This window comes from Phacochoerus africanus, chromosome X (genome assembly GCF_016906955.1).
Source record: "Phacochoerus africanus isolate WHEZ1 chromosome X, ROS_Pafr_v1, whole genome shotgun sequence".
NCBI classification, from domain to species: Eukaryota; Metazoa; Chordata; class Mammalia; order Artiodactyla; family Suidae; genus Phacochoerus; species Phacochoerus africanus.
Window position 1 is genome coordinate 47796056 of NC_062560.1, and position 72089 is coordinate 47868144.

Genomic DNA, 72089 nt, shown 5'->3' on the forward strand with positions numbered 1-72089 from the left:
CAACAAGAATAAAATACCTAGGAATAAACCTACCTAAGGAGATATAAGAGCTGTACTCATAAAACTATAAGACACAAATGAAGGAAATTAAAGATGACACAAACAGATGGAAAGACATATTGTGGTCTTGGATTGGAAAAATCAGTATTGTTAAAAAGACCATACTACTCAAGACAATCTTACAGACTCAATGCAATCTCTATAAAATTACCAATGACATTTTTCACAGAACTAGAACAAGAAAATTTAAATTTTGTTTGGAAACACTAATACTCCAAATAGCCAAAATAATTCTGGGAAAGAATAGCTGGAAGAATCATGTTCCCTGACTTCAGACTATACTACAAAGCAACATTCATCAAAAGAATACAGTACTGGTACAAAAACAGACACATAGATGAATGGATCAGAATAGAGACCCCAGAAATAAGCCTATACACTTAAGGTCAATTAATTTATGACAAAGGATGCAAGAATATACAATGGAGAAAAGAAAGTATCTTCAACAAGTAGTGTTGGAAAACCTGGAAAAGAATGAAATTAGAACATTCTCTAACATCATATACAAAAATAAATTCAAAATAGATTAAAGACCTAAGCATAAGACCAGATACTATAAAACTCCTAGAGGAAACTATATCCAGAACATTCTTTGACATAAATCCAGCAATATTTTTTGTATATGTCTCATAAATAAAAGCAAAAATAAACAAATGAGACCCAGTTAAATTTAAAAGTTTTGCACAGTAAAAGAAATAATCCACGAAACAAAAAGACAACTTACAGAATGGGAGAAAATACTTTCAAATGATATGACCAATCAAGGGTTAATATCCAACATATATAAATAGCTCATACAATTCAACATCAAATAAATAAATAAATAAATAAAATAACTCAGGAGTTCCCATCGTGGTGCAACAGAAATGAATCCAACTAGGAACCATGAGGTTGTGGGTTTGATCCCTGGTATCGCTCAGTGGGTTAAGGATCCAGCATTGCCCTGAGCTGTGGTGTAGGTCGCAGATGCGGCTCAGATCTGGCATTGCTGTGGCTGTGGAGTAGGCCGGTGGCTGTAGCTCTGATTAGATCCCTAGCCTGGGAACCTCCACATGCCACCAGTGCAGCCCTAACAAAGACAAAAGACAATAAAATAAAATTAAATTAAATTAAGTTAAAAGATTAAAAAAAAATTTTTTAAATGGGCAGAAGAACTGAATTTTTCTAGAGAGGAAATGCAGATGGCCAACAGGCACATGAAAAGATTCTCAACATTGCTAATCAGGGAAATGCAAATCAAAACCACAATAAGATATCACCTCACACTGGTGAGGATGGATATATCAAAAGAAATACCAAGAGCAACTGTTGGTGAGTATGTGGAGTAAAATGAACTCTCATACAATGTTGGTGAGAATGTAAATTGGTGAAGCCACTATGGAAAACAGTATAGAGGGTCCTTAAAAAATAAAAATACTGCTACCATATGACTCAGTAATTACACTGTTAGGTATATATTTGGAGAAAAACTAAAACGCTAATTCAAAAAGATACGTGAATCCCAATGTTCATAGCAGCACTGTTTACAACTGCCAAGATATGGAAGCAACGTTATGTTTCCATCAGCAGGTGAAAGGATAAAGAAGATATGGTACATGTATACAATGGAATTCTACTCATCTCTTTTAAAGGAATGAAATTTTGCCATTTGCAGCAACATCAATGGACTTAGAGGGCATTATGCTAAGTGAAATAAGTCAAAGAAAGACAAATACTATATGATGTCATTTATATGTGGAATCTAAAAAATACAATAAACTAATAAATAAAAAAGAAGCAGGAGTTCCTTCTGTGGTGCAACAGGTTAAGGATCTGGTGTTGTCTCTGCAGCAGCATGGATTGCTGCTGAGACACAGGTTTGATCCCTGGCCTGGCACAGTGGGTTAAGGATCCAGCATTGCTGCAGCAGCTGTGGTGTAGGTTGCAGCTGAGGCTCAAATTCAATCTGTGGCCCCAGAATTTCCATATGCCATGGGTGTGGCAAAAAAAGCTGAAAAAAATGTAATTTGTGATATTAATAATGTAAAGGGGGGGGCATGGAGCTATAAATAGGTAGAGATTTGTATGTGATTGAAGTTAAATGCTTTAATTTAATATATTCTTATACCTTTAGGATGTTATATGTAATCCTCGGGGTAACCACAAAGAAAATATCTATAGAATATACACAAAATAATGTAATTAGGGAATCAAGGCATGTCACTACAAAAAATAAACTAAACACAAAGGAAGGGAATAACGAAGTAAATAAGGGCCAAAAAACTGTAAGACATTTCAAAACAAATAACAAAATGGCAAAAGCCATTCCCTATCAATAGTTACTTTAAATGTGAATGGATTAAACTCCCCAGTCCAAAGGTATAGATTAACATAATGGATTTAAAGTCCAACTGTATGCTGCCTACAAAGGACTCATTTTACTTGTTTTTGTTTTTGGCTTTACTGAACTGACAAAATTAAAAGATACTTAAAGCATAGATCACAGTGATTTGTCATACGTCTACATTGTGAAAGGATTTCCCTCCTCTAGCTAATTAACTGATAAATCACCTCACATATTTATCTTTTTGTGTATGTGAGAACATTTAAGTTCTATCCTCTTAGTAAATTTATTTTATTTTATTTTGGTCTTTTTTGCCATTTCTTGGGCCACTCCCGTGGCATATGGAGGTTCCCAGGCTAGGGGTCTAATCGGAGCTGTAGTTGCCAGCCTACGCCAGAGCCGCAGCAACGCGGGATCTGAGCTGCATCTGTGACCTACCCCACAGCTCACGGCAATGCCGGATCGTTAACCCACTGAGCAAGGGCAGGGATGGAACCCGCAACCTCATGGTTCCTAGTCGGATTTGTTAACCACTGAGCCACAAGGGGAACTCCGTAAGTTTCAATTATATAGCAGTTATCAACTCTAGTCACTATGTTATATACATCAGAGCCTTAGATATTATTCATTTTACAGCTAAAAGTGTGTACCCTTTTACCAACCTCTCCCTATTTCCCCCTCACCCAAGCTCCTGAAAATCACCATTATATTCTCAATTAGTTTTCTTTTTACTTTCTACATAGGAGTGGTACCATATGGTATTTGTCTTTCTCTGTTTTATTTCACTTAGCATATTGCCTTCAAGCCCATCCATGTCGTCACAAATAGCAATGTATCCTTCTTTTTCATGACCAAATAACATTCTATTATATAGGTATATACCACATCTTCTTTATCCATTCATCCATTGCTAGACATTTAGATTGTTTCCATGTCTTGGCTACTGTGCATAATGCTGCAATGAATATAGAAGTTATAGAAGTGCTAAAATCCCTTCAATATATCCTCTTTTCATTTATTTTGGATATACACCAGAAATGGGATTGCTAAACTTCCATACTGATTTTCATAGTGGCTGTACCAGTTTACATTTCCATCAACATGCACAAGTGTTCTCTTTTTTCCACATGCCCACCAACTCTTGGTATCTCTTATAACAAAGTGTTACATAAGGCCCTGTGGCACAATGTCCCAGGGACAGGAATTTTTCTAGCAGAGTACTATGGGTATTAATGAGTGTAAGTACTCCCATTTCTGTCCTTTGATTCTTGGACCTCTGGATCCGAGTTATGGTATAAACAATACCATATATTTAATGTTGATTTAGAGCATATACTGCCTCATAGAGGACATTGACTCAAACTTACAAGGTAATAGCACCTAAATGGCACTACAACTGAGTTTTCAAATGGTCTTTCCACAATCCTATCAAGCAAGTGCTTTCAGAGTGATGGGAACTTGGAAAGCAGGGAATTCTATGAATATGAGCCAATAAGCTATTAAGTGAGTTCCTTAATCAGAAGCAAAGTTGAGTGGAATACTGTGATGGTAGGTATGGCATTCTGTAAATCTACAGATGATATTTTTGGGAAAAGAATTGTGTTCAAGGAAGGCAAATCCATATCCACAGTAAGTGTCTATTTGAGTAAAAAAAGGTGTTGCCCTTTCTATGACAGAAGTAGTCCAAAGTAATCAATCTGCCACAGATAGCTGAATGGTCACCCTGGGGGATTGTGCCATATTAGAAATCAGTGATGGCCTCTGCTACTAGGAGATTGGGCATCCAGCGGTGGCTATAGCCAGCTCAGCCTTGGTGAGTGGAAGTCCATTGTTGCTAAGCCTATGCATAACCTCCATTTCTGCCACCATGGCCACTTTGTTTATAAGTGTATTGGGCAATGACAGGAATGTTTAGAGAAAGAGAATTACTAGAATAGACAGAGCAGCTATTCATTGGATTATTGAAATCCTCATTTACTGATATCAGTCTTTGATGGATTTTAATATGGGATACAATATATTCATATTATTTGCCAATTCATAGAGGTCTATCTACATATCTCTTCCTTAGACTTCCTTGTCATCAATTTTCCAAACAAGTTCCTTCCAAGTCTCTGAATAGCAAACCAAACCATTGGCTGTAGATCATGAATCAGTATTGACTCATAACTCCTTCCAAGCAAAATAAACATCCAGGGTCATTGCTCTAAGATCTGCCTTCTAGAATGATTTCCTTTCACCACTGCTTTCTAGGGATATCTCAGAAAGGGGTTGTATTGTTTGCTGCTGGTATCTCCTTTCATGTGGTGGCGGCAAACCATTCAGTAGTACCTGTAAATTAGTACTATTCTTCAGTAAACTCATGGTAGGGAACTCCCACTGAGATCGTATATGCAGGTAGGGAGAAAGAAGGTAAAGTTCCAAGAGTATGGACCATGATGAGCATTTGGTCTACTTCCTCATGTCTCATACTAGTGCTTTCAGGCCCCACTCGATCCTGACTTGGTATCTAACACTTTCATTTCATGACAGAGTGCCTGTGTGCATGCCTAAATTTATGGCTTAGTGGGTCAGATAATACTCATTTCATGAAAGGCAGCTCAGGCCACATGGTAACTCGCTGGCCCATGGTTAAGCAATAGTCTCTACTAAGGCCCTGTAGCAAGCCAAAAACTGAGTGACTGTCTGTAGTAGTAAGCCGAAAGGAGAGTCATTATCTGCAGAGAATTTCAATATATACTCTAAAATCTTAAGGGCTTGCACTATAATTAATTTATAGGGAATTTGCCAAAGGCTCCAAACAGTATGTCTATCTGCTACTGACACTTTAAGCTCATTAGATCTACTGGATAGAAAAGATTGCATGGAAGCCAAGACCTGTTGCAGTGACCTTCTCTTATTTCCCCCCTTGAAACTAGTTGCTTTTTAGATCACTCAGTAAATGAATCAGAGTATTGCTCATACCCAAATGAGAAAAATGCTGCCCCCCAAATCCAAGGTCCATTGGATGTTGTATCTCTTTTTTGGTTGTAGGAGAGCCAGATGCAATAACTTATCCTTCACCTTATATGGATATCTTAACTCATTGGATGAAGCTGACCCCAATTATTGAGAATAATCTTCACCTCAAGTCAAGTGAATGTAGATGTCAGTAGCAACTACAACATACCTTCACAGCAAAATACAGAATGTATTTGATTGAGTAACTGGGTTTTATAGCCTAGCAAAATTGTAATGTAAAACTAATCAAAACATATATTAGGAGTTCCCGTCGTGGCGCAGTGGTTAACGAATCCGACTACGAACCATGAGGTTGCGGGTTCAGTCCCTGCCCTTGCTCAGTGGGTGAACGATCTGGCGTTGCCGTGAGCTGTGGTGTAGGTTGCAGACGCGGCTCGGATCCCGCGTTGCTGTGGCTCTGGCGTAGGCCGGTGGCTACAGCTCCGATTCAACCCCTAGCCTGGGAACCTCCATATGCCGCGGGAGCGGCCCAAGAAATAGCAACAACAACAACAACAACAATAACAACAACAAAAGACAAAAAAAATATATTAGAGAGTCACTTTACTGTAGAGCAAAAATTGGCACATTGTAAATTGGTTATACTTTAATAAAAAATCCTTAAAATGATAATATTCAAGCAGAAGTAAGCATAACTATAACCCTAAAAAATTAGAAACAAGATGGAATTATACATGTAATATATGATATGTAAAATTATTTAATATAAATAAATAATATATCAAAATAATCTTATAGAAATCAAGAGGAACACATGACTCACAGTACATATTTTTCAACTGCATAAAGAAAAAGGATACATATTAAATGAGAATACCTTGTCTCCACAACAGGCATAGAGTAGGAGTGAAAAATGGGAACAAAAAGGACTGAGTACATGAGTGATAAGTGAGGGCCTGGCCAGAAAGAATAATGACAGTAGTGATATGAGCTGGAATAAGATCCTTCTCAAACCTCTGACACTACAGCGTTCCCACCCTCCCTCTGTTTGGACTCGCCTCACCTTCTCTTAGATCCTGCAGGAGCCATACTAGTTAGTGCCTTAGGGACTTGACAGTGCTGCTCTCAGGAACCCTGAAGTGGTAACCCTTTGCTTCTGCTCCTCTTGTCTACCTCATGCTTATTTCTGAGGTCTTGGCTTAAATATCACTTCTTCCTGAAGGCCTTTCCTGGCCACAAACCACTTCAGCCTCAATTTAAATTACTCATCCTCCTCTTTCTCTTAGCATCGGGAAAACTTCTTCCATAACACTTACTTGTCATACCTCACGTATTTGTAGAGATTGGTTAGAGGGGTCCTTTTGAAGCACCTGCTGTCCTGTTCCAGTGCAAGCCCCATGGTGAAAGGTGTCAATGTCTGTTTTGTTCTCCACTGTGTATCCTGAGGGCCTAGTCCAGTGCCTGTTAGCTTAGAGACTCTCAAAATAAGTTTGTGGGAGGAATAAGTGAATGAACAAAGGAAATAATGAATTGCAAAATGGAAAGGAAAGGATGGAAGACTTGGTAGAGGGATTGTTGGATGGATGTATATACCCATGGTCTTCCCACAGATATGGCTCAGCATGGGGCAGGTAGTGGGGACACAGATAGGGATATGCGAGGGAAAGTGAAGAGGTGGAAAATACAGAGACTCAGAATATGGGATAAAGGATGGAAGGGGAAGGAGGGACTGAATGGAAAAACCAATTGGAGGACTGAAAGGGCATAGGAAAGAGAGAGTCAGAGAGGTAGCAGCAAAGAGAGAGAGACAGAGACAAAGATGGGGGAGGGGTGGGAGGATGCAGGGGAGCTGAGGGAGATGGAGGAGAATGAATGAATTGCAAAATGAGGAATGGCAAATCAGAAGTACAGTGAGGTGCCACCTCTCACAAATCAGAATAATCATCATTAATAAGTCTAAAAATAACAAATGCTAGAGAGGGTGTGGAGAAAAGGGAACCCTCCTACACTGTTTGTAGGAATGTAAATTGGTGCAGCCACTATGGACAACAATATGTAGGTTCCTCAAAACACTAAAAATATAATTTCCATATGATCCAGCAATCCCACTCCTGGGCATATATCCAGACAAAACTGTAATTCAAAAAGATACTTGCACCTCTATGTTCATAACAGCACTATTCGCAATAGCCAAGACCTGGCAACAACCTAAATATCTATTAACAGATGGTGGATAAAGATGTAGTACATATACACAATGGAATACTACTTGGCCATGAAAAAGAATGAAATAATGCCATTTGTAGCAACATGGGTGCAACTAGAGATTCTCATACCAGGTGAAATCAGAAAGAGAAAGACAAAGTCCATATGACATCACTTGTAAGTGGAATCTAAAGTATGGCACAAATGAACCTATCTACAGAACAGAAACAGACTAACAGACTTCTGGTTGTTGAAGGGGGGGAAGGAGGGAGTAGGATGGTCAGGGATTTGGGGGTTAGTAGATACAAACTATCACACTTGTAATGGGTAAGCAATAAAGTCCTGCCATATAGCACAGGGAACTATAGCCAATCACTTGTTATAGAACATGATAGAAGATAATGTGAGAAAAAGAACATATATATGTATATATTTGCATCCCTTTGCTTTACAGCAGAAATTGACAAAACACTGTAAATAAATATACACTAATTTAAAATTTTTTTGATGTAGTCTACCTATAGCTCAGCACCTCCAAAAAAAAGAAAAGAAAAGAAGGAAGGAAGGAAGGAAGGAAGGAAGGAAGGAAAGAAAGAAAGAAAGAAAGAAAGAAAGAAAGAAAGAAAGAAAGAAAGAAAGAAAGAAAGAAAGAAAGAAAGAAAGAAAGAAAGAGAGAGAGAAGGAGAGAAAGAAAGAAAGAGAGAAAGAAAAAGAAAATGGAATGGAAAGGATGGAAGAATCAGTAGAAGGATTGGTGGATGAATGTATATATCCATGGTCTTCCCACAGATATGGCTCCACATGGGCTGGGCAGTGAGGAAACAGGGATATGAGAAAGAAAGTGAAAGAGTGGAAGATACACAGATGAGGAATATGGGATAAAGGATGGAAGGAGAAAGAGGAACTGAATAGAAAAACCAGTTGGAGGACTCATGTGTGCATTGTTTTTGTAGGAAGGAAAAAAGAAATATCAAGTCCTTCATATATATACCATGGAAATTCTCCATTGTGGGGCCCTGGAAAGACATGGAATCCCCCCAGGGGCAAAACAAGAATTCCAGGTGGAAGTTGCCCTGCTGCTGGTACTGGGAATTTGTTATATCAAAACTCTAAAATGAAATAGCGAATTTAGTACGACAGCCATGAAAAGGTCGTAACCATGATCATGTGAACCCAAGGACATTTTTGCAGGTGGTATTAGGTTAATGACTCAGTGGAAACCAACAGCCACATTTTGACATTTAAATGCTAATATTTTCCAAGCCCTATATTTTGTTACAATTCACCACATGCCTGAATGGTTTCCTTAGGCTGATAGAGGATATGGGCAATGTCCTGAGGACTTACATGGCCTTAAATGGAGAAGAGCTAAACACACTGAAACCACTGTACCACACTGCTCTTAGTTTTGCCATAAAAATCTTCCCTCCTCTCCACTGAGATGAGTAAAAGCTTACAATGATCCCAGTTTGGGTATCTTTGTGAAATGGGTATGAATTCCAGTGCCATTCTGATATGAACTCAGAAAAAGAGAGAAGATACAGTAAAACCAATTAGAACAGAACTTCCCAGGGAGTGAATTTCCATCTCCTTGGTAACCCTTGTAAAAGTCAGCATTATTTCTCACCAGTTTTTTTCTCAATGGGAAATTTAGGGACGACAGAGAAGAGCAAGCAGGATGAGAGCTTGTGAAAGGGCAACATGACTTTCCCAGTGGTTAATAGCACAAGTGCTTAGGGTAGCATTAAATATCCCAGGGCTGCTGTTAACCACTGGGAAAGTCATGTTGCACTCTCAGAAGCTCTCATCCTGCTTGCTCTTCTCTCTTGTGAGGCTTATCCAGAGAGTGGTCTTCAAGGAAAAGTCATCCTAGAACAAATTCTTTTTATTCTCAGATCCTTTTTTTGTTTCAGGGATGAAGGTGGTGATTGGTGAGAAGCCAAAAAGAGTAGTGCATACCAGTGCCAATAAAGAACTTAATAGTAGCTGAAAGGTGTTTCCAAAAATAGTGGTAGTGATATTTTGCTATTTCAACGCAATTGTAAAATGTGAAGTACCTCAAATAGTATTCTGTACAATAAAAGATAATAGTTAGATATGTGGAAGTAGTTAGTGAAGAGGATCTGAAACAGTCAATTTTAACTGTTACTGATATAACTAGGGAATAGCAGAAGCCAGTAAGTTGGTGAAGGGATGTGTTTGCTGCTTTGGACAGCTAAATGCCAAGGTCAAGGTACGGAGAGATAAAAAGAGGTCAAATGAGGACAACCTGCTTACTGTGAGAATGAGCTTAAGAATCAGAAACTGGCTTCATATTACGTGAGGTTAGTGCATGAATCTCTGAGGAAAAAAACAGATGTGAGGAACCAGTGGAATTCAGGAGGCCTTAAACAGACCTGCTATCAACAGACATTCTGGCTACCAGTAAGTAGAACTGCTTTTACACCACGGGTAGCCTTAGGAATGTAGAAGAGCACTGCTGTTCTGATACGAACTCAAGAAAAGAGAGAAGATACAGTAAAACCAATTAGAACAGAACTTCCCAGGGAGTGAATGGGGAACAAGCATTTCCATCTCCTTGGTAACCCTGTACAAGTCTGCATTATTTCTCACCAGTTTCTACAAGGTTTCTTGGTATTTCTATTCTTGCTCCGCTATTTTCCCCTACATTCTTAAAAAATTCTTTTTTTAAAAAATGACAATTAAAAACCAATATGATACTGCTTTGCTTAGAAAACTTGAATGAGTTTTTATAGACTTAGATGAGAAATATGATTGTCCTCAGGGGGGAACAGATAAGGAAAATGTCATGAGTGCGCGTTCTGTGTTATCCGGGCATTCTCACTTAGGCATAGACATATGCATAGCAGAGTGGATACACCTCAAAAGCATAGTGCTCAATGAAAATTTTCTGAAAGTTAGAAAAATGTTAATACTATCACGCCTCTGGCCATAGTGAATTAACAGGAATCCAATTTGCTCTCCCACCTAAAAATCTGTAAATCAAAAAAGTTATAAAGCTTTACATCATGATCCCACAGGCCACACAGGACAGTGATCCACAAGATAAGGGTAACTAGCACAGTGATCTCTTGGATTGCGCAATCCTGCCCCACAAGTTCTCGCCTGGATGGAGTTCACAGGCTGCAGCACAGGGAGACCGGTCACAAAGAGAGCCTAACAGACAACCTGAGAGAAGGAGACAGAGTTGGGAATTCCAAGAGGCCACTGCGGCTCGAATGTTCTGGGAGTAATGGAGGGGAGACAGCTGCACGGAGAGGTAGTTCTGGAGAGCTGCACAAGGTTCCCATCTGGGTGCAGAGTATGAGAAAGTGTATGGAAATTGACTTCCTGGGGGTGTGAGAGGGTGGGAGGGGTGGATATGGGGCTTGAGACAGACGCAGTGCCAGGAGCCCCTGACACATCCAAGGGGAGAAGTCGTGTTGACAAATGAATGCATGGATGTGGACCTCAAAGGTGAAGTTCAAGCGGGGGTTGTATTTTGGAGTTATTCGCGTGTTCCCACACATAGTTATATAGCATAGCGCATAGAGAGAGGCAGCTACAAGAAGGAGCACAATAAAAGTTCTCACCACAAAAGGTTTGTAACTACACATGATGACGAAGGTTAACTGGACACATGGTGGTGATCATTTCACAATATATACAAACACTGAATCAGATGTTGTACAACAGAATCTAATACAATGTCTTATGTCAACTATATGTTCGTTAAAAAAGAAAGAGAAAAATATAGGGATAAAAACTAAAATACAGCAAATAGAAGAGTCCACTGTGGATTTTGTAAAAAGCAGAGTCTCAGTCTGAGAGGGGAACATAGCGCTTTCTATTAGCATATAGCGGTTTCCACCAAGCTTTCCTTTCTAAGGTCTGGTCACGTCCCACAGAAACGTGTTACACAGGAAGGGCTGAAGAGACACAGGCAGCTGACAGGGGAGGTTGCTATGCAACAGCTGAGGAAAGCCATGCAGCCAGGCAGGATTGATGTTGGTCACTGGAGAGTAAAACTCTGGTCCTAGCAATAGCTTCCATTCAGACGCAGGGGTCCTGGAGAGGCTGGTATAAACACGAACCCGAAAGGGCGCTATGGGTTTTGCTAAGAAACGCGGGTGCAGTTTGAGATGGGAAGACAGCATTTTCTGCCCTCCTTCCGGAAGCGCAGCAGCATGTGCGCCCTCGGGTCGGACCCCAGTTAAGTGCTCCTTGTGCTTCCCACTTTCCATATTGAGAAACCAGGCTCAGAGAGGCCCAGCGACCCAAGTGGCCTCACCCAGCTAGCGACAGGCTGACCTGGCACTCCGTGCCTGGAATTCGGAAGTCTAGCCCAGCTTCTATCCACAAGACCACAGCTGCCCCGGGCCCCGGCCCTGGAAGGAACCAGGCCAAACACTGAGCCCGCATCCAGGCTTGCCATGGCTCAGACACACAAGTGCCTGATTGTCCTGGCCTCTCCAGCGGGCACCTGGAAGGCCTCAGGGGCAGCGTGTTTGCGCCACACACAGCGAAGGGGCCTGACAGGGGGAGCAGAGAGCGGACCCCGTGGAGCAATTCCCACACCTGGAAGGACCCACCTAGAGCAGGCAGGGCGGAGGGAGAGCTGGGGTCTCTGTCTGTGTCCTCCCAGATGCAGAGCGCAAGCTTCGGTCTCAGGGAACAGAAAAACCTTGCTTGTTTGGCACAGATGCTGACAGGGCAGGGGAGCTGGGGTGGATCTGTTGCTCAACCCGAAGAGGGGAGGGTGCCTCAGTCTTGGGGCCTGCTCATGGGTTGCTGGCGTCAGGAAGACCTGGGCCCAAATCCCGCTCGTTCGATCCACTGGCTCTGTGGCCTTGGGTAGTCCATGCAGCGTGCCCGTCTGCGCCTCAGCGTCCTGATCTGTAAAGCGGGGATGCTGACATCAACCTCCCAGGACTGCTGTGAGAGGAAGGTAATGCCCAGTACAGATCCTGCTGCGCCACACAAGCTGCAGGAAGAGTGGCTGGGGAAGCAGATGTTCCCAGTGTGTCCGGGGGCCCTAGAGATGGATGATGGAGGGGAACACAAAGGGAACCAGTGTCTTCTGGCCACTTCCATTGCGCTCCTGGCAGACAGAGACTGTGGGCTAGAGAGCTCTGTTATCACTGACCTAGGGGTCACGCTGGGGAAGAGGGGCTTAGTGTACCCCAGACCACACTGGCAGAGCTTAGGGGAGAGGCACGGGGAGGGCAGGGCTGAGAAGCACTGTGCAAAAGTCGGGGGGGGATGGAGGGTAGATGATGGATGAGTGGAACCGCACTACAGGGTGTGAATGCGGGCGCCTGTGGTGGGGGGCGCGGTGGCGGGGGGCGCGCGCGCGGAGGGGGGGGGGGTGGATCAGACCAGCAGGAGAAAACGCCCCCCACCCTGCCCACCCCCTCGCGGAGTCGCATGCGCACTGGGGACCTGGTGGAAAGGGCTTTTGTTGGGAGAGCTGGCGGGCTGGAGGGGTCTGCGCATGCGCAGGCTGCCCGGCCGCGGGGGTGCGCGGAGAAAAGGGGCGGGGTGGTCGGAGCTGCTGTGCTGGCAGCAGGAGGCGAGGGCGCGGCTGCGGGGTTCCTGGTGCTGAGGACGGACGCCATTGGAGCCCCAGGGAAGGTAAGGATCCAGCCCCAGACAGGACCGCGGGAGGGCCAGCGGGGCGCGGTACCCTGCGCCCTTTCCACCCTCCACCCCCGCCCCCGGATCTGAACAAAGCCCAAGCCCGCAGAAGCCGAGCCCCCTTAGACCCGCGCTCTAGATGGGAGCCGCCAGCAGCCCGGACACCCCACGCAGGCTCCTCGATCCTAGCCCCGCTTAGACCGGAGCTCCCCATCGGAACCCCCTTAGCACACCCGGTGCTCCGTGCTGAGCTTCCTTAGAGCAGAGGCCCCACCTCCAGCCCCAAGCACTCTGAGATCCCTCCAGCAGAGCTGACCTCTCTGCCCCCTTCCTGGGGTTGCGGTCCTGGCATTTGCGCTCTCCAGCACTCCTCACCTAGTCCGAGGACCCCACCCCGTCCACGCGAGCGCTCGCTCCTCTATGAGCCCAACCTAGACCGCAGTCAGCTGAAGCCTTCCACCCAGACCTAGTCAGAGGGTCCTTGGGATTCATTTTCCCAGAGCTTCCTGGGGTCCCTGTTGTCTGAGCCCTCTCATGGCATTTGCTCCCCACCCTCCTGGCCCCCTGCTCCAGCCCTGAAATCCGGGCGCGTTATTTTTCCCCCTCTCAACACATGTCCTCCGGGACGCTTTAGACCCAAGCCCGCCAGTCCACCCCCTGCTCACATGTAGCCAGTGGGATGGGGAGCCTGCCTGTCCCAAACTCCCTTTTGAGTGCAGAGTCTCCTCCGACCTCCCCTATCCTTCGAGGAGCCTGTCTCCGAAGGCATCTACCCCAGCAGCCCTCAACACCCCCACCCCGCCCCGCCCCATTCCCCTCCTGCTGCCTGGTAACCTGATGATTGCAGCCCCCCACCTCCTGAGAGGTCCCGCCTCCCGCTGGCTGGACCCCTCCCCCTCCGCCTGAGGAGGGCCCCCCCTCCCTCTCAGGCTGAGGTCTCTTCTCCTTGGGCCCCCCCCAGCATGGCTGAGGGAAGCTACCGCATGGAACCAGAAGGCTACAGTGTTGAAGACATGGACGAGGGGAGCGATGAAGTCGAGGAGGAAGAGATGGTGGAAGGAAACGACTATGAAGAATTTGGTGCTTTTGGAGGCTACGGAGCCCTCACCAGCTTTGACATCCGTATCCTCAGAGCCTTTGGGAGCTTGGGTCCAGGCTTTCGCATCCTAGCGGTGAGGCCCCTCGTTGGCCCCCTGCTAGCCCTGGGCCTTCTCTCCTGTGACTTCAGGGAGGATGGGAGGAGGGGGGTGGCTGAAGGCTGGGGGTGGGGCGGGGTGGGAGAGGGGCGTGGGGGTGGGGGTGGGGGCGGAGGTGGAATGGGCAAGAACAGCCCAGCTTCTCCAAACCTTCCCTCTAGTCTGGGGGAAAGGGGCTTTGGAGGGTCTGGGGGCTGGTCGGGGGCTGGCCGCTGGGAGGAGCTGGGGCAGCCCAGAGTGAGTGTGCCTAGAGCTGTGTGCCTTCCCCTGCCTTCCCCGGTCTTGCAGAATGAGCCCTGGGAACTGGAAAACCCTATGCTGGCCAGGACTCTGATGGAGGCATTTCAGCTGGATTCAGAAACACTTGCCAGTGAGGCGGCGGCCCGTGCTGCCAACGTAGCCCGCGCCGCCTCCTCCAACCGTGCCGCTCGGGCCGCTGCCGCCGCTGCCCGTGCCACCTACAGTCAGGTGGTCCCTAACCACTCAGGGGCCACAGACCAGGCCTCAGCGGGCGATCCCCAGCCCATGACCTACGCTGCCGCCGCCGAGGCTCGGGCAGCCACCCCTGAGAGGGGCCTCGCCTCTCCGCACAGCTCCCAGATGCTAGCCAACAGCGAGAGGGCCGCCCCGGGGGCTCCAGCGGCCTCGTCCCCACAGCCCCAGACATCCTCCCAGGCCCAGGGGGCTGCGACCGAGGGCCCAAGTACGGCCTGTGCTTTCCCCCAGGCCCCGGCTGCCAGAGACATGGATGCCACCCGTCCCAAGGCAGCTTTCCTGGGTCAGAACGACGTCTTTGATTTCACGCAGCCGGCAGGTGTCAGTGGCATGGCCTTCCCACGCCCTAAGAGACCCGCCCCTGCCCAAGAGGCTGCCCCAGAGGGCCCCAGTGGTGCCTCCGGGGGGGCCCAGGCAGCCTCTGCCGGGGAGGGGGCAGCCACCCGGCCCAAGACGACCAAGTCTGGGAAGGCTCTGGCCAAGACTCGGTGGGTGGAGCCTCAGAATGTGGCGGCAGCAGCTGCTGCCAAGGCCAAGATGGCCACGAGCATCCCTGAGCCTGAGGGTGCAGCTGCCACCTCTCAGCAGAGTGCGGAGCCCTGGGCCAGGATGGGAGGCAAGAGGACAAAGAAGGTGAGCCCTCCCTGCTGCTGTCTCCAGCCCCCTCTGCTCCCCTGCTTTCTCTGCCCTCTGCTCTCTCTGCCTCCTTGGCTGCCCTCCCCACCCCTCTTCTTCTCTCAGCTCGTGCATGTCCCTCCCAGGCTTGTTTCCTAGCATGGTTTTCCTCCACGTAGTGGCTGTCCTCGGGCCGGGAGGGACTAGCGGTTGGCTCCGTGCCTGGCCCTTAGGAAGCCCTGGGCACGTGTCATCCGCTGGTCCTACTACCCTTGTTTCCAAGCGCGTGCTCTGTCTGGGTAAGAGGTGTGCTGGGCGCCTTGGTGCGGGGAGCCTGGCAGCCCTGAGTCTCTCCTCCGTCTGATGCTACAGTCCAAGCACCTGGATGACGAATATGAGAGCAGCGAGGAGGAGAGAGAGCCTCCTGTGGTCCCGCCTACGTGGAGGGCATTGCAGCCCCCACCGACGATGGGCCGGGCGCAGATGGCTCCTCGGCCCCCCACGGCCGTGAGGTCCCAGGTACCCTCAAGGCACGTACTGTGTTTGCCACCCCGCAACGTGACCCTTCTGCAAGAGAGGGTAAGAAGCCTGCCCTTCCCCCATCTCCCTCCTCTCCCGCCTTGCTGGTCCGTTCTTCGAGGTCACCCACGCCTGGGTCTCCCCGTGTGCGCCTCCTTCTCCAGGCAAATAAGTTGGTGAAATATCTGATGATTAAAGACTACAAGAAGATCCCCATCAAGCGTTCAGGTGGGCAACCCTCAGGGCCGGGAGCTCTGCCCTTCCGTCCTGCCCCAGCTCTGCCCTGTGGGCCTCCCATCAGATGCCCTCGCCCGTCGGGCCCTGGCTGATGGCTCCGTGTGCAGGGTGTGGGGGCCCCGCCTGTGCTCTGCTCGCTGGGCGGCCGGCGGGGCTGAGCGAGGGGCGGAAGCTCTGAGGCCCCAGCTCAGCCCCGGTGCTTTGCCCACCCCTCCCCTCCTCTCCCGCAGACATGCTGAAGGACGTCATCCGAGAGTACGACGAACATTTCCCCGAGATCATTGAACGGGCAACATACACTCTGGAAAAGGTGGGCGTGGGGGCGGGAGCTGGGGGCAGGCAGCTCTGTGGAGCAGGAGCAGCAGGGAAGCCCTGCACCCTCAGTCCCTGGAAGCCCAAAGGCAGTACCTCCCGCTCTGGACAGAGGGAAGCCCTCCCTGGCCTCTCCGCCTGGGAGCTTCCTCTGCCTGCCCTCTGCCCTCCTTCCTCCCTCTAGTGCTCTCTGCGGGTCTGTCCTCTCCTGAGGTGGGTGCCAAAGCCCCAGCGGGCGTCAGCACTCCCAAGGGCGCCTCCCCCTCGGCCCCGCCCCTTCCACGCCCCCACCCCCCCACCCCGGGCCCCAGGGTGTGGGCTTTCCCACGGAGGAAACCTTCTACCAGGGAATTGAGTGACTGCCTACGGGACACCCAGCATGGACGTCTGATGTCACATTCTGCTTTCTCCCCCACGTAGAAGTTCGGGATCCACCTGAAGGAGATCGACAAGGAAGAACACCTCTACATTCTCGTCTGCACACGGGATTCATCAGCCCGCCTCCTGGGAAAGTGAGTGGGGGCAGGAGCAGGAGAGTGGTGGCTTTGCTTGGTGGTGCCTCCCCACTCCCCTGGCAGAGAAAGCAGAGAAAGGGGAAAGGGGGCTTGGGGGGCCCTGCACGCTCCCACCCCCAGTCAGCAGTGCTGAGCAGTTAAGGGCTGCAAGGGGCAGCAGCCTGGGCAGCTTTGCTTCCTGGGTTTCGGGCCTGCCCACCCTCCCCCACCCCCATCTTCTCAGGAAAGCAAGCTGCTTGTCTGCCTCTCCCTGCTCAGATCCTGGCCAGGGCTTGGCAGAGTGGTCCTCGGGGGCGGGAGCAGGGGGCCCCCAGTCCAGTTGCGTTCCGGACGCCATACGCGAAGGGCAGGGAAGGTGTGGACCCGCCTCTTGACACAGCCAGCTGCCAAGCCTTGGCTCCCTGCCTAACCCCATCCTCGGCGGAGCCTTGGGAGGAGGTTGTTGGCATCCCCAACTGATGGAGGAAGGGCCCTACTCTCAGGTGGGGGAATGAATGCCTGGACCAGGTAGCGAGCCATGCAGAGTAGGAGGAGCTGCCCCGTAGCCCAGCCGGCCGTCTGAGATAGGCTGGTAGGGAGAGCCGGCTGTAGCCGTCAGGCAAACGGCTGCTGGATGGGACCCCTCTTTCTACCCCTCAGGACCAAAGACACTCCCAGGCTGAGTCTCCTCTTGGTGATTCTGGGCGTCATCTTCATGAACGGCAACCGTGCCAGCGAGGGTGAGTGGCTGGCCCTGCAGCTGGGGGCTGCCCGGCGTCTCCCCTCCCTGTGCTAAACTCTTGTACCTCATCTCCCCTCGCAGCTGTCCTCTGGGAGGCACTCCGCAAGATGGGACTGCGCCCCGGGTATGATTGGGGTCTCTCGGCTCCCACTCCTCAGTGTGTCCTTGGGCACAGGAGGCCCCAGGATGGCAACGGCCTGGTGGTCTGTGCGGGGAATGGCGTCCCCGACTAGGTAGAGAGCAAAGGGAGGGTCCTCCCGAGGTCCCTGGGGAAACAGCCCTGAGCTCCGAGCCTCTGCTCCACGTGCCCTCTCTGTTGCCAGATGAGAGCTAAGAGAAACCGTTGGAACCGGGGGCTCCGTCAGACCCTGCCTGGGGCATCACTGACAAGCGGCCGTCTGGCCTCTGCCACCTGCCCAGGGGTCCGTGGGGCCGCCACGCAGGCTGGGAAGCTCTCGGTCCTGCCAGGGGGTGCTCCTGCCCACCCCGGGCACCGCCACCATCTCTAGTCATGGGTTCCTTTCCTTGCCCTCAGGGTGAAGCACCCATTCCTTGGCGATCTGAGGAAACTCATTACAGAGGACTTTGTAAAGCAGAAGTGAGTATTGACCTCTAGGCTGTAGGCGCACATCCCTGGCTTTACCTCTCAGGAGCCTGGGCCTCAGTGAAAGTCTGAGCACGGCCCCGGCTCATACAGACCCATCTGGGCTCTTTCCAGCTCAGGCCCACACCAGCCTTGGTGTTTGGAGATCTCACGCGCCCTCATGCCCACATGCCCACGCACCGCCCTCCCCTGTCACACACACAATAAATGGTCTGGAGGGCGTGCCTGGAGTGCACTGCCCTTGGTTGACTCTTTCTTCCCTGACAGTCATTCTCTGGGGAGGACTGTCCCAGGGCCCAGCCAGGCCACAGACGAGCCCCTTGGTGGAGTGTGCTCAGAGCAGGGGGCCTGAAGAAGTGGCTCCTCTGTTTCTAAGACACCCAACAAGGATCTGGGTTATTGTGACAAGGGGCAGTAATCACGTGGCCTGGCTGTACATCAAGACCCTACTCGTGTGCCCCTGTCCCTCCACAGGGCTGCAGGGTAGGACTGGCGGGCTAAGCCTTTGAGGGCATCAGTATCAGGGCCAGCAACCCCCACCCCGACCCCCCAGCAAGGCGAAGGCTGGAGGCCAGGGCAGCCCCCTTTCAGGAGCCGAGCTCTAGCCTCCAGGCAGGAAGGCTCCACCTGGGAGCCACTGGGGCAGCAACTGGCCTCCCTGGCTGCAAGCAGAGGTTGATTTCCTCTCTCGCTCAGGTACCTGGAATACAAGAAGATCCCCAATAGCAGCCCACCCGAGTACGAGTTCCTCTGGGGCCTGCGAGCCCGCCATGAGACCAGCAAGATGCGCGTGCTGAGATTCATCGCCCAGGTGAGGCAGAGCCGCTCTTCTGGCTGGCGCTCCCCCCACCCCCCCCCACCCAGCGTGTGGGTTCCTCGATGCCAGCCTTCTGCTGCTCTTTGTCCAGTGAGGATGCTGAGGCTCAGACAGGTTCCTAAGACACTTACGCAGGTTCACGGGCATAGTGAGTAGCGAGGGGCTGGGGGCCACTCCCGGATCTGGCCCAGACGAGTAAGAGCCCGATTCCAGGCGTGCTGCTCCTTATAGCGCTCAGGAGGGTGTGTGGCGGGGAGCAGGGGCTCAGCGAGGGTCGGGTAGCTGTTCCTATGGCTGCACTTCTTCCATCACAGTATCAGAACCGAGACCCCCGGGAATGGAAGGCTCATTTCTTGGAGGCTGTGGATGATGCTTTCAAGACGATGGATGTGGATATGGCCGAGGAACATGCCAGGGCCCAGATGAGGGCCCAGATGAACATCGGGGATGAAGCTCTGATTGGACGGTGGAGCTGGGACGACATACAGGTGGAGCTCCTGACCTGGGATGAGGACGGAGATTTTGGCGACGCCTGGTCGAGGATCCCCTTCGCTTTCTGGGCCAGATACCATCAGTACATTCTGAACAGCAACCGTGCCAACAGGAGAGCCACTTGGCGGGCTGGCGTCAGCAGTGGCACCAATGGTCCGGCCAGCACCAGCATGCTCGATGGCCCTAGCACCAGCTCCACCATCCGGACCAGAAACGCCGCCAGAACCAGTGCCAGCTTCTTTTCCTGGATCCAGTAAGGTGGGGATCCATACAAGAGACTCTGAAATTGAGGCGGGGGGTGTGCCGAGGGTCGGTGATGCGTCAGGGGAAGGCAGCCCCCGGGGTGGGTGGCGTGCGGGAACGAGGAACGCGTGACTGGACACTCCGTTTGCCCTTTCTGGCCCTCCCGTTTCACGCTTCGGATGCTTCTGTTTTGGCTCTTGTGTCTCACGTGCCCAGGCAGCGCTGACGAGCTGCAGCGGTCCCCCAGCCAGCCGGAGTGCCTCTTCAGCCCCCTCCCCGACAGCACTCTAGGCAGCTTCTCCCAGTCCATGGAAGATGGCATGCAAGATGAAGCTCTCTCTGCCCTTCCTGCTTTCGTGTGTGCTTTTGTCGTGCCGTCGTGTTTTTGGTATCAGTGTTACATTAAAGCTGCAAAATCAGAGGGGCGTTTCCTCCTTTTCCGGGGGGCAGGGGTGGTTCAGAGTGGCCCGTGGTCAGACCCTCTGGGACAGGCGGAGGCCACTGCTGCCTAAAAGGTTGGGTGGGTGTGGGTTGGGCACTGGGAGGCTTGGAGCTGAACATGGAGACCACGAGTTTCCAGACGCTCCAGTCCACGCAGTTTCATGATTCCCTGCATGGTGTGGCCCCAGTTTGATACCAGCAGGGGTTCCCAGGAGAAGGGATGGGGTGGAGGGCTAGGAGCTGGGGCCCCTGGCCCATCTTCCCTACCCCGCCAAGGGACAGCATGCACAGACACCCACCACCACCTTCCTCCTCCTCCATCCCATCTTTGGGGTCACTGTCCATTCCCCCCCTCATCCACACAATTTTAGGTCCTCGTTGGGTCTTAAGGACGATGATTAGGTGGGCCTTCCAGTGACATCCTCACCTCTACTGACTGCAAGCAGAGGAAGAAGCCGTTATTGCCCAGAGAGCCGATTTAATTGAAAACAAAGCTACATACTCACCTGGAGAGCCCATGGCCCGGGACCGCGGCCAGAAGCCTTTTGCGATGCTCCAGGGCTCTTCACTGGAAGCAGGGCTCTCCCGGTGAGGCCAAGGCCAGCCTAGATGCAGGTGTCTCCACGGGCTGGGTGATCCCCACGGGGGTTGGCACTAGAGCTTCCGCTCCCCAGCTGGACAACAGGGCAGAGACGCTGTGAAGGAAGGGCTCGGTAGCAGGAAAAGGCTTGTATGAGGCTTTTTCCAGGCTCCTTCATGTCCCCAGCTCGGAGGATAAGGCCCAGGTTAAGAGGAGGGAGAGTCGTGTAAGGAACCGTTTCCGCCCGTGGCTTGCCCCTTTGCCCCCAGAAGAGGTGATCCCCTCTCGGCCAGACCTGAATCCTGGCCCAGACCAAGGCACACCATTCGCCAGGCCCAGTGGAAAACAAAGATCCCAGTCACCTTGCTCAAAAGTTACTAAGAATTCCAAGGGAGCAAGAGCAGAGCCTGAACCACAGGTGCAATCCTTCTGAGGGTCGGCCTGGGGCGCCCCCCCCCCCAAGAAGCTGGCTCTGTATGGACCCCTCCCTTAAGATGGGCTTCAGGTGGGTTTCTGCCTTATTGGCCGGTGCCTTGATTTCTGCCTCCCTGACTGCTGGTCCACCCTGGGTCCCATGGACCATGTGTGATTTGGGCAGAAATTCAGTTCCCTTTCAGGTGCGGGCTTCCAGATTTCCGGTCTGGGATTTGGGCGCCCGGCCTTGGCACGATGAATGACACATGTATGTTTCTGGCACCGTCGCCCTGGGGCCTCCCGGCACCTGCTTGTGCACTTGCCTTCTCATGGATGAGGGTGGGCGCTCACCACAAGCCACAGGCGTAAGCTTGAGCACTGTGTGCACAGGGCACTTGACACATGGCGGCTCCTCTGGAGAGGAGGAGAGAACAGCCCCCAGAGACAGGGCGCTGGGGATGACGCCACTTCCCAGGGCCTCCAGGCTTGCAGCCCCCTCTCCTTGCAGCCCCTTCCCCACCTGGGCCTTCTTCCCCCCACACACTGCAGGGCGCAGTGCTGAGAGCAGGGTGGGCAGGGAGGAAGAGAGCTGAGAGAAGCCTGGGGAGCAGGGAGGAAGGAGGGCCCTGGGGAACCCAGACAGACAGTGGGTCCCCCAGAAGGTGAGGATGGTCACCTTGGGGGCGGCTGGACTCACTCACAGAACAAACCTGAGTCCAAGACAGGTTTCCCTCCCAGCCGCAGTCTCGGCCCTTCCACCACAAAGGCCCACAATGGGTCTCAGCCAGTGTTTCCCAAGGCCCTACTATGCACCAAGGCCTTGGCTGGGGTGTGCATGCACCTTGGCAGCTCCCACACAGCCTTCTCCCCAGCCTAGGCCTGTGCCCTCCGACCCCTCCCCTCCAACACTTGTCGATGAGCAAGCATTTTCCGATTCACTTGCTCTGCTTACTCGCCATGATGCATGAAGCTGTGGTGAATATTCACACACGCGGACACTCGTGGGGCCTTGATTGCACTCTCCAGACAGCCCTGACAGGAGGGGGTGATCAGGCCCGCCCCACGGAGGAGGACACTCGGGCTCTGAGAGGGAAGACACTTGCCCTAAGGGCCACAGCCAGGAAGCGGCAGTGCTGGGCCTCGGAATCCAGGGTTCTTTGAGGCCAAATCTGGCCTCTGCCCACTGTCATCCGCTACTGCTGCCTTCAGGGGGCTTGCAGGGTCAGGGGGCCCTACCCCTCACCACTCTCTGAAGACACCTACCCTCCAGCTCACCCGGGCAGTCCATATAGCTCCCCATCTCCCTTCACTGAGCCACAACCCCAACTCTCACGGCGTCCCTGACCCCGAGATCCATCCGAGGCTTTGAAGGCCTGCCACTGCCCACCCAGCCTCCTGACAGCCTCACTCCAGTGTCCTGGAGGGGCCAGCACTTCAGCATCCACATCAGAGATGGACTCTCACACCTGAGGGGGGACACACCAGTCCCTTTTTGAGCCAGTTGCCCTAGTCTGAAGGTCAACACACACAGGTAATTTACTGTGAAACACTTGACCCACCCACGAGTCACCAGGTTCAAAACCGAAATGGGGGGTCCACACCCAAGGACCGCATGAAGGAAGGAAAGTGAAAGATCAAGGATGCTGAGAATCGATGTGGACAGGGAGCAAAGGAACTCCCCTCGCTGTCCATGGAAGCCTCCCTTTGTAGCAGGCCTCTGGACGAGGGGAGGGAGCAGAGCTTGTGCATGCTTCAGGCAGCCTGGGGGGAAGAGGTATCAGCGAGCAGGTCTAACCAGGGGAAAGGAAGCCTTCTGCAGGCAGAGAGGGAAGACGTGGGAAGATGTGGTGTCACTATGAGCAGCCCGCTGCTTTTAGCCAGCCTTCTGAGAGAGCTGAGAACCAGATATCCTGTGCCTTTGGGCAAGGCAGCAGCTACAAATTTTCTTTAGCTTGTCTCTGAAGCTCTCTAGGTCCCTGTGGGTCCCGACCCCTGGAATGAGGACCCAGAGGGGGAGCCCTGGCATCAGGCCACCCGCAAAACTCTCCTCCTCTTGACTCCTTCCTGAACACGGGAGAAAATCAGCCCCCGGGCACAAGGTGGGGATGCAGGAGGGACAAGGGCAAGGACAAAACTCCACCCAGAAGAGTGTTCCCAGGAAATGGTGTCCAACCTCAGCTGGAGTTTCCCATGCTGGTCTGAAGCACACTTTGCTCTTCTGTGTGTGGGTGGGTTGTGGAGGACGGCTGAGGCTGGCCAGAGTCCCCTGCTTGCTGCCCAGAAGGAGAACACTGCATGACTGATAAGGCCCTGGAAAATGGTCATTATCACAGGTCCACGTTTTGGGGGTTGCTCATGTGCAAACTGAGTTCCAGCAAATTTGACTGCTAGTCAAGGTTTCTCTTTATCACTTGTGCTGAGGTTTCATTTGCAAACAAAAATGTGTCCATTTAAGGGGACAGCTCCTTAAGGAGTGGGCAAATGCTACCATCCAGGTAACCACCCCCTCAGTCAAGAAAGAGAGCCTAGCCATCACTTAATAAAGGTCCCTCATGCTGATACCAGTGACTCCTTACCATCCACATCCAGCCTTAGGCCACCACGGGTGTAACCTATATCGCTTCTAGGTTAGAATTCTCTTTCCTAGAGCCCGTTATACACATCACTGTGCAACACGTAATCTTTTGCGTCTGCCCTCCCCACCACGCCGCTTCAGTGCTTTGGCAATTCATCCATGCTGTGGCACAAGTCAGGAGATTAAATCAAAACTTTCCCACCTCACAGAGGACCTGATCGTCTCTGTGGAAATCCCGCAGACATACCAAAATCTCCTAGAGCTAATATGTGAATGTGTCTAGAGTGCAAGGTACCAGGTGAAAACACAAGCTCAATCATATTTGTAGAGACTATCAAAGAAGAGTTGGAAAAACCTGTACATGAATGTTTACAGCAGCTCTGTTCACAATCAACAAAAACATGAAATAACCCAAATGTCCTTCAGCCAAGTGCAATATTTCCATATAGCGGAATATTATGCAGTGGTAGAAAGGAGCGAACCACTGGTGGAGTCAACCCCTGGGATGAAACTCTATGGCACTGCGCTTAGTGACAGAGGCCAGTTTCCAGTGACACTTTAAATGGCTCCACTTGTAGGATGGTCTTGAGGAGAGACTTCTATCATGACTGAGAGCAGATTGCTGGTGGCCTGGCCAGGTGTGGAGGTAGAGCATGACGACAGAAGCATAGCCCTGCAAAGAAAGGACTTCCTGGGGGTTGTGGAAGTGTTCTGAATCCTGATTGTGATGCTAGTTACAAGAATCTAGACCTGCGATACAATTCCTACAACTGGATGTCCAGAAGGAGTCTAGGTCACTGAACATGAATTTAAAAATAAAATGAAAGAAATAGTGATGAAATAGTCTTTTTCAATCACACCAAAAAAGTATTGCAATTGTCCGCCAATGGCCTGCACCGTACAAAGTATCGTATGCATCTCTTTAGGGTGAAGGAAACAAGGACAAAGATAAGCTCAGGTCAACACAAATGGACGAAAGCCTATAGAAATGGTGACTATGTAGGGAGAAAAAGGGTTTCTAAGGAATCACTTTCTTTAAACTTTGACGGAATGTTTTAAAGACTAATAACAATGCCTTATCTGGGATGTAATATATGTGTCAACGAAATGTGTGGAAATGAAAGCAAATGGATGTGATTATAAAAATAAAGGCATACTGGGTAAGGAATCTTATTATTTGAAGATGAAATGCCTAACTGTAAACCTGGAGAGTATAATCTCTACAAGAACCACTTAAATATAAAAAGGAATTAGTAATTAACAAGTACGTAGGGTAAAATGGAATCCCGAAAACTGCACCAGGAATGCAGAAGATGGCAAGGGAATTGGGTGAAAGAAACAAAATGACACAACAAATAAAACAAATATGCAAGAAGGAAGGAAGCAGGAAAGAAAGAATGAAAGGAAGGAAGAAGGAAGGAAGGAAGGAAGGAAGAAACGGAAGAAAGGAAGCAGGCAACAGGCAAAGAAAGGAATCTACTTGAAAGGAGATGATGGATTTCAAGGCAATACTCTTTCTACTTACACCAAAAATAAATACTCTAAACTCCCAATACCATGCTGCAATTTCTAGGCAGGATGGGTGCACAGTGTCCTGTTAAATAGAAACTCACTTTAATATAAGGACAGAGTATACGTTGAATGTGAAAGGATTGAAAAAGATGCAGTGTATGAAGATGAATTGTAAGGAAAAAAAAAGAGCAGGGATAGTAACGGATAAGGTAGATTTTAAGGTCAGGAGTGTTAACTAGTGATAAACAAGCATATTTAATAATGAACACAAGGGCTTATGACTCAGGAAAGCACAACGGATCTTAATGCCCTGGATAATGGGACTTTACGTAAAAGGAAAACTGACTCACCTTAAAAGAGGTAGAGCAGGCTAATGTATTTAAGAGTTGGAAATTTCAAACATTTTTTCCTGAGATTTTGATATAGTGAATAGATAGAAGGTCAATAATATCAAAGAGAACTTTCACAACCCTATCAGCTACTTAGAACTAATTATAATACATTCCACACCATAGCAGGAGAATACACACCCTCTTCAAAGGCACATGGGACTTGAACCAAGAATGAGCATATGGAGTTTCCCAGGCTAGGGTCAAATCGGTGCTACGGCTGCTGGCCCATGACACAGCCACAGTAACGCAGGATCCAAGCCATGTCTGTGACCTACACCACAGCTCCCGGCAACACCCGATCCTTAACCCACTGAATGAGGCCGGGGATCAAACGCACAACCTCATGGTTACTAGTCCGACACCTTTCCGCTGCGCCACAATGGGAACTCCACAGTGGGAGATTTTTAAAAGACTTCTCTCCGTAAATAATACAATGCACAAGTAAAAATTTGAAGAGACATGAGAGATTTGAAAGATACAGCGAACAAACTTGGAAATAGGTATTTATACCTTCCTATCAACAACTGCAGGATACACAGTCTTTTCAAAAGCTAATGATCTTTACAAAAAAAAAAAAAAAAAAAAGACCCCATGTTGACCATAAAGCAATTCTCAGCACATTAAAAGACAATGAAATAATAAAGAGGAGTTAAGCATCCGGTGTTGCCTCAGCTGTGGCAAATGTAGTCGCTGCAGCTCTGGACTGGCCACAAGTGTGGCCAAAAATTTGAAGGAAAGAAAGAAAAAAGAAATAATAAATTGTGTTATTATTCCCTGACCACAAGGTCCTTAAGCTATAAGCTAATAAACAGTGATAACTAGAAAATCCTCCATATATTTTTAAATTAGGAAATATCTTCCTAAATTATCCAGAGCTCAAAGAAGAAATCATCAATGACATTACAATATATTTTGAACGACTTATAATGAAGAGTTGTGGGATCCAGCTTAAGTACATACTACAAAAAGCAAAAGGAAAAATAGTCAATGACACTATTTCACGCAAACATAGACAGGCATCTATCGCAACGATGTAACGGGACAGCAGATTCCACTCAAAGAATGCAGAAGAAATGAAAAAGGAAAAAGGGCATTAATTCAAGATAAAATAGCCTAGGTAGGTTCTTGGTAAAGACACATCAATCGCCATCACCTTGGGTAGGCTCCAACAACAACAAAAACACAGCAAAGTCAATTTCCATATTTTCCATATTCTTTCTGATGACCTAACAATTAATTCCACAAAACTTTAAAGATGAAAGAATAGCAATCTTATATATTTACCTGGCAGAAGACATAAGAAACAGAGATCACTTCCCTTCTTCTTCTATGAGGCCTAAACAGTATAAGAAATAAAATGTACAGGGCAATATTTCACGCAAACATAGACGGAAAAATCGTGAAGAAAACACTGTCAAAACCAATTCAGTTACAGGTTTCAAAAGGATAATACATCACAAGCAAGACAAGTCTACTCTAGAATCGAAGGAGTTCTTTGGCCCTTGAAAAATGAGTGTATCAACATATTAAAGAAACGAAATAGCATACTCCCTGTAGATGCAGAAAAAGCACAGCGAGAATCTGATTTTTAAAAAATAATCACCCAAAGATATGGAGAAAAGGGAATCCTTGTGCCCTGTGTGTGGGAAGAAAATGGGTTCGGCCACTATGGAAAACCATATGGAGGGTCCTCAAAAATTTTAAAATAAAACTACCATTTGATCCAGCAATCCCACTTCTGGTATATATTCAAATGAAATGAAATCACTATCTCAAAGCGATATCTGCACCCACATGTTCATTTTAGCATTATGCACAATAGCCAAGACGTGGAAACAACCCAAGTGTCCATCAACAGATGAATGAATAAAGAAAATATGAGATAATACAGATAATGGAATATTGTTCACTCATGACAGGGATGAGATCCTGCCATTTGTGACAATATGGATGGACCTCAAGGGCCTGATGCTAAGCGATATAAGTCAGAAGTAGGAAGAAAAATACTGTATGTTCTCACTTACATGGGGCATCTGCAAAAACCAAACTTGTGGAAACAGAGAGAAGAATGGTGGTATCCAGGGGCTAGTGGATCATGTTTTTCAAAGACAACATCAGAGGCAATTCTTTTAACTAGAATTCTACTTAAAAGACAGATGGGTTCTGGGGATCTAATGTACAGCATTGTGATTATAGTAAACAATGCTCTATTGCCTACTTGAAAGTTGTGGGGTAAATCTCACTGTGTTCTCACACTCAGACACAGACACAGACACACACACACACACACACACACACACACACACTCTTTAATTATGTGATGAAACAAAGCTATTAACTAACTTCGTCATGGTAATCATTTCACAATATACTCCTGTATATCATCACAATTTTACCCCTGAAACCCACACAATATTTTATGCCGATTGTATATCAATAAATTTGGGAAATAACGGAAAGATGCAATGTAAAACTAAACATCCCTTTATGATACAACCTCATAGCAAACTAGGAATTAAAGTGAACTGCCTCAATCCAATTGGAGTATCTTTTAATTTTAGCAGATTAATTGAAATATAATTAACAGAATTCTAGAGATTTAAGGTGTACGTCTTGATTATTTTTAGGACCTTACTTAATCTGGCCACCACCCCCAGGGTATAATTGACAAAAAAAATTGTGTACATTTCAGGCATACAAAGTGAAAATCATTGGACCATGAGTTTATAGAATTCTATGTTCAAAGTACATAATGAATTGTATAGATATTGTTAAATTGTAGTTGAAGCATCTAACAAATTTCTCTGCAATGTGGCAGTCCAGTTTACCCAACAACATTTATTTCTCCATCCATTGCTTCTTCTTTGTGCCTTTTCCACAGATTAATTGACTCTATGCGAGTGGGTTCTTTCTGGGTTCTCAGTTCTGTTCCATTGGTCTATATGTTTTCCTGCCAATACCACACTGTTTTGAGTACTATAGCTTTATAATATAGGTTGAAGTCAAGGTGTTTGCAACTTCCAGCTTTGTTTTTTTTTTTTTTTTTTCAGTGATTTGCTTGGCCTATTTGTGGTCTTTTGTGTTTCCATAACAAACATACTTATCAAAGCCAAAACATGGTGGGGAGAGAAAATTTAGGAGTTTGGGATGAACACATGCACCCCTCCATATATTAAATAGATAGTCAACGAGGACCTACCATATAGCACAGGGAAATCTACTCAATATTCTGTAATAACCTATGTGGAAAAAGAATCTAAAAAAGAAGGGATATATGTATATGCATAATTAAGTCACTCTGCTGTTTACCTGAAACTAACACAACATTGTCAATAAAATATACTCCAATATACAATAAAAATTAAACTATAAAAAAGAAATTGAAACAGAACAGAGCAATGGAGGTATTCCGTGTTCATGCATGTCTGTATCACCTAAAAGAACCTACAAATTCAATGCAATTCCCATCAAAACCCCAAGGACATTTTCCACACAAGTAGAAAAAAACGAATTCTAAAACATGCATGGACTATCTTTTAAATGCCTACTCAAGAATTTGTAACAACCCATATGGGAGAAAAGAATGGCTATATTTGTATATATCTGACAGAGAGGGTTAGAGACCGCTGCTTTGAAGCTTTCCTCACTGCTGGCTCCTAAATCAGCTCAGTCAGATGGCACTCATCTGTCTGCATTCCACCCCCTAAGACTTTGTCTCCTCGTCCATCCTTTTTGTCCTTGTGGGGTTAGGCCCTGAAGTAAAAGTATCAAGCTGGTGATGGGGAGGAGAAAGAGATGGAGGAAAGAATGAGCAAGAGAATGGATGAGGGACATGAACGAAGGTGTCTCTGGGGAACATGGGAGCAGAAACAAGGATGCACTGACAAGGTGAAACAGAGTCCTACCTCGTTTGTTCTGTTCGTTAGTCAGATTCCAAGACGTGGAATCCTATCCATTGGATTTCACGTATATGCCTTTGAGAGTGGGCAGGACACCTGAGGTGAGAGTCCCATCATGCTGCAAACGATGGAAGAGGGTAGTTACCCCCAATGTTAAAGGGAAGGCAGTTGCCTCAGGAGGCCATAGGAGGAGGCTGGGTGGCAAAATGCCAAATGCCAATGGCATTTTCTCCACTGAGCCCACCATGAAAATTAGTCCCCTATTGTTCACATTCATTGCGCCTCGTCGTTTAATTCCATAGCCCCTATCCTAATTTGCAGTGGAACAACGATGCCGGAGACTAATTCCTATGAGCCTGGAAGCTCCAAATACACAGCCTGTATTAGGCCAATAATAATTGAATATATGTATTCTTAGCCGCGTCATACCTAGCTGGGTAGGGGAAGGGGTGGGAGGAAGAACAAAATAAGCAGAGAAGAAGGAAGGACAAAGAGCACAGCACAATGGAAAGCCAGCGTGAAAACCTAAGGAAGGAGAGAAGAGGTGGGGGATGGGGGAAGACTGGTGTGTGTGGGGAGGGGGGGCAAGTCGAATGACAGTGCAGGTAGGAGAGAGTGAGGAGGGAGAGGAGAGATGAGAGGGAGATGATGTATGTTGCAGGGATCACAGCACAGCCTCCCCCACAAGAATCCAAAGGGGCAGACAGCAGGATGCAGAGAATGACGTCTGTTTTTAATGTGTGTGTGTGCACATGCATGCACCTTTGTGTTTTCCGTGTCATAATAGTTGCAGGGATCAATGTGCCTGTGGAAACAGTGAACTATGTCCATATAAGCACTTTGCTCAAATCTCTCTTCCCAAAGGCCTTTATGTCAGGACCACCTTTGCTTTCCTCCCACAGTCCAATGCATCACTCAGCGTCAGTTTCCATGGTAACCAAGGTATTGTTTCCTGTCACATCCAGGGAGGAAGGATGAGACAAAGAGAAAGGCACAGGAATGTGTGAGCTCTGTCTTCCTCTGAGGTACACAAGCTACTATTTAGGGATTTTTAAAGCACACTCTATTTAATTCTACCTTGCCCTGCGCCCACTGCCTGGTGGAGGAGGAGGATAGAAATGGTAGAGCAGCCCAGCATGAATCTAGAATTTCTACCCCTCACCATGCACCTACGTGGTTGGGAGACGTAGGCTTCCTTGTCCCTCAGCCACCTTCTTACCAGCAATTTGTTTGACCTCCAAACCATGCCCATGGAATCCAGGACTCCTGCTACCCACCCCACTTCCCCTGTCCTCACCTCGTGGCCTCTATCATGTTATATGGATTCCCAGGAACCCCGATTTCCTAGCGCAAACCTCAGTTCCAGACAGGTTGCACAAGTGCTGCTCCCAGAAAAGGTCCATGATCCCAAGTAGGGGAATCACTCAGGACAAATAACTCCCTCCTCTCCTCCTTGGACCTCTACCCAGACCATGAGACTGGTTGATAGGGCTCCCACTTCCCGCCCCACCCCTGTTCTACCAGGGCTTTGGGGAGACTCAGAGGACAGAGGTCTCTGCCAGCCTTCTGGTCTGGGGAAGCAGCAGAACTATGCAAACACCACTTCTCTCCACCCCCTTACCCTAAATACCCAATTACCTCCTTTTCATTTCAGAGACTGGACAAACACAGTCCCAGACAGGATGTGAGAAGTCCCAGGAAACCAGTTTGTGAGGAACGACACACAAATCCTGGGTGCATGTCCCCATCTACCTCTCCCTTCTCTCCCAGCATTTGACGATGTCTCAGCAAGTCCATTAGTCCAGCCCTACTGTCACTTCCTGGGTCCCATCCGCCTACCACCTCCTACGTACTGCAACCCCCCAGTCCACAAAATATCGACGGATTCTCATTTCCACTCCAATTGAATGACCCACACGAACAGAAGCCGAAGGCTAGCCCATTCTCCTGACCTCAGGATCTTTTGCAGATGTCCCTCTGTCTTTGGAAAGGGGGGGGGGGTGCCTCATTTCCACTCCCTGTATCTATTTGCCAGATACTTCTCTGTGTCAAACTCCTCTCAGAGGATCCCAGATCTCTTGGATGCTGGCCTCTGCCTGGATGTCAGGGAGGAGAGCCCTTTGGAGTAGGACCAAAGAGGAACAGTAATGCAAGGAAGGCAGCGTTTTTTTTGTTTGTTTGTTTTAGCACTAGTCAGTACTTTATTAAAATATACAATCTTGTTTAGAGTGAACAAATTAACTTATCTATAGGACTATAAACAAAGGCCTGAATAAAGTTACAAATATCTATCATTAACAAACTAGAATGTGTCTTAGACATAGCATTTATTTTTATTTTTATTTTTATTTTTGTCTGGCTAGCTGCCTGTTTTATTTTACTTATTTATTTATTTATTTATTTTATCTTTTGTCTTTTTATTTCTTTTTTTTATTTTCCCACTGTACAGCAAGGGGGTCAGGTTATCCTTACATGTATACATTACAATGACATTTTTTTCCCCACCCTTTGTTCTGTTGCAACATGAGTATCTAGACAAAGTTCTCAATGCTATTCAGCAGGATCTCCTTGTAAATCTATTCTAAGTTGTGTCTGATAACCCCAAGCTCCCGATCCCTCCCACTCCCTCCCCCTCCCATCAGGCAGCACAAGTCTTTTCTCCAAGTCCATGATTTTCTTTTCTGAGATGTTCATTTGTGCTGAATATTAGATTTCAGTTATAAGTGATATCATATGGTATTTGTCTTTGTCTTTCTGGCTCATTTCACTCAGTATGAGATTCTCTAGTTCCATCCATGTTGCTGCAAATGGCATTATGTCATTCTTTTTTATGGCTGAGTAGTATCCCATTGTGTATATGTATATATATATAACACTTCTTCCGAATCCAATCATCTGTCGATGGACATTTGGGTTGTTTCCATGTCCTGGCTATTGTGAATAGTGCTGCAATGAACATGCGGATCACATGTCTCTTTTAAGTCGAGTTTTGTCTGGATAGATGCCCAAGAGTGGGACTGCGGGGTCATATGGAAGGTCTATGTATAGATTTCTAAGGTATCTCCAAACTGTTCTCCATAGTGGCTGTACCAGTTGACATTCCCACCAACAGTGCAGGAGGGTTCCCTTTTCTCCACACCCCCTCCAGCACTTGTTATTTGTGGATTTATTAATGATGGCCATTCTGACTGGTGTCAGGTGGTATCTCATGGTAGTTTTGATTTGCATTTCTCTTATAATCAGCGATGTTGAGCATTTTTTCATGTGTTTGTTGGCCATCTGTATATCTTCTTTGGAGAAATGTCTATTCAGGTCTTTTGCCCATTCTTCCATTGATTGATTGGCTTTTTTGCTGTTGGGTTGTATAAGTTGTTTATGTATTCTAGAGATTAAGCCCTTGTCGGTTGCATCACTTGAAACGATTTTCTCCCATTCTGTAAGTTGTCTTTTTGTTTTCTTTTGGTTTCCCTTGCTGTGCAAAAGCTTTTCAGTTTGATGAGGTCCCATGGGTTTATTTTTGCTCTAATTTCGATTGCTTTGGGAGACTGACCTGAGAACATATTCATGATGTTGATGTCAGAGAGTGTTTTGCCTATGTTCTCTTCTAGGAGTTTGATGGTGTCCTGTCGTATATTTAAGTCTTTCAGCCATTTTGAGTTTCTTTTTGTGCATGGTGTGAGGGTGTGTTCTAGTTTCATTGCTTTGCATGCAGCTGTCCAGGTTTCCCAGCAATGCTTGCTGAGAAGACTTTCTTTTTCCCATTTTATGTTCTTGCCTCCCTTGTCAAAGATGAATTGACCGTAGGTGTCAGGGTTTATTTCCGGATTCTCTGTTCTGTTCCATTGGTCTGTCTGTCTGTTTTGATACCAGTACCACACTGTTTTGATGACTGTGGCTTTGTAGTATTGCCTGAAGTCTGGGAGAGTGATGCCTCCTGCTTGGTTTTTGTTTCTCAGGATTGCTTTGGCGATTCTGGGTCTTTTGTGGTTCCATATAAATGTCTGGATTGTTTGTTCTAGTTCTGTGAAAAATGTCCTGGGTAATTGGATAGGGATTGCACTGAATCTGTAGATTGCTTTGGGTAGTGTGGCCATTTTTACAATATTGATTTTCCCAATCCAGGAACATGGAATATCTTTCCATTTCTTTACATCTTCTTTGATTTCTTTGATTAAAGTTTTATAGTTCTCGGCATATAGGTCCTTTACCTCCTTGGTCAGGTGTATTCCGAGGTATTTGATTTTGTGAGGTGCAATTTTAAAATATGTTGTATTTTTTATTTCTTTTCTAATATTTCATTGCTGGTATACAGAAATGCAACTGACTTCTGAATGTTAATCTTATATCCTGCTACTTTGCTGAATTTATGAATCAGTTCAAGGAGTTTTGGGGTTGAGTCCTTAGGGTTATCTATGTATAGTATCATGTCATCTGCATACAGTGACAGTTTGATCTCTTCTCTTCCTATATGGATGCCTTTTATTTCTTTTGTTTGTCTGATTGCTGTGGCTAGGACTTCCAAAACTATGTTGAAGAGCAGTGGTGAGAGTGGGCATCCCTGTCTTGTTCCAGATTTGAGTGGGAAGGCTTTCAGTTTTTCCCCATTGAGGATGATATTTGCTGTGGGTTTGTCATAAATGGCTTTGATTATATTCAGGAATGTTCCCTCTGTACCCACTTTGGCGAGGGTCTTGATCATGAATGGATGTTGGACTTTGTCAAATGCTTTTTCTGCGTCTATTGAGATGATCATATGATTTTTGACTTTCTTTTTGTTAATGTGGTGTATGATGCTGATTGATTTGCGTATGTTGAACCATCCTTGTGAACCTGGGATGAACCCAACCTGGTCATGTTGTATAATTTTTTTGATATGTTGTTGGATTCGGTTGGCTAAGATTTTGTTGAGAATTTTTGCATCTATATTCATCAATGATATTGGGCGATAGTTTTCTTTTTTGGTGGTATCTCCGTCTGGTTTTGGAATGAGGGTGATGGTGGCATCATAGAATGTCTTTGGGAGTATTCCATCTTTTTCAACCTTTTGAAAGAGTTTAAGGAGGATGGGCACCAATTCCTCTTTATATGTTTGATAGAATTCACCTGTGAAGCCATCTGGTCCTGGACTTTTATTTGTAGGGAGTGATTTTATGACCTCTTCAATTTCATTTCTAGTGATTGGTCTGTTCAGTTGGTCTGTTTCTACTTGATTCAGTTTTGGCAGGCTGTAAGATTCTAGAAAATTGTCCATTTCTTCCAGATTGTCAAACTTGTTGCCATATAGTTGTTCATAGTATTCTCTTATGGTTTTTTGTATTTCTGCTGTATCCGTTGTGATTTCTCCTTTTTCATTTCTAATTTTGGTTATTTGGGTTCTTTCTCTCCTCTTTTTAGTGAGTCTGGCCAGGGGGTTGTCAATTTTGTTTACCTTTTCAAAGAACCAGCTCTTGGTTTTATTAATTTTCTCTATTGTTTTTTGAGTCTCTATTTTATTGATTTCTTCTGTGATCTTTATAATTTCCTTCCTTCTGCTGACTTTAGGCCTTTTTTGGTCTTCTTTTTCTAATTCATTTAGGTGGAGGTTTAAGTTGTCCATTTGGGGTCTTTCTTCTTTTTGGAGAAAGGCCTGTATTGCTATAAATTTCCCTCTGAGCACTGCTTTCGCAGCATCCCATAGGTTTTGAGCGGTTGTGTCTTCATTATCATTTGTTTCAAGGTAGTTTTTAATTTCCTTCTTGATTTCCTCATTGACCCATTGGTTTTTTAGTAGCATGTTGTTTAGTCTCCATGCAGGAGGTTTTTTCTCTTTCCTTTTCCCATGGTTGGTTTCTAACTTCATGGCATTGTGGTCAGAGAAGATACTTGAGATAATTTCTATGCTCCTAAATTTCTTGAGATTCGCTTTGTGTCCCAATATGTGGTCGATTCTTGAGAATGTTCCATGAGCATTTGAGAAGAATGTGTATTCTGCTTTTTTTGGATGTAGGGTCCTGAAGATATCAATGAAGTCTAACTTTTCTATTGTTTCCTTTAGGATCTCTGTTGCTTTATTGGTTTTCTGTCTAGAGGATCTGTCCATTGATGTGAGGGGGGTATTAAGGTCTCCTACTATGATTGTATTCTCATCAATATCTCCCTTTATGTCTGTTAATATTTGTTGTATGTATCTGGGTGCTCCTGTATTTGGGGCATATATGTTGACGATAGTAACATCCTCTCCTTGGATGGATCCCTTAATCATTAAGTAGTGTCCTTCTTTGTCTTTCTTTATGTCTTTTGTTTTAAAGTCTATTTTGTCTGATATGAGCGTTGCGTTTCATTGTTTGTGTATAGAAATGCAGTTGATTTCTGTGTATTAATTCTGTGTAGTAATTTTGTATCCTGCGACTATGCCAAATTAATTGATGAGCTCTAACAATTTTTCTTATTTTTAAAAAGCAAATTTATTAAGACATAATTCAAGTACCATGAAACCCACCCTTTATAGTATACAAAATCTTGTTTTTATTATATACACAGAATTGTGCAATCTCAACAAAATATAATTTAAAAGGGTTTTTACCTTTTTAAAAAAATTTTTGTTACTATTTCCCCCAACACACTTTTTTATTCCACTGTACAGCATGGGGACCCAGTTACACATACATGTATACATAATTTTTTCTCCCATTGTCGTACTGTGTTGTCAGTATCTAGACATAGTTCTCAGTGCTACACAGCAGGATCTCATTGCTAATCCATTCCAAAAGCAATAGTTTGCATCCATTAACCACAAGCTCCCACTCCCTCCCACTCCCTCACCCTCCCCCCATGCAACCATAAGTCTATTCTCCAAGTCCATGAGATTCTTTTCTGTGGAAAGGTTCATTTGTGCCATATATTAGATTCCAGATATAAGTGACATCACATGGTATTTCGCTTTCTCTTTCTGACTTAGTTCACTCAGTTTGAGAGTCTCTAGTTCCATCCATGTTGCTGCAAATGGCATTCTTTTGTTCCTTCTTATGGCTGAGTAGTATTCCATTGTGTATATATACCACATCTTCCTAATCCAATCATCTGTCCTTGGACATTTGGGTTGTTTCCATGTCCTGGCTATTGTGAATAGTGCTGCAATGAACATGCAGGTGCATGCGTCTTTTTCCAGGGAAGTTTTGTCCAGGTATATGCCCAAGAGTGGGATGGCTGGGTCATATGGTAGTTCTATGTATAGATATCTAAGGTATCTCCAAACTGTTCTCCATAGTGGCTATACCAGTTGACATTCCCACCAACAGTGCAGGAGGGTTCCCTTTTCTCCACACCCCCTCCAGCACTTGTTATTTGTGGACTTATTAATGACGGCCATTCTGAATAGTGTGGGGTGGTATCTTGTGGTAGTTTTGGTTTGCATTTCTCTAATAATCAGGGATGTTGAGCACTTTTTTCATGTGCTTGTTGGCCATCTGTATATCTTCCTTGGAGAAATGTCTATTCAGGACTTTTGCCCATTTTTCCACTGGATGTTGGGTATTTTCCTGTTGAGTTGTATAAGTTGCTTGTATATTTTAGAGATTAGGCCCTTGTCAGTTGCATCATTTGAAACTATTTTCTCCATTCTGTAAGTTGTCTTTTTGGGGTTTTTTTATGGTTTCCGTTGCTGTGCAAAAGCTTGTCAGTTTGATTAGGTCCCACTGGTTTATTTTTGCTTTTATTTCTATTGCTTTGGGAGACTGACCTGAGAACATATTCATGATGTTGATGTCAGAGAGTTTTTTGCCTATGTTCTCTTCTAGGATTTTGATGGATCTTGTCTTATATTTAAGTCTTTCAGCCATTTTGAGTTTATTTTTGTGCATGGTGTGAGGGTGTGTTCTAGCTTCATTGATTTGCATGTGGCTGTCCAGATTTTCCAGCAATGCTTGCTGAAAAGACTTTCTTTTTCCCATTTTATGTTCTTGCCTCCTTTGTCAAAGATTAATTGACCATAGGTGTCTGGGTTTATTTCTTGGTTCTCTATTCTGTTCCATTGGTCTGTATATCTGCTTTGGTACCAGTAGCACACTGTCTTGATGACTGCAGCTTTGTAATACTGCTTGAGGTCTGGGAGAGTGATGCCTCCTGCTTGGTTTTTGTTTCTCAGGATTGCTTTGGCAATTCTGGGTTTTTTGTGGTTCCATATAAATGTCTGGATTGTTTGTTCTAGTTCTGTGAAAAATGTCATGGGTAATTTGACAGGGATTGCACTGAATCTGTAGATTGCTTTGGGTAGTATGGGCATTTTTACAATATTAATTTTTCCAATCCAGGAGCATGGAATATCTTTCCATTTCTTTACATCTTCTTTAATTTTCTTTGTGTGTGTGTGTGTGTGTGTGTGTGTGTGTGTGTGTGTGTGTGTTCTTTAAAATTTCTTTTTTTTTTTATTTTCCCACTGTACAGCAAGGGGATCAAGTTATCCTTACATGTATACATTACATTTTTCCCCACCCTTTGTTCTGTTGCAATATGAGTATCTAGACATAGTTCTCAATGCTACTCAGCAGGATCTCCTTGTAAATCTATTCTAAGTTGTGTCTGATAACCCCAAGCTCCTGATCCCTCCAACTCCTTCCCTCTCCCATCAGGCAGCCACAAGTCTATTTTCCAACTCTATGATTTTCTTGATTAATGTTTTATAGTTCTCAGCATATAGGTTCTTTGCCTCCTTAGTCAGGTGTATTCCAAGGTTTGATTTTTGGGGGTGCAATTTTAAAAGGTATTGTGTTTTTGCATTCCTTTTCTAATATTTGTTAGTATAAATAAATGTTACTGATTTCTGAATGTTAATCTTATATCCTGCTACTTTGCTGAATTTGTTAATCAGTTCAAGTAGTTTTGGGGTTGAGTCCTTAGGATTTTCTATATATAGTATCATGTCATCTGCATACAGTGAGTTCACATTGTGACTCAGCCGAAATGAATCTGACTGGATTCCATGAGGTTTTTACCTTTTAAAATGAAACCCTATATCAGTACATCTAAAATACCTACAATCCAAATTTGAAATCAGCTAATACCAGATCTTCAAAGTACATGAATGAATTACTGACAATAATAAAGGAATAAATGGACAAATCCCCTCTCATTATTGTGGACCTTTAACATCTTTCTGCCAGATATTTACACTAGACAAAAAAAAAATCACAAAGGATATTAAGTTGAACACCAGCAAACAACTTGACCTAACTGATATTCATGAAACCTAACACTTACCAAATTCAGAATATACATTCTTTGTGAGTGCACATGAGCTATGCACCAAGACAGAATGATTTCTGGGCCACAACATAGCTCAATAATTATCAGAAGACTGATATTATTCAGTGAGTATTATCCAGCCAGATCATTATTAAATGAGGTATCTATAATAAGAAGATATCAAAAATACAAAAATGAAACAATATATTTCTAAATGATGCATTCAGGAAGAAATTACAAGAGAATTTATAAAATATTATTTTTTAATTTTATTTTTTATTAAAATACAGTTTATTTACACTGTTGTGCCTATTTCTGCTGTACAGCAAAATGACGCAGTTATACATATATATACATTTTTTTCTTCATATTATCTTCCATCATGTTCTGTCCCAAGAGACTGGATATAGCTCCCTGTGCTATACAGTAGGACCTCATTGCTTATTCATTCTAAAGGTAATAGTTTGCATCTACTAACCCTAAACTTCCAGTCCATCCCACTCCCTTCTCCCTTGGCAACTACAAATCTGTTCTCCATGTCTGAGTCTCTTTCTATTTTTTATATAGGTTCTTTTGTGCTATAGTTTAGATTCCATATATTAAGTGATATTATATGGCATTTGTCTTTCTCTTTCTGACTTACCTCTAGTATGAGAATCTCTAGTTATATCCACGTTGTTGCAAATGGCATTATTTCATTATTTTTGTGACTGAGTAGCATTCCATTGTGTATATATACCACATCTTCTTAATCCAGTCATCTGTTGATGGACATTTAGGTTGTTTCCATGTCTTGGCTATTGTGAATAGTGCTACAATGAACATAGGGGTGCATGTATCTTTTCGAATTATAGTATTGTCTGGATATATGCCCAAGAGTGGGATTGCTGGATCATACGGTAGTTCTATAGTTAGTTTTCTGAGGAACTTTCATACTGTTCTCCATGGTGGTTGTTCCAATTTACATTTCTACCAGCAATATAGGAGGATTCCCTTTTCTCCACACCCTCTCCAGCATTTGTTATTTGTAGATTTATTAATGACAGGCATTCTAGCCACTGTGAGGTGGTACCTGATTGTAGTTTTTATTTGTATTTCTCTAATAATTAATGATGTTGAGCATCTTTTCATGTGCCTATTGGTCATCTATATGTCTTCTTTGGAGAAATGTCTATTTAGGTCTTCTTCCCATTTTTCAATTGGGTTGCTTATTTGTTTGGTTGGTTTTTCTTTTTATGGCCACACTCATGGCATATGGAAGTTCCCAGGCTAGGGTTCAAATCGGAGCTGCAGCTGAGGCCTATGCTACAGCCACAGCAAGACCAGACAAGCTGCATATGAGACCTACACCACAGCTTGTGCCATTGCCAGATCCTTAACCTATTGAGCGAGGCCAGGGATCAAACCCACATCCTCATGGAGACTACATCTCTTCCTTAACCTGTTCAGCCACAATGTAAACTCTAAGTTGTTTGTTTTCATAGTTGAGTTGTATGAGTTGTTTCTATATTTTGGAGATAAAGCCCTGGTTGGTTTCATCGTTTGTAAAGATCTTCTCCCATTTGGTGCATTGTCCTTTTATTTATGGTTTCCTTTGCTGTGCAAAAAATTTGGGTTTAATTAGGTCCCATTGGTTTATTTTTGTTTTTATTTTCATTATTCTAGGAGATGTAACAAACAAGATATTGCTGTGATTTTGTCAAAGAACATTGTGCCTGTTTTCCTCTAGGAGTTTTATAGTATCTACATTTAGGTTTTCAATCCATTTTGAGTTTATTTTTGTATATGGTATTAGAGAGTGTTCTAATTTCATTCTTGGTTACATGTAACTGTCCAGGTTTCCCAGCTCTACTTATTGAAGATACTGTCTTTCTTTCACTGTATTTTCTTCCTCCTTTGTCTTAGATTAGTTGACCATAGGTGCTTGGGTTAATTTCTGGGCTTTCTATCCTGTTCCATTTATCTATATTCTTGCTTTTGTGCCAGTACCATAGTGTTTTGATGACTATAGCTTTGTAGTATAGTCTGAAGTCAGGACGCCTGATTTCTCTACTTCCTTTTTGCTCTTACAATATTGCTTTGCCAACTAGGAGTCTTTTGGTTTCTATACAAATTTTAAAATATTTTGTCCTAGTTATTTGACAAATGTCATTGGTAATTTGATAGGTGTTGTGTTGAATCTGTAGATTGCCTTGTGTAGTATGCTCATTTTGACAATATTGGTTCTTCCAATCCAAGAGCATGGTACATATTCCCATCTGTTTGTGTCATCTTTGATTTCTTTCATTGTTGTCTTATAGTTTTCAGAGTACAGGTCTTTTGTTCCTTAGGTAGGTTTATTCCTAGGTATTTAATTCTTTTTAATGTGATGGTAAATGGGATTGTTTCCCTAATTTCTCTTTCTGATATTTCATTGTTATTATATAGAAATCCAATATATTTCTGTGTATTGATTTTGTATCCTGAAACTTTACCAAATTAATTGATGAGCTATAACATTTTTCTGTAGTGTCTTATATGTGGAATCTAAGGAAAAAACTAGTAAATATAACAAAAAGAAAAATCTCACAGATATAGAGAACAAACTAGTGGTTACTAATAGGAAGAGGGAAGAAGAGGGGGAAAATGGGGTAAGTGATTAAGGGGCACAAACTACTATGTATAAAGTAAATAAGCTACAAAGACATATTGCAAAGCACAGGAAATATAGCCAATATTTTATAATAGCTATAAGTGGAGTATAATCAATAAAAATTTTGAATCACTATATTGTAGAACTGGAACTAATATCAATTTTAAACCAATTCTACCTCAATAGAAATTCTAGTGTTATAACAGTAAGCAAATAAATGCCACTTTAAATAATATAACTCCAAATATCTAAGAATAAATCTAGTAAAATTGTACAAAATTACAATACAAAAAACTACAAAATATCATTGAGAAATTTTAGGAGACCTTAGTAGATGCAGAAATACTAAAAAACTCAATAGTTTTATGTTAATTCTCCCCAAACTGATCTATAGATTCATTTTGATCCCTATTAAAACTGCAGCAGACTTTTTGAAGAAATCGACAAATAGATTCAAAAATTACATAGAAAAAAAATTTAGATGAGTCAAGATAATCTCAAAAATATCACTTACATTACCCTACTTCAAGACTTGCTAAAGTTGCAGTAATCAAGACTAAAAGGGATTGACATAAGAGTAGACAAATAAATAAATGGAAAATAATGAAAAGAAAATAATGGACTCTATAAATAGACCCACATTCATGGTCAACTGATATTCATCCAAGGCATTAAGCAAATTCAGTAGGTCACAGTGTCAGTATCCTCTAGCCAAAGGCTTCCAGAAACATGCCTGTAATCAAACAAGTTGCAACAAGTGAGAAGACACAAAATGGAGAATCATGGGTTGTATCAATAGGAGAGGGTTTAAAAGAATCTAAGGATTTGAGCTTTGGTTGAATGATTTGGAGAGTGTCTAACAACGGGAAGATTCATCTAGATTGAAGATTGGAAGACATGGGCAATTTTGTGATTGGATATCTCAATACAGGTTATATATAGGGAGAAAAGACCAGAAGAAGGATAAACTTCTAGTTGGCAAAGGAAAGGTAATCATTTATTTTGGCCAAGAGAGCGAGGGTATAATATTTTATGGGTGGCACAGGGACATGTTTTCCTTGTGCTTAGACAATTATGGAGCAACCATGCTTTACCTCATTGTATCATGGTATCAGAGTAACGTTGTCTGAGACTGGTATTTGTTGAAAACGCTTTTGTTTGTTAGGAGAATAACATAGCTCACCTGTGAATGCCAGGCCAGCTTCTGGATGTTAGGGACTCTTTTATCATTCTCAAGGAAAGCAGTTTTTTAATGTAAATAATCTTTTGGGGTGAATAATTTTAGACTGATGAAATAAAATTTCTATTTTAAGGCAGAACAAGAAAAAATTAAACACAAAATTCTGTCTTTGTGTTTGTTTGGGCCTTCTCCCTCCCTAATGAGCAGTGTGCCTCTCCATTACACATTAACCAGAGCTCCTCAAAAATGGGAGTGCCTGCTCAACCGTAAAGGTAAATTTTTTCCTGGAAAAGAATAGAGTTCTTTCCCAACTCCATAAGGGTTCATGGTGACTTACTGTTCTTTTTATATGTGTTTACAATTGAGCAGGCACTCCCAAATATCTTCAAATCCAAGGACCACCAAATTTAACTGGAAATTCTTAATTTTCTGACGTTGAATTATCCTAAGCAAGAACAAATGAAAATTTTCTATTTGTTTGAGTTTACTTTGTGTTTTTTACAAATATTAGTAATATTGCTCAGTATATGTAAAAAGTATTCCTATGTATCTTTCCTATTTTAAATGTATTTATTGTAATTCTTTGCAATCTCTAATTAGTGTTTGTTTATATAAAAACTATTAAAATATTTATGGTAACTTACTATCTGGCTTATCGTATTGAACTGTCTTCTTGTTTGAAAAAAATCTTATCATTGATTCTGTTGAGTGTTTCAGTTATATGAACATATCCTCTGAAAACAGAGGTAGTTTTTGTTTTGTTTTGTCTTTTTGTCTTTTCTAAGGCCACACCAGCGGCACATGGAGGTTTCCAGGCTAGGGGTCTAATCAGAGCTGTGGCTGCCGGCCTATGCCAGAGCCACAGCAACGCAGGATCTGAGCTGTGTCTGTGACCTACACCACAGCTCACTGCAATGCCGGATCCTTAACCCACTGAGCAAGGCCAGGGATCAAACCTACAACCTCATGGTCCCTAGTCGGATTCGTTAACCACTGAGCCACAATGGGAACTCCATAGAGGTAGTTTTAATTTTTCAAGTTCTTATACCTCAAATTGATCTCTAATTGATTTATCTAATTGCATTAGTTAATACCTCTAGGGGAATAATGAATATTGAAGGGGTGTGCATCCTTTCCTTTGTCTTGATCTCTCAAAGTCTTTTTTATGAGTTTCATTTTTATTCATTTATTTACATCTAGATTTCACCTGTAAGAGAGATATATGATATTTTTCTTTGTCTGACTTATTTCACTTAGCATGATGGTCTCGATGTCCATCCATGCTCTCATAAATGGAAATGTCAATTTTTTCTATGGCTAAATAATATTCCATTCCACAGTTTCTTTATCCATTCATCCATTAATGAACACTTAGGTTGTTTCCATATCATGGATTAATGTAAAATGGATTCAGTGTATCAATACTAAGAAAGTTGATGAATCTAGTACAAAGTGTGCATTTGTGTGTATAATATACAATATTTATGTATTATGAGTCTGTATCATTCTTTTTGGTGTTTTATTATTAAGTTTAAGTATCAATGTTTTAGTGGCCTCACCCCAAAACAATTGTGCAGTTTTCCTTCATTTTCAATGCTCTGGAACAGTGCTAGAGCACTGGGACTATCTGGTCTTTGAATATTGGGAGATTTCCCCTTTGAAATCATGTAAGCCTAGTGCTTTCTTGGGATAGTTATAATTTTATTTTTTTCTTTCTATAGAAATTGATTCGTTTCTGCTTTCTATCTCTAATAGATTCAACTGTAATAAACATTGTTTTTCTGTGGAATCATACATTTGATCTAGGTTTCAATTTCATATATATATACATAGTGCACAGAAAGATATTTTATTATTTTTTTTAAAATACTACTGTTTCAATGGTTATCCCTTATACTGCCTTAGATTGTACATTTGTAATTTCTATGTTTTTATTAAGTTGTCTATTTAGTGATTTTTTTTCTACTGAAATCCTATCATTTTATTAACTAGATCTGGCATTTATCTCTCCTTTAACTCATTATTTTCTCTTTTCTTCTTTACTTTCCTTCTTTGGCTTTCTTTTCATTTATTTTGCTGCTCTTTTTAAAATAGATTTTTAAAAATTCCACGTGGAAGTCCTTGTGTGCTTTCATGTTTTATTTTTAATTTATAGTCTTATTACATTGTAATCAGATACTGCTGTTTGTCGTACTTCTTTAAGGAATAAGATGAAGTTTTATTTGTAAGCTAAAGATAAAGATTTTTAAGCAAAGTCCAGATAGCCAAAAGGATTTTTTAAGTTTATATATGTGTATATGCAGGCTATAAATGAAAAAATTGAAAATAATTTTATTTTTTACCATTAACATGAACTTCTGTTTATCAAAAGATACTATTCAGAGAATAAAAAGGTAAGTCACAGAATGCTATGCATAGTTGCAATACAAGTCTGCTAAAATGTTATCTTGTTTAATATATGTAAAGAACAATAAAAATTAATTTTAAAAAACAAGACAGATAAATTAATAGAAAAATGCAAAACTGTGGACTAGGTACTTCACAAAACAAGATTCCAAATTACTAAAAATTATATGATAAAAGGGCTTGATATCATTATGCAAGAGGTATTAAACATATAATGACACGCCTATGGCACATCTTACATGACAACTTTTTTATTGATGTATAATGGATTTATAATATTGTGTTGTAAATCAGATGTACAACAAATAATTTGGGGGAGATTTTAAGACTATATTCATTTATAGGTTATTACAAGATATTGGGTATAATTCCCTGTGCTATACAGTAAGTCTTTTTTGTTTCTCTAATTTATGTATAGTAGTTTATATCTGTTAATCCCATACTCCTAATTTGTCCCCCACTCCCTTTCTCCTTTGGTTACTATTAGTTGGTTTTCTACATCTGTGAGTCTGTTTTGTAAATATATTCATTTGTATTATTTTTTAGTTTGCACATATAAGTGCTATCATATAGTATTTGTCTTTCTCTAACTTATTTCACTAATCATAATATGGCTGAATAATATTCCATTGTATGTATATACCATATCTTCTTAAGCTAATAGTCTATTGAGGGGCATTTGTGTTTCTTCCATTCCTTGTCAATTATAAATAGTGGGGCTATGAACATTGGGGTGCATGTACCTTTTCAAATTAGAGGTTTTTTTCCAGATATTTATACAAAAATGGGATGGCTGGATCATATGGTGGCTCCATTTTTAGTTTTTTAAGGAACTTCCATACTGTTTCCATAGTGGCTGCACCAATGTACATTCCCACCAAAAGTGTAGGAGGGTTCCTTTTTCTCCACACACTCTCCAGCACTCACTATTTGTAGACTTTTTGATGATGGCCGTTCTGACCTGACATGGTACATCATTGTAGATCTGATTTGTGTTTCTCTAATAATTATCAATGCTGAGCACCTTTTCATGTGATGGTTAGCCATTTGTGTATCTTCTTTGGATGTCTATTTAAGTCTTCTGCCCATTTTTTGATTGGGTCATTTGCTTTTTTTTAAACTGAGTTGTGCGAGATATTTGTATATGTTGGAAATTAAGCCCTTGTTGGTCACATGGTTTGCAGATATTTTCTCCCAGTCTGTAGGTTGTCTTTTCGTTTTGTGTATAGTTTGCTTTGCTGTGTAAAGCTTTTAAGTTTGATTAGGTCCCATTTGGTCACTTTTGCTTTTATTTCTTTTGACTTGGGAGACTGACCTAAGAAAGTATTAGTATGATTTATGCCAAATAGTGTTTTTTCTATGATCTCTTCTAGGAGTTTTATGGTATCATGTCTTACATTTAGGTCTTTAAACCACATCGAGCTTGTTTTTGTACATAGTGTGAGGGAATATTCTAATTTTATTTTTTTACATGTGGCTGTCCAGCTTTCCCAGCCTCACTTGTTGAAAAGACAGTCTTTTCTCCATTACAAATTCTTCCATCTTTTGTCATAGATTAATTGACCGTAGATGTGTGGGTTTATTTCTGGACTTTATCATGTTCCATTGATCTATATGTCTGTTTCTGTGCTGATACCACTCTGTTTTGACTGCTGTATCTTTATAGTATAGTCTGAATTCTGGAAGAGCTATACATTCAGCTGTGTTATTTTTTTTTCAAAACACAGCCGCTATCTATGCCACACCTGTGGCAATGCCAGATCCTTAATCCACTGTGCAGGGTGGGAGAATAAACCCATGCCTCAGCAGCAACCCCAGCCTCTGCAAAGACAATGCTAGATCCTTAACCCTCTGTGCCACAGTAGAAACTCCCCAGCTTTGTTCTTTTTTCTCAGTATTGCTTGGAAAATTCTGGGTCTTTTGTGGCTCCATATAAATTTCAGGATTAATTTTTCTAGTTCTGTGAAAAACATCATGGGTATTTTGATAGGGATTGCATGAAATCTGTAGGTTGGTCCGGGTAGTACAGTCATTTTAAGAATATTAATTCTTCCAATCCAAGAGCACAAGATAGCTTTCCATTCTTTGAGTCACCTTCAATTTCCTTTATTGTTTTAGTTTTTAACATATAGGTCTTTCCTATGTGCCAACTTGAATGGCTCAAAACAGAAAAAACAATGCCCACTTTTGATGAAATTGTGAGGAAATTTGTATTGTAATACACAGATGATCAAAGTGTAAATTGACATGACTGTTTTGGAAATCTCTTTGGTAGCATATAATAAAGATGAACTTATACAATTTTCTGTGACATAGCACTTCCACATCTGGATAAATACTCAGGGAAATCCATATACATGAGTATAATTATCAGAAAAAAATACAAAATTGTCCCTACAACACGATATGTAATATCCCGGATGAAAAATAAATACTTGAATGTCCATAATGATTAAAATTTAATGAGTAAATTATACTCTATTCATATGATTGAATACAATGTAACATTATAATGATTGAATAACTACCAGACCCAGGAGCATGGATAAAACACAGGAAAATGATGTTAACTGAAAGGATCTAAACACAAAAGACTCTACAACATATGATTCAATTTACATAAATTTAAAATCAGGCAAAACCGAACCATGATACTGGCAGTGTGGATTGTGGTTACTTTTGCAGAAGAGGAATCAGGATGACTGGAAAGTGGCACAGAGGGCCTTGTGGGGAGTTATATAATATACTACCATTTGTGATGAGAGGGATTTACATAGGTATGCTCACTTTGTGAAATTTTATGGAGCAGCACACTCATAGTTTCTATACTTTTCCATATGTTTGTTATACTTTAATAGATGTACATATGAAAAAACTGGGAGATGGAGGAGTGTATAGCAGGAAGTACAATGGAGTTATCCTGAAATTTGATTCTCCAGACCACGGAATTTCCTGACTCTAAGAAAATTTAAATATGCAATTAAAAATAATTATGGTTTCAAATATGTAGTGTTTTGAGATTATTTTTCCTTAACCTTGGATGAATCTTCTAAGAATGAATATCTCATCAGTTAAGAAGAAATTCAATTAAATCATTAACGAAAGATGCACTTCTTGGAGTTCCCCTTGTGGCTCAGCAGTAATGAACCTGACTATGATCCATGAGTATGTGGGTCGGATCCCTGGCCTTGCTCAATGGGTTAAGGATCCAGCATTGCCGTGAGCTGTGGTGTAGGTCCCAGATGCGGCTTGGATGCCAAATTACGATGGCTGTGGCATAGGCAAGCAGCTGCAGCTCCTATTTAATTCCTAGCCTGGGAACTTCCAAATGCCACAGGTGCAGCCCTAAAAAGGAAAAAAATGCACTTCTTTCTTGTTTCCATTCCTTTGTCTTTTCATAGTCTAATAAAATGAAATCTAATACTTTTTATTTGACTAGCCGGTATGGTATAATATCATTGTAAACTACTGTCTGTAAGTTAGCTCCCTTTCTGGTTATCCACCTTCCAATCAATCAATTTATTTCATAAGTAAAAAGAAAGATGTTTACATGTAGTGATTTTCAACCACTGTCAGAACTAGCTGATTCTTAATGTTGCAATTTGATATAATTTATTGTCTACTTTCATATTTTTATAGCTCTTGATTTCTTAGCAATTGCTATTTTAATAAATTTATGAAATAGTTATTTTTCATTTATTAATTCACATAAATCTCCCCCTGTTATATTCTGTAAATATGTCTTATGTTTTCAACCAAACTATGCAATCAATTTACACCGTGATTACAAGGTGGTTTTTTTTTCTGTCTTCATAGGGCCACACACAAGGCATATGGAAGTTCCCAGGCTAGGGGTCAAAACTGAGCTACAGCTGCTGGCCTGCACCACAGCCACAGCAATGCCACATCCTAGCAACATCTGCAACCTACACCACAGTGCACGGCAACACTGGAACCCCACTTAACCCACTAAGCGAGACCAGGGATTGAACCAGAGTCCTTATGGTTACTAGTCAGATTCATTTCCATTGAGCCGCGATGGGAACTTCCACAAGTTTTTTTTAATAATCAGTATTTTTATGTTGAATTTTATTTATTGTCAATGAAAATTCACTTCTGTAAATTCACAATTGTTTTTCTCAAAAGGCCCACACTTTCAAGTTTCCAGAATTGACCCATTTGAAATTTTTAACAGCAAAATCAATGTTTACACATGACCTACTTTATCTATGATCAAATCAGTTTCTCCATGGTTCTAGATCACTGGGGGTAGGGCCAGGCTTCTCTTCCCACTACGCAGTCTAGAGAATCTCCCTTCTCCCACTCTTTCCTCACTCCTCCTTTAGAGAGAAGACCGATGTCATGGGTCAGACTCCAGAACACTGTGAGCAGTACCACTGTGCACCGGGATGGGACACCCATGCTTGGAGGAATGTCCATGCCCTTCTTTCTCTTATGATACTAAGTGCCAGGTAAGCTGAGCTAGTGCCTACCTGTCGAGGTGGGTGCTGCCACATCACTCTCTCTTGCTTTCTTCTCACTGAAGGTCTTGGGCTCTGCCACATTTGCACATGAGGGGTCAGCTGGTGGTAAGAGGTAGAATTAGAGTCAAAAAGATCCTGCTTCATTCTTGAGCCCAAGCCTGTCCTTCGCCCCAACTCAACCAGAAGGTGCTACACTGAGGGGCACTGGGAACTGGCCCAGGAAGTAATAGTCCAGGTTCCTCTGTGTATGTCTCCTTTAGGCAAAGGCCTGAGAGAGGGCAGAGGGGCAGCATCAGGTAGAAGGAGCACACTATTGGGCCCTCTGAACAAATACTTGTCCCCTAATGACAGGTTCTCACCAGTATCTCTTCACCTTAACACATCTCTCGCTCTACTGCAGTTGGTGAACACAAGTACCCAAATATCATAACCCACATTGAAATGTCACAGGTACCCATTCAAATAGACATGCCCTCAGGTGTTGCCATGCTCTCATCCAGAGGCCAGCACTTGGTGTTTGCAGGCACAGTGTGGACTCAACTCATGAACAGATCAGGTAAATATCTGATGATAGTTAAGGCCTCCTCTATTCCAGTGGTTTCCCAACACCTGCTTTCCATCAGGGGCTCATGCACCAATGTCAGGTACCATGAAGCCAGTGTTCTTGTTCTTAAAATGGTCCCACTGTTACATGTTGTCCTTGTTTAGACCTCATATTATCTCTTTGCATTTGGGCCTTGACATTTATACTATCCAAACTGCAAACACATTTCATGGCCAACTCTATAGCTTCTGCCTGTTCTCAGAATTAGCCAATTCCAGTCATCTTCAGTAACTAATCCCATGTATCTAGTTACTATCTTTTCTTGCACACAATATTGTTTTCCTCACATTGTGCAATTACCTTGAGGTAGATAACACTTGTCTCTACTGCTATTAAAAACAAGTGCCTTTCAGTTGTCACTACGTTGTATATTTAAAAATTTTTTCTTTAGTAAAGTTTTGCAGATGTCCTGCAGCATCACTACCACTTACTAATATATATTTTTTTTTCATTGCACAAAAATCTCACACTTCTAGGTCCATGCCTACTATGAATAGAGTCAAAATGGAATGAGATAAACTTATGCTGGGTGATCAGTTTCCAAGTATGCTCCCACATGAGCAGGTGGAGTCTCCTCTATAGTCTCTATAATCCTTCTAAACTGAGTGTTCCAAAACAGTTTCTCCAACACTGGAAAATCAATTCTCTGTTCCCATAGACTCTCATCATGCCCACATTCCTCTGCCATCCTAAAATAAATTCACTGCTGACATCACACCCATATCACATGGTACTATCACTCAAATTGAACCCTAGTGAAAAAAATGGTCACACACAAAATACTCCCTAACTCATGCTTAGGAACTGAGAAAGAAAGTCATTACGGCAAATTTAAGATTGATGTGGTACATGATTTCAGAATGGGAGAGACTTTTTCCTTTCAGTTCATCTGAATACTAAATATCTTGGATAAAAGACTCAGTAACAGATAATACTATAAATACCAGAACATCGGAGTTCCTGTCGTGGCACAGCGGAAACGAATCTGACTAGAAACCATGAGGGTGTCGGTTCGATCCCTGGCCTTGCTCAGTGGGTTATGGATATGGCGTTGCCGTGAGCTGTGGTGTCGGTGGCAGACGTGGCTCAGATCTGGCATTGCTGTGGCTCTGGCATAGGCCGGCAGCCACAGCTCTGATTAGACCCCTAGTATGGGAACCTCCATATGCTATGGGTGTGGCCCTAAAAAGACAAAAAGACTAAATACCGTAACATGGAGAATTTTAACACAACACATAACTTGAGAAACATTTCAAAATTGGCAATTTATTTTTTAACACTCACCTTGGTGCTTAATAGTCATGGTTGTCAACATTTATTTATTCCAGAAGACTGTTTCACGGCTCTTGAATATAAGTTCCCTATTTAGTAGATTTATTTTTATCCAACAAATTAAAAATACCAGCATGAACAATTTTGCTAAGAGGATTAGATAGCATCCCAGTATTCCAGAGAGGGGCATGGGTACTTCATCATGAAACATTTAAAGAATTTCCAAAGGAAACTTTTAGCAATGACAAATACAGCAGTTTATACTATTCACTACATGAAAGAGGAGGCCTCTATAATTCCTGTCTGTTCATTTTTAATGTATTTATTTTTCATTGTGGCATTTTTTGTAACAGTGAAAGTTTTTTTCTATTTCTAAAGGTTGAGGTATAGTTGATGTACAATATTATATAAGTTAGATGTGTACAATATTGTGATTCACAATTTTTAAAGTTTATACTCCATTTATAATTATTATAAAATATTGGCTTATCTCTTGTGTTGTATCCTTGTAGCATATTTTATACATAAGAGTTTGAACCTCTTAATCTCCTACACATATACTGCCTCTCCTAAATTGCCAATTCTTCCCTATCCTCACTGGTAATCACTAGTTTGTTTTCCATATCTGTGAGAGTCTTTCTTTTTTGTTATATTCAATAGTTTATTGTATTTTTTTTTTGATTCCACATGTGATATCATAAAGTATTTGTCTTTGTCTGACTTATTTCACTTAGCATAATACCCTCCAATTCTATCCATATTGTTACAAATGGCAAAGTTTCATACTTTTTTGGAGTTCCTTGGTGGCCCTAATGGAATCTGGTGTTGTCACTGCTGTGGCACCCTAACCCCAGAACTTCCTCATGCCACAGGCTCAGTTAAAAACAATTTAATTCTTCTCAATGTCTGATTAATAGCCCATTGTGTGTGTGTGTGTGTGTGTGTGTGTGTGTGTGTGTGTGTATCACATCTTTTTTTAGCCAATTGTCTGTTGATGAACACTTAAGCTGCTCCCATATCTTGGTTATTGTAAATAATGCTACTATGAACATTGGGATGCATGTGTCTTTCTGAATTAGTGTTTCAGTTGTTTTTTTTTTTTGAATATATAGCCAAGAGTGGACTTGCTAGACCACATGGTAGTTCTATTTTTAGTGTTTTGAAAAAATTACTTATGGTTTTCCATAGTGGCATAGCTGCTGCACCAAATTACATTTCCACCAACAGTGTATGAGGGCTCGCTTTTCTCCACATCCTTGCCAACATTTATTATTTCTGTTCTTTTTGATGATAGTAATCTGACAGTTTTGACGTGATATCTCATTGTGGTTTTTTGTTTGTTTCATTTTGTTTTGTTTTTTTTTTACTCAAAGAATCTTTATTCAATAGAAAAATATAGCATTTGAGTTCACCAGAAGAGAATCTTATTGAAATATATATTATTATCATTTTCACTGATATATATTCCAAATCATTATAAAACCTTGGCATGGCTCATAGATGCTAAATTAGCAGACAGATCAGTAGAGAAGATATATAACAAAGTGTGAAATGGTATTTGATTATACATACAAAATTAAAACAGAGCTAAAACTTCAATATGTTCTTCAAAACTAAAATTCTATTACCACTTCTAGAAATCTATCCTAAGCCAATGGACAGAAATTGAGCCAATGAAATATGTAGAAAGATATTTTATTTATTACAGAATTACTATACTGGCAATAATTGAAAATAAACTACATGTCTTAACAACAGGGGACATGTTGAATAAACAGGATGGAATATTATGCAGTTATTATAAATGATATGTTAATATTATTAAAGATATGGGAGAAATACTCAAGACAATAATAAAAAGGATATGGAACTGCAAATAGAGCGTAATATCATATACAAAGTAACAAAACAGAAAGGAAATGTACTGAAATGTTGACAATGGCTATTTTGGTTGGCAACATTTTCTTTAATTATTTGTTATTACTCAAATGAATTTATCACATCTGTAGTTGTATAATGATCATAACAATCCAGTTTCACAGGATTTCCATCCCATAACCCAGGCACATCCCCCAACCCACCAAACTGTCTCCTCCAGGGAGACCATAAGTTTTTAAATGTCTGTGAGTCAGTATCTGTTCTGCAAAGAAGTTCAGTCTGTCCTTTCTTCAGATTCCACATGTCAGGGAAAGCATTTGATGTTGGTGTCTCATTGGATGGCTGACTTCACTTAGTATGATAATTTCTAGGTCCATCCATGTTGTAAAAATGCTGGTATTTCATTCATTTTAATGGCTTAGTAATATTCCATTGTGTATATATACCACATATTCTTGGTTCACTCCTCTGTTGATGGACATTTAGGTTGTTTCCATATCTTGGCTATTGCAAATAGTGCTGCAGTGAACATCGGAGCACATGTGTCTTTTCAAGTCGTGGTTTTCTCTGGATAGATGACCAGGAGTGGGAAGTGGTAGTTCTATGTTTAGTTTTCTGAGGCATCTCCATACTGCTTTCCACAGTGGTTGCACCAATTTACAATCCCACCAACAGTGTACTAGGGTTCCTTTTTCTCCACACCCTCTCTAGCACTCATTGTTTGTAGACTTTTGGGTGATGGCCATTCTGGCTGGTGTCAGGTGGTACCTCAGAGTGGTTTTGATTTGCATGTCTCTAGTAATGAGTGATGTTGAACATCTTTTCATGTGTTTTTTGGCCATCTGTATGTCTTCTTTGGAGAAGTGTCTGTTTAGATCTTCTGCCCATTTTTGGATGGGGTTGTTTGTTTTTTTGATATGGAGCTGCAGAAGGTGTTTATAAATTTTGGAGATTAATCCCTTGTCAGTTGATTCATTTGCAAAGATGTTCTCCCATTCTGTGGGTTGTCTTTTCGTTTTGCTTAGGGTGTCCTTTGCTGTGCAGAAACTTTTATGTTTAATTATGTCCCATTTGTTTATTTTTGTTTTTACTGTCATTACTCTAAGAGGTGGATCTGAGAAGATGTTGCTGTGGTTTATGTCAAAGAGTGTTTGGCCTCTGTTTTCCTCTAAGAGTTTGATAGTGTCTGGTCTCATATCTAGGTCTTAGATCCATTTGGAGTTTATTTTTGTGTATGGTGTTAGGGAGTGTTCTAATTTCATTCTTTTTCTATGTGGCTGTCCAGTTTTCCAAGCACCACTTATTGAACAAGCTGTCCTTTCTCCATTGTATATTCTTGCCTCCTTTATCATAGATTAGTTGGCTGTAGGTGCATGGGTTGAATTCTGGGCTTCCTATCCTGTTCCACGGATCTATATGTCTGTCTTTGTGCCAGTACCTTACGGTGTTGATGGCTGTAGCTTTGTAGTATAGTCTGAAGTCCGGGAGCCTGATTCCTCCAGCTCCAGTTTTCTTTTTCAGGATGTCTTTGGCTATTCTGGGCCTTTTGTGCTTCCAAACAAACTTTAAACTATTTTGTTTGAGTTCTGTGAAAAATGTCCTTGGTAATTTGATAGGGATTGCATTGAATCTGTAGATTGCCTTAGGTGGTATAGTCATTTTGATAATATTGACTCTTTCAGTCCAAGAGCATGGTATATCTTTCCATCTATTTGTATCATCTTTTATTTCTTTCATCAGTGTCTTATAGTTTTCAGAGTACAGGTCTTCTGTCCCTTAGGTAGGTTTATTCCAAGGTATTTTACTCTTTTGGATGTGATGGTAAATGGGATTGCTTCCCTAACTTGTTTTTCTGCTCTTTCATTGTTAGTGTATAGAAATGCCATCAATTTCTGTGTATTAATTTTGTATCCTGTGACTTAGCCCACTTCATGGATGAGCTCTAACAGTTTTCTGGTAGAGTCTTTAGGATTCTCTAGGTATAGTATCATGTCATCTGCAAATAGTGATAGTTTGACTTCTTCCTTTCCAATTTGGATTCCTTTTATTTCTTTTACTTCTCTGATTGCTGTGGCTAGGACTTCCAGACCTATGTTGAAGAGTAGTGGTGAGAGCGGACAACCTTGTCTTGTTCCTGATCTCAGTGGGAATGCTTTCAGCTTTTCACCATTGAGAATGATGTTTGCTGTGGGTTTGTCATATATGGCCTATATTATGTTAAGGTAGGTTCCCTTTATGCCCACTTTCTGGAGGGTTTTTATCAGAAATGGGTGTTGGATTTTGTCAAAGGCTTTTTCTGCATCTCTTGAGAGGATCATATGGTTTTTATTCTTCAGTTTTTCAGTGTGGTGTATCACACTGATGGATGTGTGAATATTGAAGAACCCTTGCATCCCTGGGATAAATCCCACTTGATCCTGATGTACAATCCTTTTAATGGATTGTTGGATGCAGTTTGCTAGTATTTTGTTGAGGATTTTTGCATTGATGTTCATCTGTGAAATTGGCCTGTAATTTTCCTTTTTGTGGTATCCTTGTCTGGTTTTGGTGTCAGGGTGATGGTGGCCACATAGAATGAGTTTGGGAGAATCCCTTCCTCTGCAATTTTTTGGAGTAGTTTCAGAAGGAGAGGTGTCAGCTCTTCTCTAAATGTTTGATAGAATTCGCCTGCAAAGCCATCTGGTCCTGGACTTTTGTTTGTTGGGAGTTTTTTAATCACAGTTTCAATTTCAGTACTTGTGATTGGTCCATTCATATTTTCTATTTCATCTTGGTTTAGTCTTGGAAGATCATACTTTTCTAAGAATTTGTCCGTTCCTTACAGGTTTTCCCTTTTATTGGCATATGGTTGCATATAGTAGCCTCTTATGATCCTTTATATTTCTGTGATGTCCATTGTTACTTCTCCTCTTTCATTTCCAATTTTATTGATTTGAGTCGTCTCTTTTTTGCTTGATAAGCCTGGCTAAGGGTTTATCAATTTTGGTGATCTTTTCCAAGAAGCAGCTTTTCGTTTCATTGATCTTTTCTATGGTTTTCTTTGTTTCTATTTCATTGATTTCTGCTCTGATCTTTATGATTTCTTTCCTTCTGCTAACTTTAGGTCTTGTCTGCTCTTCTCTCTCGAGCTGCTTTAGATGTAAAGTTAGCTTGTTTAGTTGAGCTTTTTCTTGTTTCTGAGGTTGGCTTGTATTTCTATAAACTTTCCTCTTAGAACGGGTTTTGCTGCATCCCATAGGTTTTGGAGTGTTGCATCTTTGTTGTCATTTGCTTCTAGGTATTCTGTAATTTCCTCTTTGATTTCTTCAGTGATCCACTGGTTGTTTAGTAGCATGTTGTTTAGCCTCCACGTGTTTGTGTTTTTTTGAAGTTTTTTCCTTTTTGTTGATTTCCAGTCATACGGCGTTGTGGTCAGAAAAGATGCTTGATACAATTTCAATTTTCTTAAAGTTACCGAGGTTGGATTTGTAGTCCAGGATGTGATGAATCTTAGAGAATGTTCCATGTGCACTGGAGAAGAATGTGTATTCTGTTGCTTTTGGATGGAATGTCCTATAAATATCTAAGTCCATCTGGTTTCATGAATCATTCCGGGCCTGTGTTTCCTTATTGATTTTCTCTCTGGTTGATCCGTCCGTTGCTGTAGGTGGGGTGTGAAAGTCCCCCACTATTATTGTGTTATTGTCAATTTCTCCTTTTAAGGTTGTTAGCAGTTGCCTTATATATTGTGGTGAACCTATGTTGGGTGCATAGATATTTAAAATTGTTATATCTTCTTCTTGGATTGATCCTTTGATCATTATGTAATGTCTTTCCTTGTCCCTTAAAATATTCTTCATTTAAAGTCTATTTTGTCTGTTATGAGTATTGCTACTCCAGCTTTCTTTTCATCCCCGTTCGTGTGAAATATTTTCTTCCATCCTCTCACTTTCAATTTGTATGTGTCCCTAGAAGTGAAATGGGTCTCTTGAAGACAGCATATATATGGGTCTTGTTTTTGTATCCATTCGGCCAGTCTATGTCTTTTGGTTGGGGCGTTTATTCCATTAACATTTAAGGTAATTATTGATATGTATGTTCTTATTGCCATTTTATTCATTGCTTTGGATTTGCTTCTGCTGCGCTTTTTTCTTTCCTTCTTCTCTTGTTCTCTTCTGTCTAGAGAAGTTCCTTTAGAATTTGTTGTAAGGCTGGTTTAGTGTTGCTGAATTCTCTCAGCTTTTGCTTATCTGTGAAGGTTTTGATTCTCCTTCAAATCTGAATGAGAGCCTTGCTGGGTAGAGTCATCTTGGTTGGAGGTTTTTTCCTTTCATCACATTAAGTATATCATGCCACTCCCTTCTGGCCTGCAGAGTTTCTGTTGAAAAATCTGCCTATAACCTTTTTGGGGTTCCCTTGTATGTTATTTGTTTCTTTTCCTTAGTTGCTTTCAAGGTTTTATCTTTGTCTTTAATTTTGGTCCATTTGATTAATATGTGTCTCAGGGTGTTCTTCCTTGGGTTTATGTTATATGGTACTCATTGCACTTCCTGGATTTGAGTGAGTGGTTCCTTTCCCAAGTTAGGGAAGTTTTTGGCTATTATATCTTAGATTATTTATTCTGTCCCCTTCTCTCTCTCTTCTCCTTCTGGCACCCCTATAATACGGATGTTGGTGCATTTAACATTGTCCCAGAGTTCTCAGAGACTCTCTTCGTTTGTTTTCAGTCTTTTTTTCTCTTTTCGTTTCTGCACCCATAATTTCTACTAATCTGTCCTCCACCTTGCTTATTCAGTCTTCTGTCTCCTGTATTCTGCTGGTAGCTTCTTCTAGTGAATTTTTTATTTCAGTTATTGTATTTTGCATCTCTTCTTATGTAAGTTTTATGTCTTGAATCTCTTTGGTCAATGTTTCCTGTAAGTTATCCATCTTTGCCTCCAGTTTATTTCCAATGTCTTGCATCATCTTCAGCATCAACAGGCTAAAGTCTTTTTCCTGGAGGCTGAGAATCTCCTCTTTGCTTAGCTGATTTTCTGGGTTTTTTCCTTTCTCTCTCATCTGAGTTATAGTTCTCTGTCTCTTCATTTTTATAGGTTTTTGGTGTGACGACATTTTTAGAGATAATAGAGTGTAGCCTCTCTTACTTCTGGTGTCTGCCCCACTTGTGGCTGAATTTGGTATGGGAGCTTGCTGTAGGCTTCCTGATGTTAGGGGCTGATGCCTGCCCATGGGTAGGTGGAGCTGATTCCTATCCCTCTTGTGGGTGGGGCTTAGTCTCTGGATGGGATTAGAGGCAGCTGTGTTCCTGGGGGGTCTTTAGGTAGCCTGTTTACTGAGGGGCAGGGCTGTGATCCCACCTTGATTGTTGTTTGCCCTGGGGCTTCTCAGCACTGGGTAGGGCCAGATTTTCCCAATATGGCCACCTCCAGAGAAATGCACACCCATGAATATTCCTGAGAGCTTTGCTTTCAATGTCCTTTCCCCACAACAAGCCACATTCACCCCTGTTTTCCCCGGATGCTCTCCAAGAACTGCAGTCAGGTCTGACCCAGATTCCTATGGAGACTTTGCTTTGCCCTGAGACCCAGTGCCCTTGACAATCTGTGTGTGCCTTTTAAGGATGGGGTCTCTGTTTCCCCCAGTCCTGTGGAGTTCCTGCACACAAGCCCCACTGGATTTCAATGCCAAATGGTCCAGGGGCTCTTTCTCCCAGTGTCAGATCCCCATGTGTGTGAGTTCGATGTGGGGGTCAGAACTCTCACTCCTGTAGGTGAGTCTCTGTGAACCAGTTAGTTTCCTCCACCCAGGAGGTATGGGGTTGTTTCTATCTCAAAATCACCCCTCCTACCTCTTGATGTGGCCTCCTGTTTTTCTTCTGCAGTAGGATATCTTTTTTAGGGTTTCTGGTCCATTTGGGTGAAGATTGCTCAGCCTTTAGTTGTGAATTTTGTTGTTTTTAGGAGAGAAGTTGAGCTCCAGTCCTTCTATTCTGTCATCTTAATCCCATCTTCTCATTGTGGTTTTTATTTGCATTCCCCTGATTATTATCCTAGAAGGTATGGACAAATTCTTAGAAGTTCATGATCTCCCAAGACTGAACCCAATAAATAGAATATGTGAACAGGAATTCCCAAAGTGGCAGGAGGTTGTGAACCTGACATGGTCTCCGTAAGGAGGTAGGTTTGAAAACCCAGTAATAAAATTGAATCAGTAATTTTAAAACTCCCAAAAAAGAGAAGTCCAAAACCAGATGGCTTCATAGGTGAATTATATCATACATTTAGAGAAGAATAAACATCTATCCTTCTAAAACCATTCCAAACAAAATGCCAATGAACAAACTCATTCTACTAGGCCAGCATCATTCTGATACCAAAACTAGATAAAGATATTACAAAATTAGAAAATTACAGTTCAGTATCACTGATGAACATAGATACAAAAATCTTCAACAAAATATTAGAAAACTGAATTCGACAATACATAAAAAGGATCATACACCATGATCAACTGGGATTTATTCCAGGGATGCAAGCATTTTTCAGTATCCACAAAGGCATCAATGTGATACACCACATTAACACATTGAATAATAAAAACCATATGAACATCTCAATAGGCACATAAAGAGCTGTTGACAAAATTCAACATCCATTTATGATACTGGGAGTTTGGGGTAGTAGATGCAAACTATTGCATTTGGAGTATATAAGCAATGAGATCATGCTGTACAGCATGGTAAACTATATCTAAGCACTTGTGATGGAACATGATGGAGCATAACATGAGAAAAAAGAATATACAGGAGTTCCCATCATGGCTCAGTGGTTAACGAATCTGACTAGGAACCATGAGGTTGTGTGTTCGATCCCTGGCCTTGCTCAGTGGGTTAAGGATCCGGCATTGCCATGAGCTGTGGTGTGGGTTGCAGACATGGCTCAGATCCCGCATTGCTGTGGCTCTGGCATAGGCCGGCAGCTACAGCTCAAATTAGACCCCTAGCCTGGGAACCTCCATATGCCATATGAGCAGCCCTAGAAAGACAAAAAGACAAAAAAAATAGAATATATATCACTTTTTTGTACAGCAGAAATAGAACATTATAAATCAACTATAATAATTTTTTTTAAAAAAATCAATTTTGATTATAAAAAACCTCTCTATAATGTGGGCATAGAGGAAACATACTTTAACATAATGAAGGCCATATATGATAAATCCACAGCTAATATCCTACTTATTGGTGAAAAGGTTAAAGCATTTCCTCTAAGATCAGGAGCAAGACGATGCCCACTCTCATCACTTTTATTGAACTTAACATTGGAAGTCTTATCCAAAGCTATCAGACAAGAAAAAGAAATAAAAGGAATCCAAATTGGAAAGGAAGAAGTATATTGTTCTTTATAGTGTTTCCACTAGGAATATTCTAAAAACATACTCCTGTTGAAATACTCTGAAATGGAGGCCCTGCTGTGGCACAGTAGGTTAAGGATTTGGCATTGTCTCTGCAGTGGCTCAGGTCACTGTTGAGGCATAGGTTTGATCCCTGGCCCTGCACAGTGGGTTAAGGATCCAGTGTTGCTGCAACCATGGCATAGGTCACAGCACAGCATGGATTCAATCCCTGTCTCAGGAACAGCCAAAAAAAAATACTTTGAACTATTAACTATGTGATTAAGTTAAAACTCTTTGGCATGTGACTTTTTTAAAAAAATAGATTTTAGATGTTAAAGAAGTTTTAGCTTCATAGCAAAACTGAGTGGAAAGTACAGATATTCCCCCCTTAGTCCTTGCCCACACATATGCATAGCCTCCCCTATTATTAAAATCCCACATCAGAGTGGAACATTTGTTACATTGGTGTAGTATAATCACACATTATTATTCACTCCTGCCATAGGAGCTTCTATGGGTTTTGGCAAATGTATAATGACATGTATCCACCATTGTCATATCATACAGAGAGTTTCAATGCCCTAAAAGTCATATGTGCTCTGCCTATCCACACTTCCCTCATTCCTAACCTCTGTCAAACATGGATCTTTTTAATTTTTCCATAGTATTGTCTTTGTCAGAATGTCATATAGTTGGATCATATGGTATATATCATTTTCAGATTGGCTCCTTTCACTTAGCAAGATGCATTTAAGATTTACTAGTGCCTTTTCACAGATTGGTAGCTCATTTCTTTTTAGCACTAAATAATAAAGCTATTATGAATATCTATGTGAACATTTTGTGTGGATATGAATTTCTAGCCCCTTTGGGTAAATACCAAGGAGCATAATTTTTGGATCACATGGCCAGAGTAGGTCCAGTTTTGTAAGAAACTGCCTAATCATCTTCCAAAGTGATACCATGTGAATTCCCACAAGCAGTGAATGAGAATTCCTGTTGTTCCATATCCTTGTCAGCATTTGGTGTTGTCAGTGGTCTGGATTTAGGCCATTATAATAGTTATGTATTGGTATCTCATTGATGTTTTCATTTGTATTTTTCTTTTGTCTTTGTTGTTGTTGTTGTTGTTGTTGTTGTTGTTGTTGTTGCTATTTCTTGGGCTGCTCCCATGGCATATGGAGGTTCCCAGGCTAGGGGTTGAATCGGAGCTGTAGCCACCGGCCTACGCCAGAGCCACAGCAACGCGGGATCCGAGCCACGTCTGCAACCTACACCACAGCTCACGGCAACGCCGGATCGTTAACCCACTGAGCAAGGGCAGGGACCGAACCCGCAACCTCATGGTTCCTAGTCGGATTCGTTAACCACTGCGCCACGACGGGAACTCCCTCATTTGTATTTTTCTGATGACATCTGGTTGAGCGTCTTTTCATATGCTTAACTTCCAACTGTATATCTTATTGGGTGAGATAACTGTTAAATTTTTTGGCCCATTTTTAAATTGTATTGTTTGTTTTCTTATCATTAAGTTTTGAGTTCTTTGTAAGCTTTGGATAACAGTCCTTTATTAGCTGTCATTTGCAAGTATTTCCTCCAAATCTGTGGCTTATCTTTTCATTCTCTTGACAATGTCTTTTTCAAAGCAGAAATTTTTTATTTAATTAAGTCCATCTTATCAATTCTTTCTTTCATGAATTGTGCTTTTGGTGTCATATCCAGAGTTACAACCAAATCCAAGGTCATCTAGATCTTTTCATGTTATCTTCTGGGAGTTCTATAGTTTCGCATTTTTTTTTTCTAAATGCTTCTTATACAACTGGTTTTGTGCTTTTCTTTTTTTTTAAACTCAATGAATTTTATTATATTTATAGTTAGACAACCATAATCACAATACAACTTTACAGCATTTCTATCCCAAACCCCAGCCCATCCCTCCCCCCCTCAACCTGTCTCCTTTGGAGACCATAAGTTTTTCAAATCTGTGAGTCAGTTTCTGTTCTGCAAATAAGTTCATTGTAACTTTTTTTTAGAGTCCACATATAAGTGATAACATATGACATTTGGGTCTCAATGTCTGACTAACTCCACAGCATGATAATTTCTAGGTTCATCTATGTTACTGCAAATGCCATTATTTCATTCTTTTTATGGCTGAGTAATATTTCATTGTGTATATATACCACATCTGCTTGCATAATCCTTAAATCTTCTATTTATTTGTTCAGTGTTTCTTGTAATTTATCAATCTTTGCCTTTAGTTTATTTACTTTCCCTGTGGCTCACAACATAACTACTTGGCTTTGCTAGTTTTCCATTTTATATTTATGTCTGTGATTCATTTTGTGTTAATTTTGTTAAGAATGAAAAGTCTTTGTTTAGATTTTTTATGCAGATGTCCAGCTATTCCAGTACTCTTTTTTTAAATTTTTTCATTCTTATTTTCCCAATACAATTTTTTTCCACTGTATGTGTAACTGGGTCTCCAGTACTCTTTTGTTGAAAAGGCTACCTTTGATCCATTATATTGCATTTGCTCATTTGTCAAATATCAGTGGACCATATTTATGTAGGTCAGTTCTTGAGCCTTCTATTCTCTTCCACCGAATTGCCTATTTTTTCGCCAATACCACACTTTCTTTTTTCTTTTTTTAGGGCCACACCCATGGTATATGGAAGTTCCCAGGCTATGGGTCAAATTGGAGCTGCAGCTGCCAGTATACGCCACAGCCACAGCCATGCCAAATCCAAGCCATGTCTGCGAACTACACCACAGCTCACAGCAATGCCAGATCTTTAACCAACTGAGAAGGGCCAGGGATAAAACCTGCATCCTCATGGATCCTAGTTGGGTTCATTACCACTGAGCCACAATTGAAACAACCAATACCACATTTTCTTGAATAATGTAGCTTTATAGTAAGTCCTGAAGTCAGATAGTGTCAGTCTTCCAGATTTATTCTTACCCTTCAATATTCTGTTGACTGTTCTGCAATTTTTGCCTTTTCATATAAAACTGATTCATTTAGAATCAGTTTGTAATACCGCAAAATAACTTTCTAGGATTTTAGTTGGGATTACATTACACTATAGATCAATTTTGAAAGAATTGATACATAATCTATCTCCATACATAGGCTAGTACTCCATTTGTTTAGTTCTTTGATTTCACTCAGAGTTTTGTAGTTTTCCTCATACAGATCTTGCATATTTTTTTTTGTCTTTTTGTTGTTGTTGTTGTTGTTGTTGCTATTTCTTGGGCCGCTCCCGCGGCATATGGAGGTTCCCAGGCTAGGGGTCCAATGGGAGCTATAGCCACCGGCCTACACCAGGGCCACAGCAACGCGGGATCCGAGCCACGTCTGCAACCTACACCACAGCTCACGGCAACGCCGGATCGTTAACCCACTGAGCAAGGGCAGGGACCAAACCCGCAACCTCATGGTTCCTAGTCGGATTCTTTAACCACTGCGCCACGACGGGAACTCCCAGATCTTGCATATTTTTTTGTTAGATTTGTAACTAGGTTTTCATTTCAGGGGTACTAATGTAAATGGTATTGTGTTTTTAATTTCAAATTTTGCTTGTTCATTTCTGTTAACAAAAAAATTCCTGGAACTAGAGAACAACTATAGCAAGGTTGCAGGATACAAGGTTAATCTATAAAAGCCAATCACTTTTCTCTTTGACTCATTCAGATTTTCTAGATAGTTGAACAATCATATCATGTGCAAAGTCAGTTTTGTCTCTTTCCTCCCAATCTGTATACTTTTATTTACTTTTCTTACCTATTGCATTAGCTAAGACTTCCAGTACTCTGTTGCAAAGCAGTGGTGAGAAGGGACATTGCTCAATCAAAAGCAATAGAATGAGTTGGGAAATAATCCCTCTGCTTCTATCTTCTGAAAGAGATAGTGACTTATTGGTATAATTTCCTTACATATTTAGTAAAATTCATGAGTGAACCTGTCTGGGTCTAGTGCTTTCTCTTTTGGAAGATTATTAATAATTGATTCCATTTTAATAGGCTATAGGCCTATTCAGATCTTCTTGTAAAGGTTTTGGAATAACGTCTTTCAAGGAATTGGCCCATTTTGTCTAGGTTATCATAGTCGTGGGCATAGAATTACTCATAAAATTCCTTACTTATCTTTTTAATTTCCATGGGATCTGTAGTGATGTTCCTCATTTTATTTCTGCTATTAATAATTTGTGTTCTCTCTCAGTCTGGTTAGAAGCTTATTGATTTAATTGATCTTTTCAAAGCATCAGTGTTTAGTTTCATTGATTTTCACTGTTGATTTCCTATTTTAAGTGTTATTAATTTCTTCCCTAATTTTTATTATTCATTTCCCAATTACTTTGTATTTAATTAGCTCTTCTTTTCTGGTTTCCTAAGGTGGAAGCTGAGATTTTTTAATATATGCATTCAGTGCCATGAATTGAATTCTAATATCTGATTTTACTGTATCTCATGAATTTTGATAAGTTGTGTTTTAATTTTCATTTAGTTCAAAATATTTTTTAGTTTTTCTTGAGATTTCTAATTTGACCTATGTGTTATTTAGAAGTACACTGTTCAATCTCCAAGTATTTTGGTCTTTTCCAACTATCTATCTGTTATTTGTTTCTGGTTTAATTCTATTTTTGTCTTGTATGATTTCTATTTTTTTAAGTTTATTAAGGTGTGTTTTACGGCACAGACTATGGCCTATCATGGTGAATGTTCCACATGAGCTTGAGAATAATGTGTATTCTGCTATTGTTGAATAGAATAATCTATATTGGTCAATTATAACCAGTTGATTGATAGTGTTAATGAATTCAGATATGTCTTTATTACTTTTCTGCATATTGGATATGTCCATTTCTGATAAAGAGGTGTTGAAGTCTCCAATTAGAACAGTAGATTCATCTATTTCTCCTTGAAGTTTTGCCATTTTTGCCCCACATATTTTGGACTTTTCTTGTTGGTCACATACCCATTAAGGATTATTATGTCTTCTTGGATAATTGACTCCTTTATTGTCATTAATGCTTATCCTTATCTCTGACAATATTGCTTGCTCTGAAGTCTGCTTCTTCAAAAGAAAATACAAACGATTGCCTTTGGAATGGATTAGCAATGAGATCCTGCTGTGTAGCACTGGGAACTATAGTCACTTATGATGGATCATGATAATGTGAGAAAATAGAATGTGTACATGTATGTGTAACTGGGTCACCATGCTGTACAGTAGAAAAAAATGTATTGGGAAATAATTCTAAAAATAAAATAAAATTTTAAAAAAAGAAAATATAGCTTTTCTCACTTTCTTTTTTATATTTTTTAATTTTAAATTTTTTAAAAATTTTTGCTTTTTAGGGCCACACCCACAGCACACGGACGTTACCAGGCTAGGGGTCAAATTGTAGCTACAGCTGCCAGCCTACACCACAGCCACAGCAATGCATGATCTGAGCTACATCTGTGACCTAAACCACAGCTCACAGCAATGCTGACACCCCAACCCACTAAGCAAGATAAGGGATTGAAACTGCATCCTCATGCATACTAGTTGGATTCATTTCCACTGTTCCACAATTGTAACTCCCTCACACTTTCTCTTTTTTAAATGCATTTTAAAAGTTTTTATTTATTTTTTATTTTTAATTAAAGTGTAGTTGATTTACAATATCATGTTAGTTTCAGGTGTACGGCACAGCTATTCAGTTATATATTCTTCAGATTTTCTTCCCTTATAGGTGAATACAAAATATTGAGTATGTTGTGTGCTATACAATAGGTCCTTGCTGGGGTTAGCTATTTTATATAAAGTGGTGTGTACATGTTAATCCCAACCTCCTAATTTATTCCTAGCCTAATCACTTTCCTCTTTGGTAACCATAAGTATGTTTTCTATGACTGTGAGTCTCTCTATCTTTAGGAAATAAGTTCACTTGTATCTTTTTCAGATTCCATATATAAGTGATATCATATTATCTTTGTCTGGCTTACTTTACTTACTATGGTAAGCTCTAGATCCATCCATGTTGCTACAAATGTCATTATTCCAGTCTTTTTATGGCTGAGTAATACTCCATTGCATATATATGTACCACATATTATTTATCCATTCCTCTGTTGATGGACATTTAGGTTGCTTCCATGTCTTCTTAATTTTTTTTAAACTCAATTAATTTTATTATATTTATAGTAGTACAATGATCATCACAACCCAAATTTATAGCATTTCCATCCTAAACCCCCAGCACATTCCCCTACCCCGCAAGCTGTCTCCTTTATAAACCATAAATTTTTCAATGTCTGTGAGTATCTATTTTGCAAAGAAGATCATTGTATACTATTTTAGATTCCACATATAAGTGATAGATGTGATGTTGGTGTCTCCCTGTCTGACTAACTTCACTTAGCATGATAATTTCCAGGTCCATCCATGCAAATGCCATTATTTCATTCTTTATTATGGCTGAGTGATGTTCCATTGTGTATATGTAACACATCTTCTTTATACACTCCTCTGTCGATGGACATTTAGGTTGTTTCCATGTCTCATGCCTTGCAATGAACATTGGGGTACATGTATCCATTCTTTTTTTTCTGTTACGAATTTTTTTTTCATTATAGCTGGTCTAGAGTATTCTGTCAATTTTCTGCTGCATAGCATGTTGACCTGGTTACACATACATGTATAGATTCATCAGAAGTGATTAGACATAGTTCCCAGTGCTATACAGCAGGATTTCATTACCCATCCATTCCAAAGGCAACAGTCTGCATCTATTAACCCCAGACTCCCAGTCCATCCCACTCCCTCCCCCTCCCCCTGGGGAACCACAAGTCTGTTCTCCAGGTCTGTGATTTTCTTTCCTGTGGAAAGGTTCATTTGTGCCATATATTAAATTCCAGATACAAGTGAAATCATATGGTGTTTTTCTTTCTTGTTCTGACTTACTTCACTCAGTTTGAGAGTCTCTAGTTCCATCCGTGTTGCTGCAAATGGCATTCTTTTGTTCTTTTTATGGCTTAATAGTATTCCATTGAGTATATATACCACATCTTCTTAATCCAATCATCTGTCAATGGACATTTGGGTTGTTTCCATGTCTTGACTTTGTGAATAGTGCTACAATGAACATGCAGGTGCATGTGTCTCTTTCAAGGAAAGTTTTGCCCAGATATGTGCTCAAGAGTGGGATTGCTGGGTCATATGGTAGTTCTATGTATAGATTTCAAAGGTACCTCCATACTGTTCTCCATGGTGGTTGTACCAGCTTACATTCCCATCACCAGTGCAGGAGGGTTCCCTTTTCTCAACACCCCTCCAGCATTTGTTATTTGTGGACTTATTAATGATGGCCATTCTGACTGGTGTGGGGTGATACCTCATAGAAGTTTTGGTTTGCATTTCTCTAATAATCAGGGATAGTGAGCATTTTTTCATGTGCTGGTTGGCCATCTATATATCTTCTGTGGAGAAATGTCTATTCAAGTCTTTTGCCCATTTTTCCACTGGATGTTGGCTTTTTTGCTGTTAGTTGTATAAGTTGCTGGTATATTTTAGAGGTTAAGCCCTTGTCAGTTGCATTGTTTGAAACTATTTTCTCCCATTCTGTAAGTTGTCTTCTTGTTTTTTTTTTTAATGATTTCCTTTGCTGTGCAAAAGCTTGTCAGTTTGATTAGGTCCCACTGGTTTATTTTTGCTTTTATTTCTGTTGCTTTAGGAGTCTGACCTGAGAAAACATTTATAAGGTTGATGTCAGAAAATGTTTTACCTATGTTCTCTTCTAAGAGTTTGATGGTGTTTTATCTTATGCTTAAGTCTTTAAGCCATTTAGCATGTTTCCTTTCAAGTCATGGTTTTCTCTGGATAGATGCCCAGAAGCAGGATTGCTGGATCACATGGTAATTCTACTTTTAGTTTTTTGAGGAATATACATACTTTTTTCCACAGTAGTTGCACCAATTTACATTCCCACCAACAATGTAGTATGGGTCCATTTTCTCCACACTCTCTCCAGCATTTATTGTTTGTAGACATTTTGATGATGGACATTCTGGCTGGTGTAAGGTAGTACCTCACAGTAATTTCAATGTGCATTTCTCTAATAATTAGTGATGTTGAACATCTTTTCATGTGTTTTTGGTCATCTGTATGTCTTCTTTGGAGAATTGTCTGTTTAGATCTTCTGCCCGCTTTTTGATGAGGTTGCTTGTTTTTTTGGTATTGAGCTGCAGAAGGTGTTTATAAATTTTGAAGATTAATCCCTTGTCAGTCATTTCATTTGCAAATATTTTCTCCCATTCTGTAGGTTGTAATTTTGTTTTGTTTAGGGTTTCCTTTGTTGTGCAAAAACTTTTCAGTTTAATTAGGTCCTATTTGTGTATTCGTGTTTTTATTGTCATTACCCTAGGAAGTGGATCTGAGTAGATATTGCTGTGGTTTATGTCAGAGAGTGTTCAACCTTTGTTTTCCTCTAAGAGTTTTATAGTTTCCTGGTCTTATTTGTAGGTCTTTAATCCATTTAGAGTTCACTTTTGTGTATGGTGTTCAGAAGTGTTCTAATTTCATTCTTTTAATGTAGCTGTCCAGTTTTCCCAGCACCACTTTTAGAAGGGACTGTCTTTTCTCCATTGTATATTTTTGCCTCCCTTGTCATAGATTAGCTGAATGCAGGTGCTTGGGCTTAATTCTGGGCTTTCTATCCTGTTCCGCTGATCTGTATTTCTGTTTTTGTGTCAGCACCATATTCTTTTGATGACTGTAGCTTTGAGTTATAATCTAAAGCCAGGAAGCCTGATTCCTCCAGCTCCATTTTTCTTTCTCAGGATGGCTTTGGCTATTCTAGGTATTTTGTGCTTCTAAATATTAAAACATTTTGTCCTAGGTCTGTGAAACATGTCCTTGGTAATTTGATAGGGATTGCATTGAATCTGTAGATTGCCTTGGGTAGTATAATCATTTTGGCAATGGCAATTCTTCCAGTCCAAGAGCATGGTATGTCTTTCCATCTGTTTGTGTCATTTTCGATTTCTTTCATCAGCATCTTCTAGTTTTCAGAGTACAGATTTTTTGTCTCTTTAGGATGGTTTATACCTAAGTTATTCTTTTTGATGTGATGATAAATGGGAGTTTCCCTAATTTCTCTTTCTGCTCTTTCCTTGTTAGTATATAGAAATGCAGTTGATTTCTATGTATCAATTTTGTATCCTGCAACTTTACGAAATTTCTGCTAGTATCTTTAGGATTTTCTACGAATACTATCATGTCATCTGCAAACCAGAGATAGTTTTACTTCTTTCTTTCCAATTTGGATTCATTTTATTTATTTTTCTTCTCTGATTGCTGTGACTATTACTGCCAAAATTATGTCAAATAGTCGTGGTGAGAGTGGACATCCTTGACTTGTTCTTGATCTTAGTGGGAATTCTTTCAGCTTTTCACCATTGAGAATTATGTTAGCTGTGGGTTTGTCATATATGGCCTTTAATGTGTTGAGGTAGGTTCCCTCTATGCCCACTTTCTGGAGGATATTTATAGAAATGGGAGTTGGATTTTGTCAAAAGCTTTTTCTGCATCTATTGAGAAGATTACATGGTTTTTATTCTTCAGTTTGTTAATGTGGTTTATCACACTGATTGAACTGTGGATATTGAAAAATCCTTGCATCCCTAGGATAAATCCCACTTGATCATGAGGTACAAGCCTTTTAATGTATTGTTGGATGTGGTTTACTAGTATTTTCTTGAGGATTTTTGCATTGATGTTCATCAGTGAAATTGGCCTGTAATTTTTTTGTGTGGTATCTTTGTCTGCTTTTCATAACAGAGTGATGGTGGCCTCACAGAATGAATTTGGGAGTGTTCCTTCCTCTGCAATTTTTTGGAGTAGTTTCAGAAGGATAGGCATTAGCTCTTCTCTAAATGTTTGATAGAATTCCCCTGCGAAGCCATCTGGTCCTGGACTTTTGTTTGTTGGGAGTTTTTTAATCACAGTTTCAATTTCAGTACTTGTGATTGGTCTGTTCATCTCTTCTATTTCGTCTTGGTTTAGTCTTGGAAGATTGTACTTTTCTAAGAATTTGTCCATTTCTTCTAGTTTTTCCTCTTTTTTTGGCATATAGTTGCTTGTAGTAGTCTCTTATGATCCTTTGTATTTCTGTGATATCTGTTGTAACTTCTCCTTTTTCATTTCTAATTTTATTGATCTGAGTCCTCTCTCTTTTTTTCCTCAGTGTGTGTGACTTATATTTCTTTCCTTCTGCTAGCTTTAGGTCTAGTCTGTTCTTCTATTTCTAGTTGCTTTAGGTGTAAAGTTAGGTTGTTTAACTACAGATGTGATAAATTCATTTGAGTAATAAAAAAATGAAAAAAAAAATAAAGTTAGGTTGTTTATTGGAGCTTTTTCTTGTTTCCAGAGGTAGGCTTGTATTGCTATAAGTTCCCTCTTAGAACTGCTTTTGCTGCATCTCATAGGTTTTGGAATGTTTTCTCTTTGTTGTCATTTGCTTCTAGGTATTTTTTTTCTCTTTTGTCTTTTTATGGCTGCACCAACAGCATATGGAGGTTCCCAGGCTATGGGTTGAATCGGATCTGTAGTTAAGGCCTGCTCCACAGCCACAGCAATGCAGGATCTGAGCCACATCTGTGACCTACACTGTAGCTCATGGCAGCGCCAGATCCTTAACCCACTGAGCGAGGCCAGGGATCAAACCCACATGCTCATGGATACTAGTCGGATTAGTTAGCCACTGAGCCATGATGGAAACTCTGCTTCTAGGTATTTTTTAATTTACTCTTTGATTTCTTCAGTGATCCATTGGTTGTTTAGTGGCATGTCGTTTAGTCTTCACATGTTTGTGGGTTTTGCAATTTTTTTCTTGTTTTTGATTTCCAGTCCTATAACATGGTGGTTGGAAAAGATGCTTGATATGATTTCAATTTTCTTAAATTTAGCAAGGTTTGATTTATGGCCCAGAATGTAATCAATCTTAGAGAATGTTCCATGTGCACTCGAGAAGAATGTGTATTCTGCTGCTTTTGGATGGAATGTTCTATAAACATCTATTCAGTCAATCAGGTCTAATGTGTCATTTAAGACCTGTGTTTCCTTGTTGGTTTTCTTTCTGGATGATCTGTCCATTGCTGTAAGTGGGGTGTTAAAGTCCCCCACTATTATTGTGTTATTGTCAATTTCTCCTTTTAAGGTTGTTAGCAGTTGCCTTATATGTTGAGGTGCATATATATATTTACAATTGTTATATCTTCTTCTTG

General features: G+C 41.8%; 1 protein-coding gene and 1 non-coding gene across 2 annotated transcripts; both read left to right on the top strand.

Moving 5' to 3' along the window:
* The first annotated feature begins 13068 nt into the window (after window positions 1-13068).
* Window positions 13069-20373, top strand: LOC125117884 (melanoma-associated antigen D4). The gene is made up of 13 exons (XM_047763985.1): window positions 13069-13183; window positions 14148-14358; window positions 14671-15510; window positions 15865-16071; window positions 16176-16239; window positions 16479-16558; window positions 16981-17072; window positions 17715-17794; window positions 17878-17920; window positions 18332-18394; window positions 19097-19211; window positions 19532-19967; window positions 20169-20373. Exons 2-12 carry the CDS (start codon window positions 14149-14151, stop codon window positions 19964-19966), a joined length of 2229 nt encoding a protein of 742 aa, XP_047619941.1. The 5' UTR covers window positions 13069-13183; window position 14148; the 3' UTR covers window position 19967; window positions 20169-20373.
* LOC125119019 (small nucleolar RNA SNORA11) lies at window positions 18726-18854 on the top strand. Its single transcript, XR_007132982.1, has one exon. It is a non-coding gene; the product is annotated as a small nucleolar RNA SNORA11 (small nucleolar RNA).
* Window positions 20374-72089: the final 51716 nt, after the last annotated feature.

Bases quoted from the DNA above. Each gene is read 5' to 3' on its own strand.
- LOC125117884 (XM_047763985.1), top strand. From the start codon at position 14,149: ATGGCTGAGGGAAGCTACCGCATGGAACCAGAAGGCTACAGTGTTGAA. The intron at 16,559-16,980 runs GTGGGCGTGGGG...TCCCCCACGTAG, and splicing joins CAACATACACTCTGGAAAAG to AAGTTCGGGATCCACCTGAA. The intron at 17,795-17,877 runs GTGAGTGGCTGG...CTCCCCTCGCAG, and splicing joins CGGCAACCGTGCCAGCGAGG to CTGTCCTCTGGGAGGCACTC.